General features: G+C 38.5%; 2 protein-coding genes across 3 annotated transcripts; both read left to right on the top strand.

Moving 5' to 3' along the window:
- The first annotated feature begins 40287 nt into the window (after positions 1–40287).
- LOC134840099 (uncharacterized) lies at positions 40288–49720 on the top strand. Of its 2 annotated transcripts, none has more exons than XM_063856178.1 (5): positions 40288–40490; positions 44039–44437; positions 45287–45496; positions 48552–48757; positions 49386–49720. In XM_063856178.1, the coding sequence occupies exons 2-5, from the start codon at positions 44149–44151 to the stop codon at positions 49623–49625; spliced, it is 945 nt and encodes a 314-aa protein (XP_063712248.1). In that variant the 5' UTR covers positions 40288–40490; positions 44039–44148; the 3' UTR covers positions 49626–49720. The 2 variants fall into 2 exon arrangements, with proteins under 2 accessions (XP_063712248.1, XP_063712907.1); XM_063856837.1 differs by lacking the exon at positions 40288–40490 and adding an exon at positions 43603–43885 and having other exon boundaries at positions 44203–44437.
- Positions 49721–59037: 9317 nt separating this feature from the next.
- On the top strand, positions 59038–68858 carry LOC134841226 (putative trans-acting enoyl reductase Rv2449c). Its single transcript, XM_063857074.1, has 8 exons — positions 59038–59172; positions 60580–61006; positions 61321–61615; positions 65458–65584; positions 66092–66256; positions 66573–66738; positions 67494–67597; positions 68622–68858. The coding sequence occupies exons 1-8, from the start codon at positions 59038–59040 to the stop codon at positions 68856–68858; spliced, it is 1656 nt and encodes a 551-aa protein (XP_063713144.1).
- The last annotated feature ends 3231 nt before the right edge of the window (positions 68859–72089 follow it).

The following is a 72089-nucleotide window of genomic DNA, read 5'->3' as shown; positions in this document are numbered from 1 at the left end:
CCGATAGAAAACGTGGAAGACACAACAGGCAACACGCCAGAAACGGTGAAGGATGAGTCTCAAAAGAGAACGTCTTTTTCTGAAAGATTGGCGATAATGGTCGGAATGAAGTCGAGAGACGCAGCAGTGGAAGAGACGAAAGCCGAGAAAGGCAAAACATTCGGAACAGTTTCCACGAGAACGACAGACACCGACCAAAACGAAGACCAGTTCAGACCGGGAACAGCAACCAACAACAGGACAACAACTGACCATGGAACAGCTACTCTTGAGCTAGGTGATTTGATGGCGAAGCTAGATCAGATAGATGAGAAACTGAAGCACAGCAAAATCGATAGAAATTTGATAAGGAAGGAAATGAGTAACAACAAACATGAGTACCTGGACAATTATTTCCAGCAAGAGCAACGGAGGAAAAGCTTCAGCAGATGTCTGACAAAGTAGAAACCACTGAAGGAGAGCGAGACAAGAACATCAGAAAAGACATGCTAGAAATGAATTAGCGATATGACGCAGTGAATAGCCAGTTGGGAAGTTTGGAAACGAGAATGGATACGATGAGTAGGGACCAGGCTGAGAGCTCAAGTGCGATACATACAAAGTTGGACGCTATCTTGAGGAATTCAACACCACAAGACAGGCCAGCGGCGGAGCGGACACAAGGTAATAGAGTTGACTTCGTGGAATCACAAAGGAACAAATGACAGTCAACACCGTTACCAGTAACCCGGGAGGCTGCGAGTACGGCACCGGTGGGGGCCAAGGCGATTATAAAAAGTGAAACAGCGAACACAACTAGTGGTCCAGGAGACTCCACGAGTCAGAACAACGTGGGACCGGATGCGATGACATGGGCAAGCACCTGGGAAATGATGAACAGGACACTAGAGGCCTTCTTCGCTACAAGGAACACCGATTCGAGCGACAGAGGAAGCAACAAGTCCAGAAAAACTTTCAAGAAACCAAAAGAATTCAAAGACGATTCAGATGGATGCATTGACATTTGGGTAGAAGTCATGAGGTTGCACTTGGAACAAGACAACTTGAACGATGAGAGACAAGCATGCACGGCAATACTGAGCAATCTGGAAGGCACAGCATTGAAATGCGTGGTTGCGAAGAAAGAAGAGGAATGCGATACAGCGGACAAAATCTTTGAAATATTGTTAAATCGATTCGGCTCAGGCATGAAGGGTCATCAATCGATGATGCGATTTGAAAAGAGAAGACAAAGGGACGATGATTCGATCGACAGGTTCCTAGATGATCTTGAGAGCTTGAGAAGAAGGAGTGACCCGGAAGAATCTACCAACCGAAGGAACTTCAGCATCGCTTCAAAGTTCATTGATGGGGTAAAGAGTGATGACTTGAGAACGATGTTAGCAACATAGTATACATTGTCGAAAGACAGTGCACCAACAGAGGCAGAAGTCAAGAGAGTACATGCTGTTGAAACCCAAGAAATACTCGTACTCAGACAACAGGAATACACAGGGGGGAGTCAGCCACAAAGGTCGTCATGGTACAAGCCCAGAGATGACATAGACAAACGCAGATCATGCGCTAACTGCGGGTCAGCTGATCATCATGTGGCGGATTGCACGACATACAAACAGGGCATGAAGAGTTTGGGATATGCACCCGATGAGGAAGATATGAGCCAGATGGAAGAACACGAGTTCTATAGTGGCTTGATCATCAAAATACGTGCAAGATGCTTCTTCTGCAACCAAGAGGGGCACTTCAGGATGGACTGTCCGTTGTTTTGGGAGGCGGTTAAGAATCAGAGTCATCCAAAACACAAGTTGGCGCTAGCAGCGGTACAGAACCAGAGAAACAGACAAGGTGAATTTGAGACGAAAAACCAAGAAAGGCCAAGTGCGGAGCTACCGACAAAAACAGTGAAGGCTGTACCACAACGTAATAGTGCAATAGAGGCCACGGCAAAGAACGCTCTAGAAATAAATTATGAGAAGGCGGCAGCGGAGGCTATCAACAAAGTGAAACAGGACCTGGCAGCGAAAGAAATAGAACAACGGCTGAAGCAAGAAATCGAAAGACAGAAAATGAACGAAGCATTAAGTTGCTCACAAAAAATACCAGAAGCTGCTGAGGGGTCGACAAGAAATGGAAACTGTAACACTGTAAAGATGGTTACAGGAAAGCCATTTGGCATAACAAAGATTGGGGCAAGAATAATGTCAATAATAACTGTGGGCGGCCATGAAGTAACGAGAAACTTGAGCGAACCTAGTGATCAGACAATAATGCACATTGATGTGTACGCAGATTACTTGAGTTGCATAAGCCCACAGACGACGAGAGGGGGCAGCAAGTCGGTACGTGTTGATAACAGGTCCACAGAAGCTTATGGTCCACATGAGGTGATGCTAAATATAGATGGAATCAACATCTATACGAAAACAATGATAACATGTGATGAAGACCTAATTGGGCAAATCTACGTGGGAAAAGAAGAGTTGAAAGTGAGATCGATTGGACACTGCGCCATGCTTGAAGAAGATGCAATGCACATCGGGACAGAGGCAGATGTGACAGCACATGTGCTAGACATAAGTGGTAAAAAGACTCAGTTACGTGGGTTACTTGATACGGGAGCAGTCTTGAGTGTCATACCAATCGAAACTTGGGAACGAATGGGCTTCAACAAAGATGATTTGATAGATTCGAGAATACGATTGTCAGCTGCAAACAAAGGGGCCCTGCGGGTGTTGGGCAGAACGCCGATAATAGCCCTCAACCTGGGGGAACGTAACCTGTGGATGAGCTTTCTTGTGGTAGAAAACCTAGATGAGTCTGACCAATTCATTTTAGGCAGAGACTTCATCAGGAACTTTGATGTAGCGAAAGATCTAAACAATGCAATGTTCAGGATACGGAACCCGGATAGGAGGTACGCAATCAAACCGGTAAATTTAATAATGGCAAATGAAACCAAAGCACCGGTATTCTTGAGTAGGAGGGTGAGGCTAAAGGCGAACGAGGCGGCGATCGTAAGCTTACGAATGAAAAATTACAATGAACTAAGTGACAACAAGCAGGTATGCATAGTCCCAAATCCAAATAGTCAAAGTGCTGCTGTTTTAGGAAGATCCTTCTCGATCACGAAGAGCGGCCTCTGCGTGAGTGTCTTGTTGAATACCCTTGACATGCCAATCACGATACAGAGGGGGAGGAAACTGGGATATGCTTTACCTGTAAAAACTCGATATGAAATGACTGAAAACCATAAACAAAATGAAGTTGTTGATTGTCCCAATCATAGGGACAAAATTTGTATCTTGAGACGATTGAATAAAATAAAAGATTCATCAGGTCTTGTGAAGTCACTTAAGTCAGAGGCAGACGATGGACTATCGAGCTGTTCGAATTTCCCGGAACGGCCCACATTAGACAAAATACAGAGTGATAAACCGGTCCTACCGGAAATTGAACACTTAAGAGGCAAGTTAACGGACGAACCGCTCGAAGCCATCAAGGACGCACTAGAACGGAACGAAGAGGTTTTTTCAAGACATAAAGCAGACATCGGGTGTTGTAATTTTGTTGAGCATGAAATAGAACTTGAGGAAAACGAAATACCGCACAAGGAGGGGGCGAGGCGCATGACGCCACACAAATCGGATGCGTGTAGAAAGGAGATTGAGACGCTACTAGAGTATGACATGATAGAACCATCCAAATCACCGTGGGCGTTTGGAGTAGTCATGGCCAAAAAGAAAGGCGCCCAGTTGAGGTTTTGTTGTGACTTTCGATACCTGAACTCCGTCACGGTGAAGGATGCCTATCCCATACCTAGGATTGATGAGAGTCTCTCGAAGTAAGGTGATGCAAAATTTTTTACGACTCTTGATTTAGGCTCGGGCTTTTGGCAGGTACCACTCAGGAAACAGGACAGGGACAAGACAGGGTTTGCCTGCGAGTTGGGTCTGTTTCAATGGAAACGGATGCCGTTTGGACTATTCAATGCCACTGCGACGTTTCAGCGGCTGATGGCACACGCGCTGATAGGCGTGACGAAAAAGTACGGCAATCTGGTAATGTGCTACGTGGATGACGTGGTAATAGCGACACCCACTATGGAGGACCACATTGAGAGACTTGACGAAGTATTTGCGTGCATGAAGAGGTCGGGCTGAAGTTGATGAGCTTCCTGGGTTTTGCAAATTACTACAGAGAGTTCGTCAAAGGATATGCAGACAAGGTTTATCCGATGCAACAATTAATGAGGCACAAGGGCAAGAAGTTCACGTGGAACAACGCAGCGGAAGAGTCATTCCAGAGAATAAAGAAAGAGTTGTGCGAGGCACCAGTACTAGGGATGCCAACAGAGAAAGGGATGTACGTGCTGGATACGGACGCGTCGGTAGTAGCGATATCGGGAATACTCCACCAGGAACAAGAGTGGAACGGGAAGACAGTCTTGAGACCAATAGCGTACGGGAGAAAAGTCCTAAGTGACACGGAAATGAAGTACGGAGCACCGAAAGCAGAGATGTTCGCGGTGGTTACCTTTGTCGAGAAATATAGGGCATACCTAGGCAGCGAGCCATTCAAGCTGCGAGTCGACAACAGGGCACTAAGCTGGCTGAAGACGTACTCAATGGACCAAAGTTACATTGGGAGGTGGATAGTTCGCCTGGACGGATACGATATGATAATTGAGCATAGAACACGAGACAAACATCAAAATGCTGCCAGCTTGAGTAAGAAGACGGAGTTCTACGAGAGACAAGAACAGAGGGAAGCAGATAGACCTGAGATCAAGGATGGCTTCTCTTTCATGGACAAGGAAACGTATGACAGTCTTCCTCTCACGAGATGGTTGGACAAATCAGGCAAACCAATAGAAGATCACCCCGAGTTACCAAAAGATACTACGAAAGAAACAATCTTGAAAAAGAACCGAGGGATGCCGATAGGAATAATGCTCAAGTCAAAGATCGTGAGGGAGACGCTCAAAGCAAAAGGCTACGATCTCAACCAGGTAGAGACGGGGGAAGCACAAATAGACGAAGACTTAAGGGGGTTACTCGAGAAACTAGCAGATGATAAGCCCGTGATTCAAGAAAACTGTAAGGAGGAACCTGAGGTCACAATACTGCGAAAGAGCGGGACAGCTAGTGATAGAAATACCTCGAAGGTGACTAACCTTGATGGGAAGGAAGTGGTGCAGCCACTGGTTGAAAAGATCCCAGCCGAATTACTTGAACAGACTAGAGTTAGGAAAAAGAGAGTGGAGTTCAAGGAAGAAGCTGAATACCTGGGACTAGGTCAAGAGTCCGGGGAGCGGTCCACGTCCACGGAAGAAGAAAACACTGAAGGAGAGAATTTGTCCGGGGAGTGTGAAATGTGGGATGAGGACTCGGAAGCGAGCAGTGACAATCAAGATAGTCTCTGCATGATATTGGCAGAAGAAAATATTAGACACCACGACAGGGAATTACAAACAGATCCGTCCTCAGGAACCTTCAACTTGGACGTGCAGGAAATACGAGGTGGTGAAGAACTTGAGAGGATTGCAGTTTCGAGGAAGCTATTCAGGGAACTATCATGCAATTCAAATGTGAGAACAAATCTGGTGCCAGAAGATGACATAAAGGTAGTAAGGAGGATAGTATGCGTGAAGCTGAATGACGATGTCCACAACCCTGGGGAGATGAATGGGCAGATCGTGGCGCTGAAGGAACATGTCAAGGTGAGATATAAGCTGTCGGACCTGATAAGAGCCCAGAAGAATGACAAGATGACAAGCAATCTCTCCAAATGGATCCGAACGGGGTCCAAGGAGAAAGGGGAACTTGAAGAAGACAGCTACAAGATCTTGAGCCAGTTCTACAAAAAGAGGAAAGAGTTACTCTATCACACGGCTGACGGGGTGGTAGCATGCAAGAGAAAAGACGAGGAGAAGATACTACACAAGTACAACCTCATCATATTACCACAATTGTATCAGACAGAGGTGCTATTCAGATTGCACGACCAAATGAGGCACCAGGGGATAGACAAGGTGCAACAAAGAATACTTCACAGGTTCGATTGGCCAGGGTTGAGGAAAGCCTGTGAGAGGTGGATGAATGCATGCCTGGCATGCTTGCAAGTGAAAGACCCAAGGAAGATGAAATTCCCACTCAAGTCGGTGGAAAGCTCGGAATTTAATGAAGTGGTGCAAATAGACCATCAGAAGATCTGTATGACGGAGTCGGGGTATAACCAGATACTGGTTATAATTGATCACTTCACAAAGCTGGCAGAAGCGGTGCCGTGTCAAACAGCTTCGGCAGAGGAGACTTGTGACCACTTGATAACCCATTGGATATCAAGGTATGGTTGTCCAATGACTTTTCAGTCAGACAACGGCAAGGCCTTTGTGGGGGACTTGACTAAGGAATTAATGAAGAGGTCACACATCGCTCAAGCGCACTCAACGACTTACCATCCCCGGACCAACGGGCTGGTAGAGAGACAGAATAGAACGTTGGTGAACATGCTGAGGGTATACTGCTCTAGATACATGACGGACTGGGATAAAAATCTGCCGCAAGTCGTAGGGGCATGCAACAGTACTCAACACTCAACGACGGGAATCAGTCCATTCATGATGTTGACAGGCAAAGAGACAGCGATGCCCCTGACGTTTTTTTACCCGGAGTATGAAGGGAAGAGGACGTCGCCTCAAGCTTACGTGAAAGAAGCGATCAGGAGACAGCAGGAAATAAACGAGCTATGCAGGAGGAACACTGCGCAGGCACAAATGAGACAGCGCAAGAAATATGATGAAAAAATATTACAGGCGAAGCCATATGAAGTGGGCCAGTATGTGTGGGTTTTCCAGAATGTGATACCGCCCAAAGGGACGAAGAAACTACTCAAGAAATGGAGAGGACCATTCATGATAACTGAAGTACATCAACAAGGACGGTTCTACCGCTTGAGTACTGGGCGAGCAGCACATTATGAGAACCTGAAGCCTCATGTCCCATCCCCAGAGGACTGGTGTATACCAAAGGACATGGAGGGACTAGAGTACCTACTGGTGGAACCAGCATGTGAAGTGAACGAAAAAGGCACCAGAGATAAGAATGATGGCAATGAGAACTTGAGTTTGGATGACAATGAAAAAATAGACGCGGACTCTGAAGCGGAATCTTTTGTGGAAGAAGATTGGAACGATCCGGAGCAAGGTGAGGTGCCGAAGTGGACAGAACCAGACTTGTCAATACCAGCGGGGACAAGGAGTGGCAATCGCAAACGCACTGGCATGAGGTACAACAGGTACGAGGACGATTTCCTGATCGACAAGATACAGCCCGATGACCTAAGCAAAGAACTAATAAGTGTGGGCGAGCTGGCGGCAGATGGTGAATGGCAGATCATCGATGATAATGAACACTACCCACAGGAAGACTACTCGACACCGGAACAGGAGACGGATTTAGAACAGAGCGAGATAGAGAGGAGGGAGAATACGAACCTGAGGATATTAGAATGGATGCGCGATGTCAAGAACGGAAGCGAGGAAGGACAGAGCATACAGCAAGTTGACATATCAGCGGGGAAGTACATGAAATCGGAGGATCCTCTTTTCGGCTGGACGGCAACAGACAGCCCGCTCGACATTCCGCCAGAAAATTCAGACCCAGCATCATCGATGGGGACGTCGATAAATATTTTTGTCCGGGGAGTGGGGGTAGGACTTACCCACACCGAAAATTTAATGATAAAGAAACTCAGAGAAGTGAGAGAAACGTGCGGACTGGAACTGGAAGGGGAGGAGGCCGAGCCTACCATAGGACGGAATTTCAGAACGAAGTTTGAAATACCAAACGAATACTCAGAAAATATCCTGATAACGGATAGTGACTTCATTCTGTCAGACAGGACTAGCGCAATCTGTATCACGGCGGACATGAGTTTCAAATCAAGACTGGAGGCTGACTTCAAGAGAGAGTACCAGAACGTGGAGTTTCTGTTTAGACAGAGACCGGGACTGGGAGTAATGGCCGCGCTTCCACCATCAGTAGCACAAGTCCCGGGCAAATACCTGTGCTTCCTAGAGACGAGGGTCAATGACAGGAACACGATCGATCCCGAACACGTGATGTTGGCACTAACAAGACTACGAGACTTCATGATTGAAAGAGGGATAACGGAGGTCTCAATGCCGGTGTATGACCCAAACAGGGGCAAATTGAGCCCAAGGGAATTGTACGCTATCCTACACGTGGTCTGCGCAGAAACTGAGATAATGGTGCATCTTCACAAGAAATTTTACTTGAGCATCGCCTGAGTCGGGTACGCGGGGGTCTCGAGTTGGGCATGAGGGAAGAATCTCGAGTTAGGTGTGGGGGTACAAAACAGGTAAGGAATCTTAGAGGTGATTGGCATGACAATTAATATTTTAAATGATTGATGGTGCTAAAACATAAAATGAATCTGCATGTTTTTAGAAGATTTCCAATTGAACTATTTTAGTAGGACGGAAAGGAAAGGGTTTTAATTATAGTAGTGAAGGGGGTTTTTAGGTTAGGAACACAGCCTGTTAGTCTAAAAATCGGGTGTTATTTTCAGATTGATTTGGTAAAGTCAAATTGACTACCCAACTGTATTCAATTGAAGAAAGAGAACGCAAATTGAACGACATCTCAAGAAGTAAGCTCAAGTTGCTAAAGTAAACTCAAGTTGCTAAAGTAAACTCAAGTTGCTCAGGTAAAACTCAAGTTGCTCAGGTAAAACTCAAGTTGCTAAAACTCAAGATCACTTGGAAATTACGGAAATGGCAGATCGATTCTGGAAGTCCATGCCATCGGCTTTGAAAAAACCCACGCTTGACGAGTTGTACGGACGTCTGAGGGACCTGGATTATACTCAAGTGGATGAGAGAATGGCAGTGATGTTGAATGCCATCCTCCATCTGGAGGAACAGGGCGAGTGCCGGGAGTCTGCGACAGAAGCGGTTTTGATGGTAGGCTACACCACCGATGGAATATCCAATCAAGAGCAAACCAGGTGGCTGTCCTGGAACGTGGATGGAGCAATAAGGGGGTTCGACTTGGCAAGGAACCCTGGCTTGAGTAACAATACTGAGTATGGTGCAGGGGAGTTCCCACTGCCGGTCAGACCATCAGTCAGATCCACGGGCCAGAGCACGAGCAAGACACCATTGATGTGACGGGCGCAGCAAACGGGGGAAGCGTATCCGGACGTCAGTATCATGAGAGAGAGCTTGAGAGGACTCAGCGGGAGAGGAACAAGGCAAACCTCGACCGGGATCAAGCGAAGCTCGAGAGAGATCAGGCGAAACTTGAGAGGGATCAAGCGCGGAGGGAACTGGACACGTTGAGAGCTGAACAGCTACAGGCAGAAAGGGTGCGAGAGACTGCCGCGAATTGCGAGCAGCTGAAGTCGGAGCTTGAAAGGATCCAGCAACGACAACGCGAGCTCGACATGCAGAAAGGGGCTAGGCCCAAAGAGCGGGTGGTGACCGGCTCAAGACCAGAGTCACGTATGGAGGTGGATGAAGCTCCTAGGTCGAAGGGACGATTTAACCTCGATCGTGCGGCTCAAGAACATATGAACGAAGGGTTGGAAGTGTGGATACCGACTGAATCAGCGTCCTCCCTGCGTGGTCTAGAGACACAAGTAATACGCCCGTTGATGGACGTCGCACTGCCTGGATATACACCAAGTTCGACCCCGGGTAGTAGTCAGGTGAGTGGTAGCTCGTCACGACTGAAAGAGTTGCACGAGCGGCTACAGCTAAGGAGTCGCGAGAGTCCAGCAAGAGCGGAGCTACCCTCGACGTGGGGGGAGCAACCTGTCAGGAGTGTGGTGATCTCAAGTTACAAGAAGAATACGGAAGGTAGATACCACAGGCACAATCGGATGGACTGGAGCACGGCGGAGAGAGACAGAAGAGATTGCTTCCATGACGCGGCTTGGGTGGAATACCTCACGCAGCCACGTGTGCCCGAGGGGGCAGTCCACCTGATCATAGGGGACAGCTTGTTGCGGGTGCTGACCCGGATCCAGTCCCATTGGCAAACGGGGATCTTGAGCTTCGCTGGAGCTGCGACGCCGCAGATGTTAGCAACACTTGAGATGCTAGGGATGGCAAAAGTATACACGGTGTTTCTGATGGTCGGGACGAATGACGTGTCCAGGGGGAAGCAAGGAAGGTGACGAGGCTGCACGACAAGATGAGCTGCATTCTTGAGGAATTGCGGATTCAAATGGATCCGGCTATTCTTACGGTGTGCACTATCCCTTACAACATGAAAGCGGACCAACATGCAATGGAGATGAACACAAAAGTGCGAAACCTGAACGAAATAATCAGGCAGATACACCGAAGAAGTGTCCTCCCCGTTGGGTTGTTGGATGTGGCCGAGCAAATGGAGCTATCTGCTTTCCCTGACGATGCATCCTCGGATGGGATTCACTTTGACAGGCCCAGAGGGGTGGAGTGGTTAAATGACGTCTTCCAAAGGCACATAAGTGCATTGGAGGCAGAGTTGCCAGAGACGGCACAGATCACATTCGGACCACCCCCAAATCCACCCTTCGTCAACCCGAGGGCTTTGTCCAGTCGCTTGGGTGCGATGGCCGATTCTAGGGAGAGTTCGAGGAGCAGCCGGACCAAGTTGCCGGGCACCGCGCCCATGGAGGCTGAGGAGGCAACGTCATCAACTCCTCAGGGATCAGTAATATCCTCGGTGGTGGTGGCGGAGAAGAAGAAACCGGAGAGGCCAGCGGAGACCAGCAGGTCGAGATATGTAGAGAAGGTGAAGGAGCTGGACTTGGAAGACCTGGAATGCAGGCTGGAGTTAGCGAAAGCTTTGGGTCTTCAGCGGGTGTCGCACAAAGACTTGGGTAGACACCAGTGCGTGGACTGGCTGAAGGCTCACGAGACACATTTCTCGAGAGCGAAAATGATGGAGACGGCGGATTTGACTGGGATTCCCACAAAATCGGTGATGGGACCTATCAACTACAGACCTCTCAAGTCATTGGGGAGTCCGGGACTCGTGGTGGAGCCTCCCAAGCACCGAACCAGCATTGCCAGGATTAGAAGTAAGCTCAAGTTGCTAAAGTAAACTCAAGTTGCTAAAGTAAACTCAAGTTGCTCAGGTAAAACTCAAGTTGCTCAGGTAAAACTCAAGTTGCTAAAACTCAAGATCACTTGGAAATTACGGAAATGGCAGATCGATTCTGGAAGTCCATGCCATCGGCTTTGAAAAAACCCACGCTTGACGAGTTGTACGGACGTCTGAGGGACCTGGATTATACTCAAGTGGATGAGAGAATGGCAGTGATGTTGAATGCCATCCTCCAGTTGGAGGAACAGGGCGAGTGCCGGGAGTCTGCGACAGAAGCGGTTTTGATGGTAGGCTACACCACCGATGGAATATCCAATCAAGAGCAAACCAGGTGGCTGTCCTGGAACGTGGATGGAGCAATAAGGGGGTTCGACTTGGCAAGGAACCCTGGCTTGAGTAACAATACTGAGTATGGTGCAGGGGAGTTCCCACTGCCGGTCAGACCATCAGTCAGATCCACGGGCCAGAGCACGAGCAAGACACCATTGATGTGACGGGCGCAGCAAACGGGGGAAGCGTATCCGGACGTCAGTATCATGAAGAGAGAGCTTGAGAGGACTCAGCGGGAGAGGAACAAGGCAAACCTCGACCGGGATCAAGCGAAGCTCGAGAGAGATCAGGCGAAACTTGAGAGGGATCAAGCGCGGAGGGAACTGGACACGTTGAGAGCTGAACAGCTACAGGCAGAAAGGGTGCGAGAGACTGCCGCGAATTGCGAGCAGCTGAAGTCGGAGCTTGAAAGGATCCAGCAACGACAACGCGAGCTCGACATGCAGAAAGGGGCTAGGCCCAAAGAGCGGGTGGTGACCGGCTCAAGACCAGAGTCACGTATGGAGGTGGATGAAGCTCCTAGGTCGAAGGGACGATTTAACCTCGATCGTGCGGCTCAAGAACATATGAACGAAGGGTTGGAAGTGTGGATACCGACTGAATCAGCGTCCTCCCTTGGAAGCAGAGTTGCCAGAGACGGCACAGATCACATTCGGACCACCCCCAAATCCACCCTTCGTCAACCCGAGGGCTTTGTCCAGTCGCTTGGGTGCGATGGCCGATTCTATGGAGAGTTCGAGGAGCAGCCGGACCAAGTTGCCGGGCACCGCGCCCATGGAGGCTGAGGAGGCAACGTCATCAACTCCTCAGGGATCAGTAATATCCTCGGTGGTGGTGGCGGAGAAGAAGAAACCGGAGAGGCCAGCGGAGACCAGCAGGTCGAGATATGTAGAGAAGGTGAAGGAGCTGGACTTGGAAGACCTGGAATGCAGGCTGGAGTTAGCGAAAGCTTTGGGTCTTCAGCGGGTGTCGCACAAAGACTTGGGTAGACACCAGTGCGTGGACTGGCTGAAGGCTCACGAGACACATTTCTCGAGAGCGAAAATGATGGAGACGGCGGATTTGACTGGGATTCCCACAAAATCGGTGATGGGACCTATCAACTACAGACCTCTCAAGTCATTGGGGAGTCCGGGACTCGTGGTGGAGCCTCCCAAGCACCGAACCAGCATTGCCAGGATTAGGGTGGCCCCTCCAGCACAGTTGAGGGTGGTGGACAAACTGATGGATCCGAGAGAAATGGAATTACCAGACGCCGCGTATGAAAATGCAAGATTGGCCAACGACCCCAGATATGGGAAACCCTGCGGGAATACGCAGCTGGCCAAAAACTGGGCAGTTTATGACAGGGCAGACCCAGCCGCTGCGAGGGTGGTCATCGTGGCGGGATCGGACTTTGAGGGAACGTCTCCCAAGTTATTTTGGCCGGAAACTCTGATATATTCACTGCCGGGAGCGGAGCTAAACCAGATGTTAACCCTGGTGGTGGCAAAAAAATCGGAGATGCCTTGCGAGCCTGAGCTACTGATGTTTGCAGGGATGAACAATCACTTGCATGCGACGGGGTTTCTTGAGCAGCTCAAGGGTGATGAACCGGCACCGAAGAAGATCTGGGAAGCCATCCAGACATTATTTGCAGCCATGAATGAAGTACAAGAGAACGTTGCCTCACGATTTGGCTCCAAAACAAAAGTAGCGTTCACTACGTCCCCCGGGTACGCGAGCATGCCCCCAGCTCTGCAATTTGTGTATGCGATCTTGATCTTGATAGCAGAGTGCAATGGGTGGCGTATTCTGATGGCAGCTCCCAATCGGTAGCTGGAACCTACGAACTTGAGACTCCGCAGATCAGAACTGGCGGCGGCGTGGGCGGATGTGTCCCACGCATTGAGGGGCTTCTACGAGTTGGCTGACATCCTCATCGTATTGGAAGAGGTCCTCTTGCTAGAGATATCCAACTTCGCTAGGCAACTCAAGCTCAGTCCGATTATAGGGGATGATCATCCAGTGGTGACTCACCTGACGGCCAGTCTGTGGTTTCGAAGCCTGGAGTTGACCATCACAAGCTCCACCAATAAATCTAGAGGGCCGAGCAACGAGAGGAAGAACGTGGCCGCAGCGGAGAAGCAGCTAGAGTCGATGGTGTATCGACTGACACATGAGAGAGGCAGGTGGCCCTTCCTGACACCAAGGCTGGAGAACGCCACGGAGAAGACAAGAGTAGGTGCACCACTTCTGGTGAAGCAGATCTGGGATTTTCTTGAGGAGCAGCTGGAAGTGGCCGAGAAGAGGGAAATGACGGTTGGCAGGTTCGTCACAGCAGCCAACGAAGTCACGATTGGAGGATTCTGGAGGGAGCACGCAAGGGGTGAGCTGAGGACGAGGAGGGATCACAAGATTCTTGAGTTCTTGAGTCCTTGTTGGGGAAAGGAGTTCCTGGCTGGAGTGTACAGCGCGAAAGAAACCATCTTTGGAGCCTTCATACAGGAAATATTGAATATGCCCATCAGTCTGTTGCTGGCACTGTACCTGGTTTACCCAAGGTACCTGTTCAATATGGGCCCAGCATACATGTTCAGTCGGGGCGTGGACACACTCCGGATTGACGGGTACTTGGCATTGGTGCTTCTAACCCACGGGGAACTGGTGTCATTTCACCGACTGACGAAATACGGAGGGCCTCTGTCGATGGGAAGAACACACTCGAGTATTGACACCTATTCGTATAAGTGTGCTGCCGGACTAAAGACGCTGCTGGTGCAGTACCTACTGATGCAAAACCGGCACCCGACTGGTGAAGAAAGGAGCCCGAAGACAAGAGATGAGTGGAGGAAAGTGAATGGAGGCATGCCTCTGTTGACGGACATATGCCTTGCCATGAGATCGGACCCCATGGGGATGATCCGGGGGCTAGAAGAGGTCGTAACCTGTATCTATGGACCGGCCGTCACGTTCGCGTTTCCAGACCCTCTGGTGACAGCTTATCGATACTCAGTGACACATGTGAGCCTCATAAGCATATTAGATGGGACAACACTCAATTGGTGTCAGCAGGAGGTGCTAAGGGCACAGATGAGCAACACGGTGCTCTTCGGAAAGGTGAAGGATCCGGAGTTGGTGATATACAGTTTCCGAGGACAACTGCAGTGCAGGATGGGAGGCAAGCGCGAAGGTCCCAGCGAAACCTATCCCAAGTTCTGGAACCTAAATCCCCTGACAGCAAATGGACAAGAGATCTTGAGAATTCCCGCATGGAAGAAAAGCTTCGAGCTGGTGAAAAGGGAGCTAGAGGCGATATTGGAGAAAGAAGTCCTGCCAGCAAGCATTCCAGAATTTCCAACAGTGAGGAGAATGACCCTGGGGATGAACAGCTCCCTGGTGGTCCCGTCCTTTTTCGCGAGGGCAGCAACCGAAGAACAGCAGAAGGAGTTCATCGACGGCTGGGATCCTCTCTTCATCGGCTACTCTGCAGCGATTTATTTTCATACCAGCGATGCAAAAATAAATTCATGGACAACTCAAGCCAAGAAAATGAGAGGGTCGCTGCCTCCGAAATTCGAGGTACGAGATGCCTTGAGACCACTTGAGCGGGCAGGTCTAGAGAACAAGTTGCCGGTGTGGGACGATGGCAGGATGATAGTGAATGAAGGACATATCGCACTGAAAGGAGACGAGATGTTGTTTGCCACAAGGAGATACCGGGCACCTTACGGACTAGAGCAGGTGGAAATGAGACAGGAGGGAAAGGAGCTGGATGCAGCAGGCCCATTGTATGTGGCTCTGACTGAGTATAAGAAAACGAGTCCAGCTACACCATCATCCCTATCAGTGGACACCCCTGTGGATAAAAGGAGTGGTCCCGTAGAAGATCGATTCAGGAGGATTCTTGAGAGAAGAGAAGCAGAATCGCAAGAGGAAAGCATGAATGAGACTCTCAGTGAGGCAGGAGAGGATATGGAGGTGGGACACACCGGAGCAGAAGCCATCGGAGGAAGAGTTCACCACGCAAGAACTGTTGAAAGATCTGAGTGGAGAAAATTGGGCAGACACCCCCACGCCACCTCTGACCTCATCTCCCCGCAAGAATCTAGAGTTGCCACTGACGAGCGAGAATCCCAACATGGGAATGATCTTCCTGAGTGCGGAGAGAACGGAGAAGAACACCTTCGGGGGAAACAGGGATGTCTTCCTAGGCACTCTGGATGAGGATGCTTGGCGAAAATTCATGAGCGATTTTAATCGAGAAGTAGACGACGACACCACATTGGACAATTTTAAGGAGGAGCTGTGAGACACAGTGGTGAAATTCGGAGAGCCTGTCCTGATGGGGACAGGCCTGGAGGAGAAAGCTAGAGGAGAGCTGCTGAGCAAGATGGTCGAGTTGAAGAAGGCATCACGAAAGACCAAGGAAGACAAATGTAAAGACAGCTCTACTCTGAAACAAAAAACTGACAATAAAAAAATAGAACATGTAAGGGGGGATAAGGTCGGAACTAGTAATATAATTAAAAGTACTAATATCCTTAAGGCTCGAGCAGGGGGGAAGCAATTGTTGGAAGGGTTGGATGGAGACAAGGAAGTCGAATCAGTGATGATAACGACAACGCCCCCGAGTAAAGACGTGAGGTCTCGCAAGAGGAAGAGAGACGTGGAGGGATTGGGCAGTCCTTCAGCGGAGAGGAACTTGAGAGAGACAGCCCCCATGGTTCTGGCACGACGGAAGACAGCAGCCTACAAGAGTAGCTACGAGCCGAGGAAACTGCTCGACGTAGAAAAAGAGATGGAGATCCCCACCAGCTCAACAACAGAAGAAGACTTCAAACCTCAGAGGATAAAAATGAAGCGAGGTTCGACGAGCGGGCAGACCTGGGAAGTGGACATCGGCAACGAATGGGTCTCGAATGAACACCAGGCTACGGGGAAGCAAGTGACTAGCGATCCACTTGAGAAGAATAAAACGAGGAACATCTCCCGACCGCGGTGGGTGGCCCTGGAAACGTTGCAGGAATTGGATCACTGCCTGAAGAAGCTCGACAGTGGAGTGTCACGCAAACGACGCAACTGGGCTACCCAGCAGAAGGCTGGTATCAATAAATTGGAATTGGGGAGCCAACTGAAGAGAACTTGGCAGAACTTGTTAAAAGATCATTTTGAAGAAGCGATGAGAACATCCTCATCGGCATCGCCGTTGATGGCGAATCCCTTCATTAGGACCGCAGGACAACTGATTTTCGCGTGGAGCCTGTTGGGGATAGAGTTAGAGACACTGACTTCGTACGACAAGTTGAAATTGGGAGGCAAGAATCTAGAGGTATATCGAATGCTGATGCAGCACGTTGCTAGGGACAACTCAGGCTTGAGTCTGGCAAGGAGGAAAGATGCTTCCTGTTTCTTGAGATGGACAATGTCGATGATGACTGACAGTACCATCCTAGCATGTCACCAGAGAGCAATTGGAAGCAAGACGCTGGAAAGGAGAGTCTCCACAGTCATCTTGAGTGTGTACCAGAGTACTGGGATAGAAAAAGAGGATGGTTCTAGGCAATCTCTAGAGAGCCACAGGAAGTTAGATGAGATACGGAGATTCTACAACAAGAAGTTTGAGGAGAAACACGACGTTCACTGTAACTTGGCTTCGTCAGGAGAGTACTTGAAACCCAACAAAAAGGGAGAGTACCAATATGTGTCTGGAGTGATGGGGATGGCATACAACCCTTTCTTGGACTTAGAAGCTGGAGGTGCCCACAGAAACTATGAGGTGGCGGAGCTGCTGAAGTTCTGGACAGAGAAGACAATGGAGATAGACACTGTGGAGAGAGAGAGAGACCTAGCCTGGGTTTGATTCTCGAGAGAACACCGGAACTAATAAGTGTGCCACGCTCAAGTAAAAGGGTAGAACTAAAAATGGGTAACGGGAACGGCATGTTGACCACGAATCTGGGAGTGGTGTGGAAATTGCTCAGGCCCTCCTGGTGTCCACATCCCCATGCGAGCCTGATCGAGGAAGTCACTGAGCGAGTGAGATTAGCGCCGACAGAGGATGAAGATTTGGCGACCTTGAGTATAGTACATAGACTGATCCTGCCTCAAGTGAAGGAGTCAAGCGAGATGACGAGTGGAACAGGGTCGGTAAAGAAGATGGAGCCGGGCAGTTGTCTTGACTCGACGTGTGGGAATGGCGAGCACACCTGCGATGGACGATCATGCGTCAGGATACAGTCTTTCCAGAAAGAAGACCTAGTCACCTGGTTTGAAGACATCACCAAAAGGGAGAAAAGTGAGATACTGGGGTTCTTCTCAAGAATGTGCAGTCTCCAGTCACTAGAGAGGCTAGAGTCAGAACACCACTTGGTGACCGCGTTGAGCGTGGAGTCATAGCCAGGAGTGTTGCAAGTGACCCAAAAACACATCAAGAGTTGGAAGGTTGGACTCGAAGCGGAGATGGGATTTTCCATGAGCGAAGTCTATGGTCTGCCTCTAAATGCGAAATCCCTGGTGGGGTCAGTGATGGCCAACCTATGTGGCAGCCACTACCCATTACACATGGCGATGGTAGAAGTGTCCAGCCAGAGGGTATTGATAGACAAAGCCTTCTCAGTGCCCAAATGTGTAAGACTGGCTCGGATGTCACATCATTCACACAAGCTGTTGAGGAAGATCCGAGGAACAGTGCCGAAAGAGCAAAGGGACGACTTGAGTGAAATCTGGGGTGAAGAACTTCTAGGCTTTGAGAGCGAAAATACAAGTGACCACGAGAGACAAAACGTGATTGGGAAACCCATGGTAGGTGCTCCAAACTTGGAAGAAGCCGACGTGATAGACGAGAAGATGATGGAACTTGAGCCTCTCCTAGAAGCCTCGGGAGAACGCAATGTTAGGAGCATCGACCTCACACACGGGGATTATCCATGCAACTGTCTGGCGCAGACAGTGTGGTACCCAGACCACGCCAATCTCTGCCTGATCTGGGATGTGGAAGAAATCAAGTCGCTGGGACTACCCGAGCATCAACAAAAAAAGACCATCTTGGTGGTGAGCACAATGCTGGCTCTACGATGGATGGAAGAAAACATAGCAAAGTATCGGGAATCGAAGACGCCAACAGCAGAGTCGATTCACGCGATAGATTACAGCAGGAGACTTGAGTTGTTCAAGACCGCATGCAAGGTATTCGCCATACCAATGGAAGTCAGACACATGTGGAGCCGCTTAAGATTCTTTCCTTGGTTTCGCGCGACGTTAACATCCGGGTTATATGTGGTGACGAAGGATCACACGAGGAAACATCAAAAGGAATATCGACAATTCCAGGCCGAGATAGGACCAGATGCTTCAAGAGACCTCTGCTGACCCATCGAAATGCGATCACGACGGGGTGGAAAAGAGTAGGTAGAGTATCCAGAGACAACACTAGAGCGAGGGAGTCGATACTGGAGGAGGACCTAGCGAAGAATGTAAGCCTGATTCTTCACAATTCCTTCTGTTTGAACCGGGGGTCGAAGGTGAAGAGATTACCGAATCAAGTGAAGAGATTGCAAGAGCAAAGGGAGTGGATGCAATCCTATGAACAGCTGAAGGCTTGGGAGGAGGTTGTGATCAGCTCCGATGACGAAGAGGCACTATTGAAACAGATCACAGGGTCAAACATATCTGGATCGGGTACCTCGAGGGCGAAGAACACGAGGTGAGCCGGTGGCTCAAAAGGAAATTCTAGAGTCTTGAGTCTTGAGAGGGAGGGGGCTCAAGAGTGAACTCGGATGAAATCTGGGTTCACGAAAAAGAAATTTTAACGAATGAGATATTGTTATTAATATGCTATATCTATTATATAAATCAAAATGCTGCATGACAATTTCCTGATTGATTAGGACAAAAGAAATGTTAAATTACCAGCTTAAAAAGCGAGAATTCAGAGGTGCAGGTGTGTGCAGATTTTGATTGCTGTTAGCGATAGTGTGAAAATTTTATATGGTTGTGAATTTTGGAAGGTAGATAAACTTAAGTCTGCTGCAAACTTCTGTAAATGACCACTGGCACTGTATCTTGAGTGACACTCGGGCTTCTGGGGATTCACTGACAGAGGCTGCTCGCGATGAGGACATCGATCTTGAGTCCGGGGAGTATGTGCCAGTCGGTCATATCTGGAAGTTTGACCTTGAGGGACACGAAAATACGTGATTTTGGAGTGAAGTTTTTATTTTCAAAATTTCGAATGGAGCCTGTCATGCTCAGTTTTCTCGCACCAACTGAAAACACAAAAGTGAAGAATCAGAACGACCGATTTACAATCGCGGGAAAGTACTTGAATAAAACAGCGGAAAATTGATATTCGCAGTTTCCCGATACAAAATAAGACACGACTAGAGCTGTCCTATCCTGAAATAGGAGGAGAAATAATCAAAAGAAGAGAGAACAACTATTTGAAACGAACCAGAGTGAGCCTTCAATGGAAAGGTGGACAGCTTGAGTGTCCCAATGGTTCATGCAAAAACTCCAATTCTAGAGTCAGAACTTACTTCTGTTATCAAAACTGATTAGTATTGAACTTATCTAGTTATATTATTTAATTCTCGAGTTGCTTATCAATTTAATTACTCCCTGTGCTTGAGTGCATCAACATGTGAGTCCCTAATTTAATTTTCTCGAGTGTGTTTTATGATTGTTATGTTGAGGTAAGGCGAGTTTTAGGTTGACCCATCTGAAATGGATCAAAGTTCCACTGTCCAATAAAAAGTAACTTAACGGATTGTTCCGACCCTGTTTTTAACGGCGTTCGTGTATTTTGGGTATTTTGAGACCTAAGTATGGGAACGTTCTTATTTTCTAGAGTGGGGGGATATTTTGGTAGTAGCCTTTAAGCTGTAACGGGTTCTAGTCTCATGTCGCAAGCGAACCGAATTGGCTCCGACCGTTCTTGAGGTAGAAAAACACAAGAGATAGTGTCCCTGACTCTTGAGCCAATGGTTATAGGGCCTATTTTTCTTATGCCTCATAAGTGACTGAAGTAGGCGACTGTTACATAACAATGAAACTCGGAGAAACAGAAAATCAAAAACTACAATACGTTAATTGAATTGAAACAAATACTACACATATAAATAATGTACAAGAATCAGACACAGACCTGATTGAAAAAATCACTGAAATACTAAACATATATGAAAGAAACCCAAATTTTAAAGGCAAACCATCTTTCAAAAAATGGTGTAATTATTGCCGACGATACGGACACAGTATCGCCGAATGTAGACAAAAACAACAAGATAATAAGAAAAAACCTCAAAAGCATACCAAACAAAAACATGTATATAGTAATAACAGTTCAGGAAAACCACTTCCAAGCAACTCAAATTACTCAAGAAATCAATCACCATATAACTCAAGTTATAGAGGTAGATCGCCCGAACGAAGAAGTTCACGAAGTTTCTCACAAAATAGACATAGCCGATCGAATAGCCAAAATAACCAAAATAATTATTCACGATCGAATTCAAACACAACAAAATTTGTTTCTGCATCCAGTTCCCATTCAAACCAAAGGAATAGACACTATTCCAATAATAGATCACGAAACTCATCATACAACAGAAATAGAAACTATTCACACAATAGAAATAGACGTTATTCAAACAATCGAAATCAGAACTAATCAAATAATAGATCAAGGAATAATTCATATGATAGATCGAATTATCACAGATCAAATGATAACTATCAAAACAGATCACAAAATAATTCACAAAACCGAAACTCAAGTTACAATAATCGATACAGAAACTATTCCCAGTCACCACATAGGAATAATAACCGTTATCCCGATTCTAAAAATAGATACAGAAGTAACACACCAAAACATCGAAGACACATAAATCAAGTGCAAACAAATGAAGAAACAACTTCAGACCCCCCAGGTATTGATGACACAGGAAGAAATGAACTACAACTAAATCACATTAATTGTGAATCATCGGATACTGAGAGTGATACAGATAATACCATCTTTGTAAATATGATAACAGTCGAAAACGAATATGAACCTATCATATACGAACAAACTTTTACTTCACATATATATGAAAATCAATTAGAACTCCTTCATAATTACTACATTGGACCTATTAATAATAATACACAAACTACACAAGAAGTAAACGAAATTAACACGGTAATTAAACCTAATAAAAAAGATGAAACACAATGTTCAAACACAAATTATATTTATCAAAAAATACAAAAAGAACAACCAAGAGAAAAAATTTGGACAATCCCATTTCTCTTAGAGAGTCCAAGAAGTAAAGAATTTCAACCACCAGATCTTGAAATTGATTTTTTAATCGACTCAGGAGCAGAATCAAATATAATTAATATTCCCACATGGGATGGAATTAAAACACTACACTCAAATTTAACACCTCTTGAAACATCTAGTAAATTGGCAACAGCACAAGGATCAACATTAGTAAACTATGGAAAAATCCAACTATTCCTTGTTCCCACAAGAACAATGGAACAAAACTAGATTCTGAACAAGCCATTTAAACAAACATTTCATATTACTGATATTAAGCACAAAATCATTGGCATACCATTTATTACTAAATATATACCAACAATAAATATCCTAAATAGTAAAATCCATATCAAAGACAAAAAACACTGCCTTAACATTCTTCCAAAGATTAAACAAAAAACCACCATTTTTCTCAAAATTTTACCCCATTTATAATTAAAAACGGAAACAACTGAAACCACTATCAGGAAATATATATAATTTTTCAATAAAACAAGTTCATCAGTAAGACAAAAGTCAAAACAAACAACAACTTTTTATGTCAGACTTCGAATATAAACCTATTCACAAATTTTTCAAAATTACAATCTCATCCATAAAATACTCAAAAATACGAATTCCGATATTATTTCATTACATGTGTATAACAATACACCATATCAAATAACATTATCCTTAGGACGTTTAGGATATTGCGAAAAAAATGCTACAATCTCACCCATACATGAAGTAGCCTACCGCGTTAATAATATACTCCAATTATTAGATATTTGTCAATCCACAATTCTTGACGAAGAATTATCCATGAATAATATAACAAGTAATGAAAAAAGAAATACAGATTATTTCACAAAAACACCATATTTTAAACCGACATTCAATATAACAAATTACACAAAAAAACAACAAAAATTTTTAACAATGTTTAATTTTCAACACTCACAAATCACACAAGATGATTTTGACAAATTAGCAAAACAACTGTTAAAATATTCAACAGTCTACGCAATATCAAAATTTGACATTAGAAAAATCAGTTCATCACTACATCTCCCATTAAAACCTGACGCAGTTTCAAAAAACAAAGAGCAAGTAAAGTACCGGCTCATTTACACGACAAGGTAAATAGGCTACTTGATATTTTAGAACAATACGAAATTATCTCACCAGTAAATAAAGAAGAACAACCAAAAGGAAACACCTTCATTAACCCTGTTATCATTCTAGCAAAAGGTGAATCACTAAAAATAGTTCTAGACACTAGATACCTCAATTCACTAATTGACGAATCAAAATGCAAGTGGCCTATTGAATCAATACAAGTTATCTTAACAAAGATAAATGGTAAATACTTCACAACCGCAGATATGAATAGTGCATATAATCAAATGCCACTAGATGAACAATCACGAGGCTTAACACAATTTGTTATTGGTAACCAACAATATGATCTTAATCGCTTATTCTATGGAATATCCATAGGACCAGCAGCTTCTTCAGCTTTCATCAGTGAAATTTTTAGACCATTAATACTCAAGAAAAATGAAATCACCTATTTAGACGATGTTTTTATGCAATCACAAACTAAAGACGAAATGTTTACAGTTTTAGAACAATATCATAAAATACTTCAGAACAAAAATCTGAAAGCAGCCCCCAATAAATCACACTTCTTTTTAACACGCGTTAAATTTTTAGGACATAATATTGAACGAAACACTCTCACTCCATTAAAATCACGCATTGAATGAATTCAAAAACTTCAACCACCTACAAATAAAAAGGAAATCCAAGAATTCCTTGGAATGTTGAATTTCTTAAATAAATATGTTTACAAAATGCAATTATACTTAAGACCTTTCTATAACATCCTTAGACAACAAAAATATTTTGAATGGACCACTGAACATCAAACACAATTTGAAGAAATTAAAAAGCTTTTGACAGAACTAATTTCAAACACAATTCCAGATCCAAATCAACCATTCTAAGCAATGTGCGATGCTTCAAATTTTGGGATCGGCGCAGCATTGCTACAATCACATAGTGGAACAAATAAAATGAATCTTAAATTAGCAAATTCACAATTATTTACACAAGCAGAGCTACGACTCTCAACTCTAATGAGAGAATGTACAGCTATAATTTACACACTTACAGAATACGAATTTCTGATGATTGGATCAAAACACCAAACAGTTTTATTTACAGATCACAAACCAATTATATTTCTCTTTACACAAAAATCAAATCCAAATCATAGAGTTCATAGATTTCAACTAATTTTAATGAAATTCCCAAACTTACATATAGTTTGGACAGCAGTAAAAAACATCACCCCGATTAGAATGCAAATACGCAGTAAAAACTGACATTGATCAATCACAAATAAATAATCTACAACGTTTTCCACTCTACTTAGATTACCAAAATAATCACTATGAAGTTTGATTTACTAGGAACACCAACTTTTAACCCAATTCGATACTCACAATGGATAAAAAATAATACTCAACAAAAGAGAATAAAACAACACTCGCATAAAAAAGATCTTTTTCCACTAATTGAAAAAAAAATTTGACCGATAAAATAAACTTATCAGGACCACAAACAAATGATTCAAAATACACAATAACTCAGGTTTTTGACCTCCATGACCCACTTGACACAATTCCCCTATCAAAACTCGAAAAGGACAATATTTTTCTCCCCCCAACGGGTAAAATTACACTTGAACTTTTAAAACAATATCAAAATCTCGATCCAGTAATTAGACAACTAAAATCATGGCACAAATACAAAACTAAGCCCGTAAAAGCTGATACCACAATTTTAGGAAACAAAACACTCGTCCGATATTTCAGAAAATTTAACGACACAACAATTAAGGAAAATACAGATCTTTTCGAATATCATTAAATGATTCTGAAGTTCCCTGTCTACCTTTAAGTATGATACTAGTAGCTTTTAACATCTCCCATACACAAAATACAAAGGGACACTCCGGATCAGAAAAAACATACTCGAACTTTACACAAAATTTTAATTTCCCAAATGCACCAATTTGGATAAAAGTATTATGCAATGATTGTATAATATGCCAATTGAACAAACCGTATCCAAATCAAAAACAAATAGCACAAAAACAAGATTTTAAAGGACAAAGTTTATATTTCAACCATCGCATTTCATTCGACACAAAAGGACCAATTTCACCATCCACTGAAGGAAACTCATATATAATGGTAATTGTTGATGTATTCACACATTATGTAGCACTCAACCTAGTACCACATTGTAATGCTTATTATGCTTACACAACATTTTATGAACATTGGATAGCAAAATTTGGATTACCCGAAATCCTAGTTACAGACAATGGTAGAAAATTTATTTAAAATGAAATTATCACACTATGCCACTTATCCAACATCAAACATAAACCACGCACATCTCATGCACCTTGGACAAACGGTTTAGACGGTATGAACCGTTCACTACAAGAATATCTCAGATGTATCATTAATGGATATGATACACGATACACAGAATGGTCAGCAGATGTAAAATTATTTCCCTTATCATATAATTCACAAATTACGACAACTTTAAGAATGTCACCATATGAAATGGTTTTTAATCAAAAGTCACGAAAACCAATTATGTTTACAGCAAATGCACATAAAAATGCACAAGATTATTGCCAATCAAATGAAGGTTCAATTTGTTATAACCTACTTTTACACACACATAATGAAGATCATTTTCATCATCCACAAATTCTTAAATTAGCCTCCGGCACACATACCGAATGGATATTAAATAGAAATAAAAAACACAATGAAATTTACCAAAAAGTAACAAAGAAATTGTTACAAAGGCAAAACATTAACAACAAAATTAATTCACGCTTTACACCAGCCACAGATTTAAAAATTGGAACATTTGTTTTAATACCTAACTTTAATACACAAAAAGGAATCTGTAAAAAATTACAACCACTTCGAAAAGGACCATACCAAATAATTGCCAAACCCACTGACGTAACGTATAAACTCACAGATTCAACCAAAAAAAGAAATTGTTCAACATCAAAACAAGTTATTACCTCCCACCCAAAAGAATACGCATTACGCGAATTCACTCAATTATATTCTTTTACAGCTTTAAAAGTTATTCAAAATCAGACAGAAAAAGAAACAAATGAACAGGACAACGTTCATCATGAAAAACAAAATCAAAAACAAACCACAACTCAAAACAATACAAAAACGCCAGACCCAAAAATATCTCAAAAAGAAAGAAAAAACAGTAAAATGGTAGAAAAAATTTTACCACAAGAACAAGTAGAAAAATCAGAACACAGAGAATCATCACGACTTAGAAATCAACCTTCATCCCACAATCGAAAATATTAAAGAAAGTTGAATTTCAAAAACTACTTTGGTTTTAAAAATTAATACTTTTTTCACTTCTAAATCATTTTGAACTTTCATATTTTCAAGATAACATGCTGAAACATGTGCAACAATTTTAGTTCAGATTCAGCCAATAGGATTCACTCAAATCAGTCAGCTTTTATATCTCTAACACCAACCTATTAGCCGAACCGATAGATATTAAACTAGGCATATCTATAACTACAACTTTACAACCTCCAGATCAAAAATAAGCAACCCGCTATAATTTGACAACTAAAATAAATACCACCATAATATTACAACCCTCCCCTATCTAATAACGCAAAGATCAACAATATTTTCCCAACTCAGACCTCAAAAACCCTACAACAAAAAATGGCGAATTAGCCTAAAGTCAAAAAGGACCATAATCTTTTGGCCTAAAGTACAAATATTTCAAAAATACCCCAGATTATCTAACAAATAATAACAAAGCTAAGAAAACCTCCCAAACACCATAAAATTAGCCCCCAACAATTTTTCACAAAACTCAACCCACTTGTCAAAAAACCAATAAATAATCCGACCAAACTCAAATCTCGCCCCAAACAACAAAAAATAATCGACGACCGAATCATTTCTTAAATGCTTTTGTCTCAAACAGTCAATATCTTAAAAAATACAATCTTAAATCTTTTCATAAAATTTTTCATTCTATTCAAACTTTCGCTAATATTTTTTATTGATATTTTTGAAGCTTTAATAATCTTTTTAATAATTTTTGCAATATTTTTTTAATTTTCTTCTCCCTAGTTGAAATATATCTCCAATTTTCCCAAATCATTAACCACATTTACAGGTACGATAATTCAAAGTCTATTTAAATGATACGAACAATTTTTAGTAGAACAGATAATTTTTTACTATTCGTAATTTTCATCGCGTTTTTATCGTCCCTAATCATGACAATGTGCAAATGTGTAAAAAAGGCAATAATCACATTCGCCTTAGCAACAATACTTTTAATTCTTTTCATTGAAGAATATTACAACAAACATAAATCTTCCCACTAGAAAAAATTTAATTGGAAACATTTCCAAAATTGCTAACCAACCACCACAACATCAGTCTTCACCGACATCCTCCCAAGAAAACCCAGTCATACCCACAACTACTCAAAACCCCCAAACATCCACACGAATTTATTTCCAAGATAACCCATACACTTTCGAAGAACGACACGCTCGCCTATCTGAACCATTAGAACCAGTTCAGCGACAAGCACCCCTAAGTGAACCAACATATAATTTATACCCCCCATTACCACAAGATTTAAATAGAATAAGAAACATTAGTCAAAATCAAAATAGAGTCGACAAAAATAGACAAATTATACATCCGCGAAGAAACAGAAATTTACAAACCCCTAGAGTTCATTTTGAAATACCCCAATCACCAACACCAACTACTTCAGAAAATTCAAGTAGTACATTACCAGAAACTCCCCCACTCATTTCACAACGCAGCACCTCCAGTATACCCTCAGATTACTTAGGTTCAACACCGACATCTGAACAAATACGTGGAAATCCCTTTAACCCCCCCCCCCAATCCTACCGCACGACTACCATATTGGGCAACACACTCATATACACAAGGTGAACTAAACTTGGTAAATGATCCAATAGATATTTCTACTGATACAACACTATCCTCATTACCAGAAACATTATCACTCCCGTCAACACCATCATTAAGTCAAATCTCACCGACACTTTTCCCTTTAAATTTTCCAAATAACCTCGACGCTAGATATCGCGAACAATCATCATCAAATACCCCTTTACGATTAGATTGGAACACATTCGTAGCACCTCCGCCATTATTTGGACAACATCAAGAAAGTAACCGAATCCACAGTTGGGCACTCAATAGATTACAAAATAGACAAGATATCCACGAAGATATTCGAGAACACAATATTCAAATACTTCAAAAAAATAGTCTCCAATTAAAATTCGAAATCACGATCAAACTTAATAATATTGTTCAACACCCCTACCCATTAAATCCACCAAATATAACAGCTCAATCGCTACCAGCACCATTTATAACCACTGAAGTAATATACAAATACGATAGATATACGAAAAACACAATTGGTTACATAACATTTTATAACCCATACTCAGGATTATCATACACATGTATATTCTAAAAACATTAACATTTCAATACATCTTTTTTCTAATATTTTCCGACCAAAACACAAATCCTTCTCCTCGCACAGGAACCCAGGATTTATTAGTAACACACTATGAGTGTGAAGAAAACGAACAGAAAACACTACAAAAATATGCAATAAATCAAGTATCACAATGCGAAATAGAACCACAAGCTATAGAAACTACAAATGTAATAGTAACATTGTACTCAAAAGCCCGAGCAACAACAGTCACAGGGTATAAATTTATAGCAACATTTTCCGAAAAGAAAGTACATTGTTCACAAGTTCCCAACGGAAATAAGAACCGACTTGATCACGAATCATTTTACCAAAGTAATATAGAACGTCTTTTACACCTAAACCCCGACGATTGTAAAAACGAATTACTCAGACTAAATCTAACAAGAAATAAAAACACAAACAGAAAAATAGTAAATTTTCAAGTCTTTGCCGATTCTGTACATCAAGCAGAACTTGAACGATATCAAGGACATATTAAATTAGACGAAAAATATCCATATAACGGCGCACACGGAAGATTGACTTATGACATACACGATAAACACTGGATACCACACATTGGAATAAATGACCCTTCAAACTGCAAAGCAGACACAAAAAATAAAGGATATCAAGAAATAATGTTTTTTGATTGGAAAATACAACTTGAAAATTTACAACTCACACGAGATTCAACTGATAACACAATGATCTATCAAGGAATTAGATTACCTTGCAAAAATGATCAAGGTTATTGTGACCCTACAACAAGGACCCAAGCAACAATTGTTTGGTTTCCCAAAAATACATGCACAACATTTCAAGTAGCAAAAATACACGCTCGAATGATAAAACTTCATGAAAAATATTTTATTGAATCAATCCCATACGAACAGGTGAACCCATCTTGTAAACAAAGCACTGATTTGAAAAACATTCATGATATAGAAAATAAATTAACACGCTTTCAAGTCTATCACGAAACAGAATTTGCATATATATATAGCAATCCAATTTATAAAACACAATACTCTGAAATACTTGTCGAATACGAAAAAGGTTTCGACATGACCACTGGAAAAATAAACTTTGACCCTTAGGCCACAAGTCACCCTATTAACGAAGGAACATCATACGTCCCAGTTAACTTTTATAAAAGCAAAGGTAAACCTGGTGGAAAACTTAAACCATATGACAGTAAAAGCACACGTTTACAAGAATTATCACTAAAGAATAGCACCTATTTTGGTAATATTCATTATGATATCCACTTAGACATGAAATTAGACTATACAATTAGTAGAATTTTCCAAGAAATGTCACTTTCTGAATTAGAAACACTTCATCAACTATGCGAATTAGAAAGAACACAAATCCTACAATCACTCGCATTAGCAGTACTAAAAATACCTTACGCAGGATAGTTATTATCAGGAAACAGATCAAATTTTCTTGACTATGATGGAAACATTTTATGGTTTTATACTTGCACCAAAAAAGTATCACCATAATATGTTTTTGAAGACAAACGTTGTTATAAAAGAATCCCCATATTCTATAAAAATAAAGTACATTTTGTCGACACACTTTCAAGGCGAACATATTTTTGGGGTATCGCAGTCCCATGTGGATCAAAAAATAGCCACAATGTCGTACAATTAAACCTGACGAAGATAAATACTACCTACTTACACCGTATCCTACATTAATGCAACCATTCAAAAAGTTTTCACCCGAAAGCATCAGAGCTATCGCTCGCAATCCAAATACTGATTTACAATCAATTGGAACATATTCTAAATCTGATATCCAACATCATATTAGAACACAACAATTTCAGGAATTATTAACACAAATGGACACGATACAACGACAATCAATTGACCAGAATTTAAGAAAACTTGCCGAAACCGCAGGATTTGCACACCTTTGTACACAAGACTAAAGCGGATATTTTAAAGATATTAAAGACTACATATATTTAAACGGTGAAAGAAAAAACAGACCACAAGATATTTCATCTATAAATATTTTCAGTTTTGTCACTCTAAAGAACGAAATTCTAGCTTTTCTAGGATGGCCCTATTACATCTTAAAAAAATTAACTATCTTATACGCCATGTTTAGTTTTATAGGATTTCTTTTTTCACTGTTAAAAGGAATCTATAACACATGCGCTATACACACACAAGTAAACCGACAAGCAAGTGTAGCACGTATACTACTTGCAGGATTTTTTGGAATTTTTTCATCATCAATTAACAAAATACTTTTAGATGCACAAATAAAATAATATAATACAAAAGTATCCACAAGACCAAACACATATAACGAAGAACATAATAATGTAGTTACAACACCTACAGCACCACAGATACCAAACCTACCACAAAACCATCCATTATCATTAGTTCCCCGAAAATTTCCAAACCTAGCAATCACAAATAACCCAAATTTTAGACCAAATACAACAAAAAGCCCTATTCAGCACATAATGACAAATCATTCACAAAATGAAAATACATATGAACAAATTATAGAACAACTTATAGAACCACCACTTTTCAATCTCAAAATAATCATTTTTTTAGCCCACGATGAGCCGACAACTTGGATCCCTCCATCGCTCAAATTCCCACCCAGCCAACCTCCAAACTCAAATCCCAATTATCCCACTTTTTGCTTTCCCACCACTTGATTTTTCAATTATTAAGATATCATCACGCACGATTTCTGATACTAACTCAGATATTTCAGTTTTTCATACTGTCTCACAATTTAATAACGCAAATGTAGAAACCTCCGACGAATTTGCAGAATCCGAACCATCTCCCTCTACCCATACCCACACCAACTCCTCAGTTTTTTCGCAACCCCTTTTTCAACCCATCCAATCCACTCAGCCACTCCCATCCTTTTCAACTCCTTCTTACGCTTCACAAGTAACCCCAACCTATTCTCCATTTCATTCCGACAGATCACATAATAACTCCCCAGATACCATCCAAATTTCCGCAGAACTCGACAATTTTATAACTTTACAACATTAATTAATACACCCCAACACCCTTACAATACATCAACTATCATCCACAATATTATCCTCAAATCCACCAACTCCTACACCCTCTTCAGCTTACACTCCATCATTAGCACAATCATCCACATCCACTGAAACACCTACCAGTACTAACCGAGCTTATCGCACTTTTAAACGAAATTTCCCAAATCATCCATTCCCAACCAAACCCGGAACAGCCCGAGAATACATCAACCACCCAGAACACACAAATACGAAAAATTTTCTAGAAATCACCCTACCATCATTTCCGCAATATACATTAAATACACCTACCATTGCTAACGAAACACGAAATTTTGTTGATGAGCACGTTCTAATGCCAACACTCCATTGGACAGCTTATTATCATTATACTAACCCCCTCTGCCTACCATTAGTTAATACTACTAAAAGTATCGAGAAAAATAAAAACATGTTATATAGACTAACCACAACACTAACACCTCGACAATTTACTTAAGTTGGATATAAAAAATTATTAAAAACAATCACCGCACCCCGAGGTAACGATTTTGCAATAGAACACTACGATCATAATATCATCCACCCTAATCAAGATCAATTTTTAGATGAAGACCGCTTCGCAAACCCGCAACTAACAGAAAAATTTTTCATCAAAACATCATATGTATTTACGCTTAATATTTTTGATAGAAAGCATGATCATATTATTTCAGAATCACTTGTTGATATTCAAGCATACGAGAGCTTCTATGATAAATTTCAGTTATTTCACTAACCTTTCACTTTTTTTCACCACAGGAACGTGATTTGCATTGTTCCCACGATCTTATGTTACGCACTAAACAAACGCACACATATACATATTGTCGTTTTATACAAAATCATTTTGATTTGCACACTCCATCAAGACAACCTCACCATCGTTTTCAGTTTCTTAACTCAAAAAACACGTCACCCTTTTTTCTAAATTTTACATTTTGCATTAAAGATACTAATCTACACGGCATCCTCCGCAACTATGACCCAGTTACCCAAATGTATATATTCTTTCCAGTCACGAAGACCTTCAACGCCGAAGAAGCAAGACCCTTCCTTATCCCGCATGAATTTATCACACCTATTGAAATACCCATATTGGAACTCATTCACAATACTAAATATAACCATTAAATATATAACCTCATCCAAAACACACCTTACGAGTTTGCAGTAGGCACAGAAGAACTAAACGCCATTAAGGCACTTCAATTGCTTTGGCCACTGCTACAAACTAAAAACATCATACGTATACTAGCCAAGTTACTAACAACATCAGATATGATTCACGACATCTTCCCCCACGGCTTTTTCCCAGAAGACTAAGGTAACTATAAATTCAAATACTTTTAACTAATAAAATCAAAAGTATACTAACCGTTTTTTATGAATGTTTGATTTATTCTTTTAGTCTTCACATTACAATCATCTACAAAACAGAAAAAGACAAATAAAAATACAAACTTGTTAAATTATATTCAAACTCCTTAATCTTTAGCACTAAATAATGTTGTAAAATTTATACCCGTTGTAGTAATTTCATTTATAAATTAGTTCCCTCGAAGCAGTAAAATTAAATACGATGAAAATTTATAATTTTAAAATTACCCAAAACGCAATAAAATTCAAATTCAATGCAATAAATTCATAAAATGAGAAAGCAGTACTAACTTTTTCAATATTTTTATTCATTCGCACAAGAATTCTATCCAAACTCGCACAGCTCGCCCACAAAGAATTGTTTAAAAAATGATTTTAAGTTTCAAGCTTTCACTATAAACAACTTTAACACACGATAACAAGTTTCAAACTTTCCTTTAACCCGGTTGGAAAGGAATTATATACCAAACCAAACTAACCAACGCAGCTTACTAAACACCACAAATCATAAAATAACAGCATGACTAAGAAAAGAAAACCAACGGTACCCAAACCGGATTAACCCAGCGTAAAACTGGATAAATTATTCTTTTGAAGATTATTATAAAGTCTAAGAAAGAAATAATAAAACACAAAAAAGTCGCAAGACAAACCCATACCAAAAACAATTTGAATTTTGAAAAAAGGACACAACCAAAGTAACATAAGAAAGACCAACATAAAACCAACATAAAACGTTATCACAAAACAGGACCTCTCAAAGAAACAGCATGCAATCATACTCCCACTCCTGGCCTAACCCACCAGAGAAGGACGTCCTGAGCATGCTCTATAGCCGGCCTAACCCACCGCGCTACATCCACGCTTTATGACCACACTTCTGTTTTTAATAAGAGGTACTCAAGGGTGAGTAATTCATCCAAGTAACTGAACTAGAACAAAACGCTTTTGTGAAAACGACTAACTAAGTTCATGATTAAAAAACCAAATTAACATAAATTTGTAAAATGTAAATCATACTTTGCAGTATATAGATCATACACAACAACATAGACGAACATCCAAAGACTAGATTATCCCATCACATTTGCACAAAAGAATGGCTAAACACAACCGACATGCCGTCCACAATCACGACTCAAAGGATTTAGAGTACGACTTGACTTCGCAGAAAACGACTTCATTGAACTAGACCAATGACCACCTCGATGCTCAAGTATACGTACAGGTCCGAGTTACAAGGCATCCATTCCAAACACGATCTTCACGCCATTCCCAGACGAGGCTGCACACAAAACAGTTCTCTACTAATACAGAAAAACCTGACAGAGCAAACCATTTTGAAATCGGATTGATTTCATTGAGGATCATAGTCGTTGTCGAATGACGCAATAATAACTTCCTATCCCTGATTCCAGCGTCCTGGAACGTTCTTCCTCAAGAGGAACCGGATAAGAAAATGATGTTCGCCAAATATCAACGTTCATCATCCATCCTTCAAATTGCAGAGAAGAAATATAGTTCTAAAAAACTCTGTAAACCCCCGATGAGTGGAACCTGATCTAAACTACATTTTATTATTGGATAAATTAGATATTTTACCACTGTAAAATATTTAATATTAACCAATCGTAATCTATCCAACTAACAACCCACTTATTTGTAAGTGCTGAAATAACTTGTAATTTCAGCACCAGAGAGATTTAAATTTAACTTAGAAATTAGTTGCCTCTCCAAGAGAACTTCAGCTGCCGCAATAAGCCAGTATACTCTAGATCTATTGAGCCTAGCAGAGACTAGTTTAACACCTTGAGACTAGTAGATATAAGAGTAAGATTAGGATCGGTATTAGCCTAAGAAGTTGCACGAATCTATCCGGCCGAAAATAAGATAGCGTGACGAGCAGACGGTGTACCCTATCCGAAATTACTCTATGAGTTAACCAAAAGGACCTAACTCAGCTCGTCGAACTGATGTGGAAAATTAGATTTGAGAAACTTTTTCTTCATGCTTTAACTGAACGCGATTTTTAAAGAGATTTGTGATTGAACCACTATGTGATTTGTTGATAAAAAAAATTCGACTAATCAGAATGCATCAAAATTCGAATTATAAATAAAATGTCCTAGTGCTAATTTTTCAGTTTTTAATTGTAGGAGGGAGGGGTGGGGATAATTCATTAGCAGACAACCTTAGGGGGATTGTTTAGTAGATTGCAATGGTCTAAACTCATTGCTTAATTAAACGCAACTTGGGAGCATTGATGTTTTAAGACGGGTATTAATGTCGTCCCTTTAAAAGACTGAAAAACTTGTTCATTATTGAATCTAACGAACTCGCAGCGAAGAAGTCAGGTCTCGATTGTTTTTACAGGACTCTGTAAGGTTAGTTCCTTTCAACTCAGCGCCACACAAAATTGGGTACCACAAGTCATCTACAAATAGGCCCGAGTGATACGGGCGGATCTAGCATTTTCTCGAAGGCGGGGGGCTATTTTTGGTCAACCAAAATGATTTTCCGAGCTATCCCTAATCACTATAAAGATCCCATTTTGACCAAACTTTCTGCACCGCAGTCAAACTTTTGAAAAAAAAACAGTTTTTGGACCGTCACCTAAATAGATATCTCAAAATAGTACAAAGGGGGACCCTTTGGGTCGGCAGGGGTTCAAGTTCCTGAGGAAGGGGGCGACCGCCCCCCCCGCTAAATCCGCCCCTGCCGAGTGATGTATCATATTCGAAACAATCTACGATGTCGAGAGAAACTAGATAAAAGTTTGGCTTTTTAAACTATACATTCGCCCATTGCAAATCTGGAAATCAATTCAAGAATTTAAGCATTCTAAAATATGATTCTTTTTAACATGCGATGAACTTACTTAAATTCATTTTTAAGAGCTTTTAGATGTTACTTTTGCCCTCTTCTCGCCGCCGAAGAAAGCTTTTTTAATTATTTATATATATACAGGGGCGGATCTAGGATTTTCTCAAGGGGGGGGCGGATTTTCAAAAAATTTTCGAAAATTTTGACGACCTTTTTTTTGGTCGACCAAATTGATTTTTCGAGCTCTCCTAAAGCACTGTTTTCCCCCAATTTTGGGCAAAAATTTAAGCGCCGTAGGGCAACTTTTTGAAAAAACAGTGAAAAGCCGTTTTTGGGCACTTTTTGAAAAAATTTTGACAAAAAGATCGCGTTTTTTTGGCGCGCGCTCCCCTTCAAATATAGTATATATTGGCGACGAAGGCGCCTTTAGAAAAATTTTAGGTTCGGTCGGCCAAAAATGGATTTCTTAAAAAGTATCAAAGGGGGACCCTTTGGTTCGGCAGGGGGTCGAATCCCTGAGGGGGAGGGGCGTCCCCCACGGGCCCCCCTAAATCCGCCCCTGTAACATCTGAAACATTATAATCCGGAGCTTCAATGAATAAAAATACATGCTTTTTAAACAAAATTATGGGGTTTTGAGTATATCTAAGTTGTTCAATTTGTGAAGGTTAGCAAGCGATATTATGCGGTTTTATAAGACGCGTCAGCGGCGGAATAAACCGTTCCATATTCGATAGAGGCAATTCGTGCTCGCATATGTTCCCTAATTACATCAAAGTTTTGTTTCGACCATTGATATATGAGGGAAATTTCTGTTTGTGTGGGAAATGATATTTTTGAGAAAACTTCAAGTTATTTTTAAATTAAAATTCTCAAGTATACTTTTAAAGGGCCTGAAGTAGAAAAAAAAACGTTGACTTGCTGAGAGACACTCAGTATAATATAAATTATTTTTATGATAAAAAAAAACTTAATTTTATTCGCTAGAACCATATATAGTACAAATTATAGCTCAAAATTGATCAAATTTTACAGAATTTTGACCTTTAAGGGGAAAAATGCGGAAGAGTTCACGTTTTGTGATAAGCCACAAAAAAATTGAATTGCTTTACATTATATTACTTCATCACTGATTTTTTTAACTGACTTTTCTTACATACTATGCCATATTTTAATTAAAAATTGAACCGATAGCCTTATCTTGATACATGAGGGCCTTAGTAATTGGGAATTGGAGGCAATTCAAAATTACCAATTAAAACTTATTATCTGCAGCTTGCCATCTAAAGTTTACCATCTCAATTTTTTATTCACGACGAAGCCTATAAACTATCTTAAACTATCTTAAAACCTATTTGAGTTTCTTGGGAAACCTTTTTCTGTCTTAATACACAGCCTACTGACCGCATATCTATAGCCTGTTTGAATACATTGCGGTTAACATTCTACCGTCTGTCTCTATCCGACTGAGACTTCTCGATCTTCTCATGAAGTATACATTCTGCATTCCTAAAACTTGATAAAATTTAAACTCCGAAGTAAAGTTTTTTGAGGTGCTAGAAAGCCGCAAGTTCAAACCAATATTTAAAGCCTAAACTTGAATAGTGCATATCTTTTTGCACACATTTTGACCAAAACTGAAATACAAATTGTAAACCATTGAACTCTTGAAATAAAAAAGTGTTGGTCTAGCATTTACAAGACGGGCAATCACACAAACGGGCAACCAAAGATCAAATTGGTAAGCCATTAGAAGACTGATTTTCGGTTTATTTTGACAGACGTACAAAATTTGTTTCGTGCATTGCCTTATATCCCCATTTTCTAACTTTGTGATAAGCGTTCAGTTTTGATAAGAACTCAGTGTTTTTCAGCCAAGAACAGGTACAAAGGTTGAATATAATTGACTCATTCAAAGTTCTGTTTTGCGCGTTCCTGTGAGAACAAGTGAAGGTTGTTTCTTTTTGTTTTTTTTTCAGATATAAAATTTTCAAAATTATTTAAAGCTCGAGCTTATTGCAAACTTATTTCGCCCCATTTGAGTTGTAGGTCAAGCAAAAATATTCATTTTGCTTGTTTCAAAAAGTTTTGCTTGATTCAAAAATTTTCTATAATACAACAAATTGAAGGTGACTTTTCACCTCTAGCTGGGAAAAAAGGTGGAAACAGAAATTAAGTCACACAAATCTTAAAATTCAACAAAAAATCTGGTTTAAGAGTAGAAAATATGATAAACAATTGAATACAATCGATTGCAATCATAGTTTTGTCAGTTAGCTCTCTTTGAAGAGATTGAAGCTTAAAATTTCATTGAATAATAATGGGTTATTTTGACAGTTTTTTCGTAAGAAGTCTTTTTCTGTAACTATTTGCATTCGAACGAAGTTCAAAATCTGGTTGAAAAAATTGAGTTTTAACTCAACCAAAACAGAATCTTTAGAAATCAATATGTTTCAAAGTCCTTCTCAATTACCCTCAGCTAAAGTTTCTCACCTTTAACTATTCAGTAAGTTTTATGGAAACTTAATAGATACAAAAAAAATTAAAATCGAGATGCTGATATCAGAAAAAAAACATTGAATTTCAGGTATTGAATGGCAATGAGCGAAAGCAAAAATTTTTAAAATATTTGGCAAACTATCGGAAATTGGATTTTTTGTTTGTTTTGGTAAAGGTACGAAATTGTTGATGACATCAGTGACAAAAGCTTTAAAAAAATGGGATTTAATACAGTCTCTGTACAAAAATTTAAATCAAGTAGATCTATTGTTCTAAAATCCAATCAGTTTCAAAGATAATATTATCAAATTTGGGTCTATTTGTGTGTACCAATCAATTTTTACAAGTAAAAAACTTTTTTATGAGTAAAACAATAAAATTGATTTACTGAATTTTTTTCAGTTCTCATCCCTTTGAGAATAAATGTAGCACAACTGCTGTTGAACGCTTTTCTGTTCTTTTGAGTGTATTTTACTGAGATGTCAATTTTGTTAATAAGTCAACGCTCGAATAAAGTTCAAAATCTTGTCGAACAATGTGAGTATTAAGTCTAGCAAAAAAACCACAAAACTTCAATCTGGTTAGAAAAACCATAACGATACCTTGTTGTGAGTTGTTACCTCTATCTGAAACAAGCATTACAACTGAAAATGAGCCAGACAGTTCCTGATATTCGGCAAACACTTTCCTCTTGGTTTAATAGAAAATATGTATGATCGATACAAAAATAAAATTGAATTCTTAAATCAAACAAAACTGCTCGTACATCAGGGCAAAGCCCTGAGTGTTCCGATTGTCCCCGATTTCATAGCGAATAGTTTTGGGGAAAAATAATGAAAACCTATAAATTTTGGACAAAATCAAAGTGTGAAATTTGAAGTCGTACCTATTAATACGACCGATTAGCTAGCCTCAATTCAATTTGGAACGAATTTGTTGTGCCGGATAGTTGGCCACGCATAAATACTTCGTGTTACGCTATCAGCATGAATAAAGTCTTCAAAGCGCTCATAACATGGCGAGTTTTGCAATTTTCAAACTCATAGAACTTTACAAAAAACAATCGGAGGTAAAATATCTTTTTAAATTTGACTTAGGATGTCGATATCTTCAATGGGGCAAATAAAATTTTTGTTGAAAACACTTATTTCGATCGGCAAAAATTGACTGAATAAAAAAAACTACACCAAGCATAAATATGCCGTATTCTTCCAAAGTCGGAACAATAAATCTCTACTTACGTGTTAATAGCGCGAAATATATCGCTCGTTAATTGTCCCAAATTAGCCAAATGGCAACTTTTAATTCCCCATAACATTACAAAAACTGATTACAGGTGACATATCTGATCAAACTTAAACTCAGGACAACAATACTTTTCGAATGATATAAAAAATCCGTCAAAATGGCTAGTTAAAAAGTCGAAATTTGTCTGAAGAAAAAAACCACCCCGAGCATAAATATTCAAAGTGGGTACAAAAAATTCTATCGACGTTTACGAACATTGCATTTACCTAAATGGCAAAGAAAGACAACACAATTTTACTGCCATTTTGAAAACCATTAGAAAGCTAGTTTTTTTGTTTATTTTGATATACGTACAAATGTGTTGTTTTTAAGAACTGTGGTAAACACATGCTATCAGTTTCGAGGGTCTATGAGTGTGTTGAGCAATCAATTGTTACGAGTAGAAAAAGGACAACGCAAAATTTTAGGTTTTTCAATTACCGTCCCATCGAGGACAAGCAAATTTTAAAATTCTCTGAACACTTTTGGTTTCTTAGGAGGCGTTTTCACTGAGATCATTTTTATTCAACACTCAACGTTCGAATTTAGTTCAAAATTTCGTCAAATAGTTTCTATTTTAAGAACAATTTATTCTTATCCATAAAGTATTCTTTATTATGACAAATTTAGAGTGATATTTCACCGCTAGCTGAAAAAAAGCATCAAAACTGAAACTAAGTCAGACAATTCTTATTGTTTTTGATTTGTCGCTATTGTTCATTTTTCAACGGCTTTTCTGTGCTGTGAGAAACATAATTGCACTGAATGAAACACGTTTTGGAAAACTACTGAGGCGTTGACGCAATTCATCTTTTTAATGTTCCCTTTGAAAGCAATTTTCGCTTCCCTTTCAGATTGTTTTCATCCTCTAATTTTTTTCAGGCCGAATTTTTCAGAATTGGTTTTAAATCAAATAGTTTCCATTTATAGTGCAAATATGGTCTGCTTGGCGCTTGCTTTCGCCATTGAAAAAACCAAGCTACGCATTAGCCAATAACTTAAACGAGTAAATCATTACTAAAAGCTGGTAATTGACATTCAGTTCACAAAAGTAAGTAGTAAGTAGTTGCGAAATAGTGTATTACTGATTTAATGGGTCGATATCCCTAGTAAACAGAAAAAAATGGTTACAAAATTTCATTATTTCATATTCATTGCTGTTTTTCAACTGTCAATTATTCTGTCAATTTTTTCAACTGTCAGTTTTATCAGTTTTTGTTAATTCCCTTTTCAATTAAATTTTTCCTTGATTCTCATGCTCTTTTCATCACGGCTAAAAACTTTGGAAACATCCCGCCAAAAACTTTACTGCAAACTGAAAAATAATGGACACTTTTTCCTGTTCTCAAAAAAAAGGAAAGCAATTTTTTAAGTTTTATCGGATTGAATTTTCTACCATTATACAAAAACGCAGAGGCAATTGGTTGTTTTTATACCAATTTGACAGCAATTTCAGAGGTTTGGGCGTCTGTTTTCATTATCAGGCATAAAATCAATTTATTTACACATGTAACTTTCAGAGTCAAATTGTTTCTCCGCTTAATTGCAATTTAATCGAGGCAAAATCAGAAAAAAAACCGCCTTCAGCGCCTAATTTATACAATGAATATTGTCAAAAAGAAAATATTTGACGTGAGTAACAAGAATTGCCAATATTTGCCGTTTTTTCAGCGTTCAGACAATCAAGCGGCGGAAAATTGAGATCGTTTTTTATTTATTTCGGAACAATTCTAATCAGATTGTGTAAAATTGCAGAAAAAACTTGAAATAACACGGAAGGTATATTTACGAGTCTTAGCAAAAAAGTTCTGTTTCCAAAATAGTGATTGAGTTTTTTCAGGGATTCGACCCCCTGCCGACTCAAAGGGTCCCCCCTTTGTACTTTTTTTAGATATCCATTTTTGGCTGACAGACCTTAAAATTTTCTAAAGGCGCCTTTGGCGCCAATCTATATTAATTTTGAGGGGGATTCACGCGCCGAAAACACGCGATTTTTTGGTCGAACATTTCCAAAAAGTGCCTAAAAACGCCTTTTTTTGGTCTGTTTATTTATCAAATTAGGGTCTTTATAGGGTCTTTATAGTGGTTTGGGAGAGCTAACAAAATCAATTTGAATGGCCTAAAAAAAATTTCGACATAGTTTTCAAATGTTTTTTGAAAATCGGCCCTCCCTCGAGAAATTCCTAGATCCGCGCCTGCCTCCCCAAATAGACAGAACAGAATTAACTGAGACGCCTGAAAACAGTTAAATTTAGTCTAATAGCTCTCTCTCTCTCTCTCAATGGATGCATTTCGTTTATGAGAATGACTTCACCTGGACTTTACCTTTATTACCACAGTGCTGATATAAATTATCCGGTCAAAACAAAAAAAAAACACTTAAAAGTTGAAACGCGTTTTCCTCAAACTAGAATGGCATGGCATTAAGCGAAAACTGTTGAAGACAAAATTTGCTTACAATTTTAGAAGAGCTAATATGGTGCAGTTTGTTTTGCTAAGTTCGAGCCCAAAGTTTGACCCCAAAAAGACCATTTTTGGCTATTTGTAGTTAAGTAGTTAATCAAAAATGCGCCAAAATTTTGGTTCAATGGCTGACAAAAATATATGAACGTAATACATAGTGAGGGTCTTACATAACCTAACCAAAAATAAATAATGATTATTCTCCAAAAGTTAGGCAAAACGTCTAAAAGCTGCTCTTAAAACTGAAAATTGCTTTGTTAATAGTAACACTGAAACTATTTGGCTATCAAACGAAACTAATTTTAATTATACAAAAATTAGAAGTTTATACTCTTCCTAATTTTAGTTGGAATGAATAAAAGGCGCAGGTTGATACTTTTTGTCAGCAATTGAACCAAAAGTTACTTTCGATAGGCTAAAGAAACTCAAACATGGTCATTTTGGGGTAAGACTTAAGCCAGAATACTGCAAAAAAATGAACCATTTTTTTGCGGCAACTCTAAGTAAATTTTGTCTCCTTAAGTCATTTTACATCTTAAATGAATCTAAATTGAAAAAATGCGTTTTAGATTGATTTCAACTTTCAATCGTTTTGTCCGGATATTTAATTTAAATAATTAACAAAAGAACCAAAAAATTTTCCGTGCTGTGTAACAAGTACAATTTATCGTCAATAGTATACTTTTTCCTCCCAAGAAAGGTTTAAAAAAGACTTGCGAATTCTGTTTATAAAATTTTAAAGCTGTTGTCTATCAAAAAAAAAACAATTTTTGTGTCTGTAATCGGTGTCATTAATCTCAATTTGTCAAAAAGTAATTGAAGAAAGATAATTTTTGAGTTTCTTTTTGAAAAACAGCCCCTTTTGGAGAAATTTTAAGGTCTGCTCCTGGTGACAGGACGTGGATGTTTTTACGAAACGCACACTCAAAGGTTCGCTGCTGTGAAGCTTCAATTGTTGGCTAGATAGGATTTCAGTATTTTCTTCACCAACATTGTCAAAGTGTGAATCATTAAAAGAAACCCTCCGATATCTCCCTTCTCTTCCCCACTGCACTAGAAGAGCACGTTCCTAAATAAGGTCCGAAATAGCCCACCTAAACATAGTAGACCCAAGCCTCTGACTTCATTAACTGTTTTTACACACACTGCATTACTCCTTCCAAGAACACCTCTACTTTAAACCCAATAGACTCGGCGGTTTGAGCATGCCAAACGCGGCCCTTCAGGGCTAAAAACAACAGCAAAGACATCGTTGCTATTTTTTAGTCCAGTATCTCACCTAACTTGAGCTAATATTATGCATTCATTTGTTTTTCGTATTGAAGTTTTTCTGAAACAATTAAAATTCATAGGTTGATATCGGTAATGTGAATTACGAAAGGTTTACCCCACCAAACAAAAAGTAAACAAATAAACAAATCACTTAAAAAAATAACCACTTCCATTTTTTTCAGTTACCTTTTTTTCTGATGGTGACAATGATCCCAGTGGAATTTAATACTCTCACTTACGCGACCACTTTTCGCTTCTCGTCATAATAAATAACTTTTGACCTCCATAATCAAACGCATACCGTGAAGACATGCAACTCAACTTGGTGAAAATCTACTCAGTCATAAATTTGCCATCAAAAATTCACCCCAGCTAATAAAAAGCGAATGTTTGAATAATTTATTGCGTTTTCAATGAAAGTTTTTCTCTGATAAAGTGTTAAATGAGATCTGCAAAGCTAATAAACGATGTCTATCGACGACAAGACTCCGTTGTTTTTCCGTTCCGCGGTACCCTTTAAATTTCCTGTTAAACTTTTCTCTTGTGCCAGATTTTTCGCGTCACTGATTTTCTAATTATTTTCAGTCTTCCCCAAATTGATTTTTGGCTCGCTGGAGAAAACCACTCGAACCGTAATGAAATTTCACGGAAGAGCTTTTTTAGAACGAGAGGACACTATTCTTTCAAAAATTGATAGCTGCTCAAGCTTTTGTTTCTTTCTTTGATTGACTTTTCGACTCCGAGATGCAATCAGCTAATAATTAGGTTTACAAACTTCCTTGAAAAAATAATACCGAATGCTAAGCAAGTCACACCAACTTTTCACCGATCGCTATGGCAACTAAACTGTGCGATTTGTTTTAGATCGTAACTTGATGATCTAGTTAGTATGCGTTAGTATACCTTACGTGATTGTTATACCTAGTCTGTTTATTCAACCCCTCCCAAACAGAAGTCTGCATGCTGAATCAATCATGCAGTGTACTGCAACTTCAATTCTTTCGATCGATCAACTCGGAGTCGAACAGGAACATAATCGGCAGCTTGGCCAAAATATTTGGATCCCAAGCAACGAGGCTATTCCCATTTTGTTCGACAACTCGGATATCGCGCCCGTGGACTTCTCTTGGACTGGCGATGCCGACGGGGCTGTGTCGGTGACGTGGTCGCCAATGATTCAAGGAAGTTACGCAATCCAGTGTTACTTCCTAATTTTGATCCAGTCTCTCTGCAAACACCCAAAGTCAATCAAATCAGATGAAGGTAAAGTCAATAAAACGTTTTCGAAAAGTTTTTAGCCCCTTAAAACAGATTTTCTCAATTTATTGAAATATCATATTTGCCGAGGATGTCAATTTTTGTGCTAAGCAAAGCTAGGTAGAGTACGATTTACGGTGGACACTCCCATCCCTTCAGAGGTGGATTAAGGGTGGGGGGAAGGTGCGTGGGGTGTTTGGAGGTTTGACCCTCTCACCAACCAAAAAGTCCCCCAAGCAAAAAGTCCCCCTCACCCCCTCGCCCTTCGTTATTATTTCATGACATCCATATTCGGCAGGCCAACCTTTAAAGTTTTCTAATGGCGCCTTTGGGGCCAATAATAGTTTTGAAGGGGTCGCGCTCCGGAAAACCTCAGTTTTATTGTTTAACATTTTTCAAAAAAAAACACAAAAAAAGGAAATTTTGATCAATTTTTTTTTTCAAATTCAAATCTTCAGTGTCTAAAATTTCTGCCTCACAAATTTACTGAGAGTCATTCATCAGCTTGTTTGCAGTTTGTTGCAAAGTGTTTCACCCTTTTGCATAACTTTTTTCCACAAATTGAAAAAAAAATACCAGAGGTTTCATACGAAACGCAAGCGACCAATGCTCGTCATGACCAGTAGTGGTTTCGCAGTAGCAGGAACCAGCAAAGATCTCGGATTGATCACACCAGGTGCGCGATTCATGCAAATGATACCATTAAAGTGTAGTGCAACATTCATGACGTGCTAGAACAAATGCATAAGGCACGAATCGTGCAACGTGCACTAATCAGCTCTCTAATATGTTCTAATATATTTAGAACATATAGAGTTTCAATGAGCATCACAGATATTAAATATATTGTTTCAGGCCGAACTTTGTCTGTCTACGCTTTCTCGGTGGACCCAAAAGTGACACAGTTCTCTTCCAATCTGGGTCAGCTGAGAAGACACTGCAGCTACTCTCTGTCTGTAGTGGCTCAAAATCAAAATACCAGCATGGACCAGAAACTGCAGGCGGCAAATGAAAGGAATGAAGATATCAAGCTGAGCAAACTTCACTTGGAAAATTTTACTATTGGTGAGAAATTAGCAATTAAGCTCGCATTTAATTTTTCAAGTTTCTAACGAAATAATTTTTTACTTCTATAGTTTTAAAAACTTTTGATCTATAGTATTGTGACAAAAAACGTAGTATCACACCACCATCCCAATATTCCCAATTAAAACCTGTTCTTTTTTGCTCAGAGGCGCCTGAAATTAGGCAGAATTTGTCTAATGACGATCTTCCAGATTGGGTTCTTTCAAGTGGTCATTTATATAAATTATATCGATCAATGTGAACCTATACTGGAAACAATTTAGTATTATCATTATACATAAATGATCCTCGTGATAGCTATTCAACTCATTTAGTGAGGAGCTTTTTCAAACACAAGTGTTAAATGGAAAATTATATTAACGACCGGGCAAGATAATTAGTTGATAAATTCTTAGGTATGGCAGAAAACTCAAAACAGATACTTGTTGAACCCCGCATTCGATTTTAATTTTTTTGATTTGACGTTAACTTTTTCAACATTTTCTTATCGTTTGGCTATAATCTCTCTTTAAAACATTTAGAAACGGGCCACGGATGCTGTGAGCCCCCATTTTTGTGGAAGTACTCGATAATCAAAAGTATTTAGAAAAAATTTTGAAATATATGGGAGATGCAGCGGACATAAGAATTCAGTCATTGTTTTTTTTCTGAAGTTTTCAGCTGTTGCAGCAGATAAAAAGAGTCAAAATTTGTTTTTCAAGGAAACAAAAAAAAAGATGAAAACTCATTTATTTGTTCAAGAAGCTTACCGAGAATTTATAATTATCCCTTAAAAACTTTGCTAATTGTTGGAAATAAACGTAGCGGTCGGTCATTTTTAATCTTGTTTTGAACCCTTTTTTTGGGATGAGCCAAAACTAAGACAATTGCAAAAAAACAATCATTTTCTTTTTTTTTTAATTTTTCACCCTTGTGTTCAATTCATTTATTGTAATTGTACTGAGATAAAGGTTTTTATCAAGATCAATCATGATGCATCCAAAAGAATCACTGAGTTGGAACCAGTTTAAAATTAGTATTTAAATCCAATTATATTAATGATAAAACTATCTCTGTAAAACATTTCTTACCAACCAATCATGATCCATAACTAACACTTACTATAAATCGCATAGCTGAAACTCTTCAAAGTTTCCGCGACAGAACAGAATTAATATAATATGGCAAACAGTCGTTCTCCTTCAGAACAGTTCCATCTCGCAAATACCAGTATCTCGCAAATACCAGTATAGACTAGATCTATTGAGACTAGGAGATATGAGAGTAAGATTAAGACTGGTATTAGACTAAGAAAATGCACGAATCTATCCGGCTGAAAATTAGATAGCGTGACGAACAGACGGTGTACCGTATCTGAAATTACTCTATGAGTGAGCCACCCCGGGGCTTAAACTCAGAATTTAGATGGTAATTTGGAACAAATACTTGTTAAAGATCGTTTATATCTTGCACTGGTGCGAGTGTTTCGCAGGAACAATTTTTGTTCAAAGACTAAAAACATAAGTTGATTGCGTCTAACTTTTTATCTATAGTTATCACTAAAGTTTGACTGAATGTATTTTATAGGCTTCGTCACAATTGGTGCTAACTTTTTTTCATTTTAATGGTAAACTATGGTTTTTTCGGTCACAAGATCTGATTATGTTTTTTGAAAAAAAGCTCCAAATTTTTAACAACATCAAAAGTTTCAACCGAGCTTGAAAAAAGTTTTAACAAACAAAACCTTTCTCATTTTGTGAGTTGATGTAGTTTAGGCCACGAGCTTGAAACGAGCTTGAAAAAAGTTTTAACAAACAAAACCTTTCTCAAAGGAGCTTGAAAAAAGTTTTAACAAACAAAACCTTTCTCATTTTGTGAGTTGATGTAGTTTAGGCCACGAGCTTGAAACGAGCTTGAAAAAAGTTTTAACAAACAAAACCTTTCTCAAAGGAGCTTGAAAAAAGTTTTAACAAACAAAACCTTTCTCATTTTGTGAGTTGATGTAGTTGAGGCCACGAATTAAATTTTTCTCACTTTTCATTATGCTTTTCAGTTCATCTGTAATTTTGCAAAAGGTAGCCTAAGGATATTTGATTCAAGGTTCAAGATTGTAACAGTCACTTACACCTCTAAGCGACTCATCATCTATGGAAGATCAAGTTTATTTAATGGAATCCATGTTTAAGTACAAAAATCTGAAGAAACTGCGAACTCGTTTAAAAAGATTTTCTTCCAGCAAACAATCATAAAAGTTCAGACGAATTGAATTTGGCGCCTTCTATCATGCTTCTCTGAGGCATCCCAAACCTATGCACTTGAAATTACCACCATTTAAAAAATTTCTCGAAACACCTAGATCCAACCCTGCTTCTCATTTCTTTTACAAGCAACGTCTCCCAAATGCTGCAATTTTTCTACGGCTTTCAAAAACAAGTTTTGACAAGTATAGCCTGTTACTGTGCAAGTACGCAGACTGTTCTGACCCTAGTCCTTAGAAAACAACGGTTTAGAAAGATTTTTTTTTCCAAATTAGTGTAGTTTTTTTCTGTTTCGAGTGATCAAAAGATCTGACGTAAAAATACAATTTAGGTTTATTAGACAGTCATAGTAATATAGGCAAATTGGACCAAAATTTTTGTAGACTATTTGTGGCAGTAGCGGATTTAGGGGGGCGGACACCTCTTCCTCAGGGATTCGACCCCCTGCTGACCCGAAGGGTCCCCCCTATGTACTATTTAGAGATATCCATTTTCGGCTGTCTGACCATAAAATACTAACAGGTTGGGAGAGCTCACAAAATCAATTTGGTCGACCCAAAAAAAAAATTATGAAAATCCGCCCCCCCCCCCCCTCGAGAAGTTCCTAGATCGGCGCCTGATTTGTGGTACCTGATTTTGCGTTGAAACCAAAAGCAAAAAAAAAACTAAAACATCCGAGTACAAAGTTAGTCCTCTCCATTTTTAATGGTCGGAACAAAAACAATTTTCACAAAAAAAAACATTGTCAGAATCTCTTGGTCATAAACTGTCGATTTCTTATGGATCTTTTTTTGCAGGCGACTTAGAAGGAGAAGCCGATCCCTCTAGCCCCTCCTTTCTCAATTTCTTAGACATGGACAGTCTAGTGATTTTTCTGGCCTTCGTTTTCTGGGCTCTCCTAATCTCCACCTTCTTCAAGGAGTGGGGGGCAATCAAGAACCTACAGCCCCGCGAGATTTCACGCCGACCGGCGCCTTACCCCCACAACGTCTCAGACGTCAAGGTTTGCAACTTAAAAGCATTTCGCTACAAAACCAAGCTTCGTTTTCTCATCAAACGCAATTTTGTTTTTGATATCAATATGAATTCAACAACAATTTTTTTTGACGTTTTGAAAAATATATTAAAATTTGGTTGGGCTTCATGTAGTTATAATCCTCTGAATAAACGTTTTAACATCCGACCAAATCCAACTTCCGAAATTTGATTGAACTTTTTACCAAATTGATTTTTCAAATTGACCAAATTGATTTTGCGAGCTCTCCAAAAAACTGAAAAGGCCTTATTTCTTTGAACAAAATTTGCACCACAAAATTTCTTCGAAAAAAGTTTGCGTTTTTTGGCCCGTGCTCCCCGTCAAAATTCTTATATATTTGCCCTTAAAGATTTTTGGGGTTGGACTAAAAATGGATGTCGTAAAATCCATAGTACCAAAAGGGGACACTTTGGGTGATGAGAGGGTCGAATCCCTCAAATCCGGGGGGGGGGGGACTCCCTTTCCTCTTGAATCATCTCATGAAGAAAAGGATTCAATGTGTTCGTGTATGCATTAGCGAAAGTAAACTTTTTGAGCTTTCAAAGAAGATTCATTTTTTGAGTATATTTGATTTTGTAATGTTTTTTTTACACAGGTGATTCAACGCGAGCGTGAAAGCGTGATCAACTGTCGAAGTCCCGACTGCTACTCGTCACGAATCGAAAAGTTCTCCAAAATGAGGCAGTTTAGACACTCGGCTAATAAAATGTCCAATCGTTCACTAAACAACCCCGCGACCTTCACTCGGCCGAACGACCAGGCACCCGAAATGACAGTTTCAAACACCGAGATAAGAATCGAAGACGCCAGTGATCCAGAATTTAACGTCATTTAGAATCATTCGCCATTCCGTACTAGCCAGTCCAAACTCATTCATTCCTCAATTTTGCTCTAGTTTTCGGTGTTCTTACTAGTTATTCCGTGATAAAAATTTCCTACTTTTAGTTTTTTCCTACATGAGAAGCGGATTTAGGAGTTCTTTTTGTCTCAAGTGTTCGAAGCTCTCCAATTCAAATTGTTCCAAAGATCCGTCGGAATTAATTTTCCAGAAACTGCTTAAAACCGAAAAAATATTATAATTAGCAACACTCAGTAATTAGCAACTCATTAATTAGCAACTCATCAGTTGAAACGTAGTAGTTGCATGACAGAAGATCCCTTACCCAAATCTCCCATTCGATAAGATTCTCTTTCAAAAGATCTCTCTTCAAAAACAAGTTGAAAATAGGAAGCAATTATTTGGTCGTTCAACGGGTTCAGCTGAACTCTAACATTTTCCTTTGAATTTTCATCAAGATGTCGCGCTTCTGATCTACCGGGGTTTAGTTCATGACTATGAATTTGGTTCACAAAACAATTGAGATTCCGCGAGTTATCATTACAATACTCTGTTCGTATGCGTGCCATTTGACTGCCACCCCGAGTTTGAACTTCACTCGATCGTCATCCCTGATTCATTTTCATTTCATTAAAAAACTTTCAGCGATAAATCAGCAACAATTGGGCGATGATCCAACGCTCAAAAAATGAAATTATGACAAGCGCTGAGTCAGCCCCGGGTCGAGGAGCTCACTTTATGTTTCGACCGTGCTCGACCGAAACAAATGTGCTCGTCCTAAGGAAGGTATGTTTCGACTCTGCTAGACCGAAAAAAACGAGCTCCACCGTGCTCGACCCTAGCAAGATATATTTAGACCATGCTCGACCAAATTCTGGTATGTTTCGAAAGTTATTCACGTTTAAACGATATAATTTATGCTTTTCGTGTAACATCTTATGATAATTTTTTACCAGAATATAACTGTTAAAGTTATTTGCAAGTTGAATATTTTGTAGGGATGAACTACTTTTGAGCCATTTTTTTTCATCGTTTGGAATTCTGTTTTGTAATTTGAGCTGACATTTAAATCAGGGGCGGATCTAGGATTTCCGATGGGGGGGGGGGGCGGATTTTCGAAAAATTTTGACAACCTTTTTTTCTAGGTCGGTCGACCAAAATGATTTTCCGAACTCTCCTAAAACACTAAAAAGACGCTGTTTTGGCCAAATAATCTGCGCCGATGCAGGGAAATTTAAAAAAAAACAGGTCAAAAAAGCCGTTTTTGTGCACTTTTTGAAAAATTTTGACAAAAAAATTAGGTTCCCCCTCAAAGTTAGTATATATTGGCCCCTGAGGCGCCTTTAGAAAAATTTTAGGGTCAGTCGGCCAAGAACAGATTTATTAAAAAGAACCAAAGGGGGGACTCTTTGGGTGGGCAGGGGGTCGACTCCCTGAGGGTCCATGGTCGACCGTGCTCGTGGCATGTTTCAACCGTGCTCGAGGTAATGTTTCGACCGTACCCGTGATATGTTTCGACCGAGCTCAATGTATGTTTCGACCGCGCTCGAGATCTATTTTGACCGTTCTCGAGGTATGTTTCGACAGTGTTCGAGGTATATTTCAACAGTGCTCGAGAAATGTTTCAATTTTGTGCTCGACCCAAACCCCTGTTTCGACTATAATTTTTTGGTCGAGCACTGTCATGTGCTTGACTTTGAAAGTCGAAACATAAGTGAACAAACAACTCAACTCGGGCGGTAGTGAATTGATGTTTTGGACTATCAGAGGCTTGTAATCGCTTCAATTTTTAAAATTCAACAAGCAGTTTCGCAGCCCATAAAGTTTACTCTATGTAGCAGCAGAATTTTTTGAGGCACATACCCCACAAAAGTCTTAAAATTAGATAAAAATTTTCTATCGATAAGCTCGTTCATTGTTTTTGCGTTTAAAAAGGCCTTATATGTTTACAAAAACAAAACATTTTTTAACAGTTTTAAAAAAATAAAATTCCAATGTGTAGTTGGCATTATGTCGCCCTATTTTTGAAAATCAAAATATGGCCATCAATTATAATGAGGGTCGTAACTTTTCTGGTGTTCCTCAAATGAAACAGCTCACTTTAGTATCAATCAAAGATTAAGATCAAAATGTAACAAAATGAGCTCTTATGTGTTACCTTGATAGCATAAATTTCCTCTCCAAAAAAGATATGCTAACAGCTTAAAAAACTTATAAAAGAAAACGTTTCGATTTTTAATATCAAACAAGGCTCTCTAATATCGGAGCACATCCCTGAATGTTTCATTGACTTTCCTTGGTTTAGTTTTGAATGATTTAATTCGTCGCTTTTGCGTTTCGTAATACAGTGCTGATTTAAATTATCCGGACAAATCGAACAAAACTTGAATTTTCAAACGCGTTTTTCTCAAATTGGGTTCAGATTAGACAAAAAGTGAAGAGAACAAAAGTTGCTTAGAATTTCACCAGAATTAATAGGGTGCCATTTTTTCTCCGAAAGTCTCAACAAAAATTTTACCCCAAAAATGGGTCGTTTTGGCTTTTTTCAATTAATCAAGAGTTACGCGGAAACTACTTTATTAATTGATAAGAAAATTATATCACAGGAAGCCTCCTACGCAGCTCAACAAAGATTAAAAAGGTTAAATCTCCAAAAACCAGTATAAGAGAAAAAATTTTCACTTGATAGTCAATAAATATGATTTTTACTATATAAAACCCAGAATCTCTGTTTAAAAATAAATTTTGAACAATTTGCGCAAATTTTTGGAGATTTAACCCTTCTTAAACTTTGTTGAACTACGTAAGAGGCTTCCTGTGATATAATTTTTTTATCAATTAACAAAGTAGTTTCCGCGTAACTCTTGATTAATTGAAAAAAGCCAAAATGACCCATTTTTGGGGTAAAATTTTTGTTGAGACTTTCGGAGAAAAAATGGCACCATATTAATTCTGGTGAAATTCTAAGCAACTTTTGTTCTCTTCACTTTTTGTCTAATCTTAACCCAATTTGAAAAAAAAACGCGTTTGAAAATTCAAGTTTTGTTCGTTTCGTCCGGATAATTTAAATCAGCACTGTAACACATATTATTAACAAATTTAGTTCAAACCATCGCATCATAATTTTTCAAAAAATGATCGCAGGTGCACATATTTGTTTGAGTTTCGGACAAAATTATCTTTTAGGTGATATGAAAACATTCTGTCAAATCGCCTTTTACAAAATCATGAGTGACTGAATAAAAAAACCTAAATATAAATACTCCGTTTTCTTCGAAATACTTTTCAATTATTTCTCATGTCAATTTTGAGGACGAAAATTATCAATCAAACAATGTCAACGTTCTTTAAACTGTCCGAAAAAATTAACCTCTTATTTCTCTAGAATTGAAAAGTACTGAACTTTGATGGTTGAAAAAATAATCGCACATTCGGTATTTCACGCATGAGGAATTTCCTGCATCAGTAAGAGCAAATTGCTCGCTTCAACTCAATCTGGATTAATTTAAATAGCCGCTTCCGCTTTTTCAGCATAAAATTTAAAAACTAATCGCGGGTTAAATTTGTCAAAAGGCCCGAATTGGCAAATTTCAACATGAATTATCGAACATTGAGCACAGATTAAATGATAATAGTTGATTTTTTGCAGGGCATCAGTACCTTTTAGATAAAATGAAAAAATCCCGTGAAAACGACTATTTGAAAAACTGAGTTGAAAAAAACCACTACCAGTACAAATATTCCGCTATTTTTTCAACAGTGTGAACCATGGAAACAAAGCAACGGCACTCAACACTACTCGAAATTAGAATTTACAGTTTTAATAACTTAACAAAACCCACAATAGTTGTATGGAATAATTTTGAAATGATATACATCAGACTTTTTACAGTTAAGACCACTATGACTCATTTTACTAGTAGTACGACAGACAACAAACTGTATAGTTGAAAAATATTTTATTAAAAGTAAAAAGTCAAGTTTTCTGCGCTTTCAAAAAACTAAATAAAAATTTTACTCGAGAAGCACATTTCTGGCATTAGAACAAAACGATCAAAAATTCGCAGTGTCAAATCATGAATTCCCGCGTGTTCAATACATTTTGATCTATGAACATATTTATCTAATCGTAATACTATTAATGGCTGATAACTTATTCGAAATTGCATTAAAAAATAGGCGCTTAAAACCTCTAAAAATCAAAAGAAATATTTGAAATTTTTTTAAAAACCTTTAGTCGGGCACAAAGTTTTTAAGCCTAATCAGTCTACATGCCGATTTTTGTAACATTTCAATAATTCGATTCATTTGTAAAGCTACTGTTTAAAAATTATTTCGCTGGTGGGAAAAAGAAAAAGAGCCCCCTTCGATTACTACGAAAGATTAATGGCTGTTTTGGCTCCCTTCCCCCTCCACCTGCGAAACATTACAGGTGAAATAATTGTTCACCTTGTCCCATTGTTGTGAAAATTGGCTCTTTTCCAATTGTTTTAACAAACTAGCGATCATTGGTTCCACATTTTAATTTTTATAAAAACCAAACATGAACAAAAATTACTTGTGAAAAATTGCAGGTGGGGGAGAGGAAAGAAAAGAGAGCCTTAGTGTGGGGAGGCTTATTTTAATTTCAATCTGAAAAACTAATTTGACGTTGTCATAATTTAATGAAAATTTGCATGGTGAACATATAAGGCTCTCTCTTTTTTCCTCTCCCCCACCTGCATTTTTTCACAATTTATTTTTATTCACATTCCCGGGTTGACCAAAAATGCTTATCATACAATTCTCTTAAATGAGAAATTTCTTTTCATACAATTTCATACAATTCCATACGTACAGAAAGTTGTATGAAAACTTTAAAATAAGCAACCAAACTTATTTTGGTTGCTTATTTTGTATGAAAACTCTAAAATAAGCATCAAAAAATGCCAGTCATACAATTTCCATATATGGAAATTGAATGGAAAGCATTTTTTTCAAAAAAATTTTTTAAATCAGTTTTTTTTGTCACCTTTGTTCAACTGTTCTCAAAAAACCGCAGAAATGGTTTAATTTTTTTTCTATTGTTTTTCGAAAATGAATGAAAATTGTATGACAAGCATTTTCTCCATACACTTGATGTTTGGGCTCTTTTTCCTTTTCCCCCCCCCACCTCACACAAACATGAATTTTATGGTCTAACGAGTGGTTTTACAAGGTTAATTATGACGACCAAATATGTTGATTATGGCCTAATCAGTCTGCATGTCAATTTTCATGACAATCGGACAAAGTGAACAGTAATTTCAAATTGAAAAATTTGCAGGTGGGGGGGAAAAGGAAAAAGAGCCGATGTTTGGATTTGTATGATAATGATTTTTGTTGTATGGAATTGTATGATAAGCATTTTCGGTGTATGGAGGTCAACCCGGGTTGTTTGATTGTTATAAAAATTAAAATGCGGAGCAAAAATGATCGCTAGTTTGTTAAAATAGTATTTTTGGCTCTTGTACAGTCATGTCATTCCTTTTTGGGCTTCTTATTTTTTCTTCCCCACCTGCGAATTTTTACAATTAAGTTTTTTTCACACTGTATCATTGTTATGAAAATTGGCACCTGGACTATCTAGGCCACGACAAACATTTTTGCAACCCATAGATAACCTGGCAAAACCTTTCATTACACCATAAAATTGATGCTCGTTCAAGGTGGGGAGGAAAAGGAAAAAGAACCCATATTTGGCATGCAGCTCCTCGTGAAGCTCCTCGTTACACTAAAAATTTGATGCTTATGAGAGGAGGGGAGGCAAAATGATATGCTCAAGTGAAAAAAAAAGCTGGCACGTGCGAGGCTAAAGTAATAAAACACGTGTGTCAAACTTAAAACAATTGTACTTAGCCAGAGACAGACCACTATACATTTATCGTTATTTGATCGAACACTCCGATATGGACGAGAAAGCGACCACGATATCGAAATCCAAGTCGAAGAAGTCCAAGCGGGATCGGAAGGATTCGGGAGAGGAATCGGAATATGGGAAGAAAAAGAAGGATAAAAAATCAAAAAAGGACAAAAAAGGGATGCAATGCAAGGCTCTTTCTCTTTAAAGCCCGCTCAGAAATTATAGCCCACCTCGGCTCTTTGTAACACCCCTCACATTTTAAAGTTTCCTTTTTCATAGTTGTTTCACGTGCTATAACGGCTAAATGCGTGATAATACGATGTAGAGTACGAAGACTAAATCTGTTCACAATTATTGGTTTGTTCATCAAGGAAAATTTCATTGTAATATGCCAAGGCTAAAATAGTTTTTCAAACATTAAGTTCAAATGTGAGGGGAAGGGAAAAGAGCCCCCCAACCCCCGCACCCTCAATCATACAAAAACCGCAAAATCGCCTTGTGTTGAGACTATAATTTGGTTTTTGTAAATGTAATAATAGGCTGTGGAGCTATAAAGGGAAAGAGCAGCTACTTCGTTATCATTGCAGAGAATGCTACCTCTAAAGCGTTAATAAACGAAACATAATTTTTTTCTACTACAGACATCGGCTTTTCGTCCGCTTTCAACTTAAATCAAAAATTGTTCAATACTTTATTTCATGGGCTGTTTTTCGGCTCTTTTCCAGTTCCCCCTTTCAAAATACCGAGTTTTATGTTTGTTTTACGTGCTATTACGGCTAAATGCGTGATGTTACGCTGTTAAGTATGAAGAACAAATCTGTTCAGAATTGTCAATTTGTTCACCACGCCAAATTTCATTGCATTATGACAACGCTAAATAAGCTTTTCAAAATTGATTTTGAAAGGTGGGGGGGGGGGACTGGAAAAGAGCCTGTTTTTCTTCCCCCCTCCCCCTACTTGCGATTCTTACTTGTCAATACTTTTGCTCTTAATTTGCCATTCTGATATGAACATGCGGGCTAATTGGGTAATAACAAAAAAATAGATTTTCTTACCAAACCTGGGAAAACCACTCGTTAGTGGAGACAACTGATGATTATGCGAGGTTGGGAGAAAGGACGGTAAAAGAGCGAGAAAAAGAATCAAAATAATTTAATTCCAAATCATAATAAAGCCTATAAAAGAGCCAAAACGTAGGCTCTTTTTCCTTTTCCCCCACCTGGAAATTTTTATAAATAAATTTTTTTGTTCACCTTGTCCGATTGTTTTAAGAACTGACATGCAGACTAATTCCATAACAAAAATATTTGGTGTTAATAAATATCCTTGTAAAACCACTAGTTTCATTATATAAAGTTCAAGGAGGGGGAGCTACAAATGCTGAAATTTACACCACAGTGGTGATGTTTTTTGTTGGTATTCCGTTTACAATGCTGACATTATATCTGCGTAAACACCAATAGAGGTAACATAACACTCAGAGAAAAAGGATAAAAAACACAGGGAAAAAGATACGCAAGGCGAAAAGGAAAAAGAAACGGAAAAGGAGAGTTCGGAGCACGACTACGACATCGCAATTGAGATTCCAGAGGAGTTCACATCTCCAGTTGTTCCTGAGACGGAACCTCTCGAGGAGCCGGAGGACATCCGGCGCTCCATTCAAGAACAGGCAGCTCTTCTTCTCCAGTTTCCCATCCCTTCGAGTTTTCTCTTAAAAGCTGATTTCAAAGTCACTATAAAATGCCTTTTGACATTGTCAAGTATAATAAAAAGGCTATTTTCCAGTTTCCCACCCCCCTCGTAAAATTACGAAATAAAACTGGGCTCTTTTTCCTTCCCCCCCCCCCACCTGCAAAAATTTACAAATGTAACGTTTGTTCACATTATTCGATTGTTTGGCTCTTTTCCAGTTCACCCCCCTTCAAATAAAATTTGAAAAGCTTATTTAACGTTGTCATAATGCAATGAAAATTGGCGTGGTGAAAAAATCGTCAGCTGTAAACAGATTTGTTCTTCATATTTTACAGCGTCGATTTGTTGTCGATTTGTTCACCACGCATTATGACAAGGTTAAATAAACTTTTAAAATTGAATTTGAAAGGGGGAAAACTGGAAAAAAGCCGACATCATTTAAGCAGTTTTTCATAATTGAAACTGAAAGGTAGAAAGGGGAGCCAAGCTAACTTCTACAGTGTTACGTAACAAAAAGTAGACACCCGTACCGAGAAAGTTTTTTGTTTCTGACCTGAAATACTTTGTATCTAATCTAATATCTGATCAGAAAATCTTTTTGAAATGTTTAAATAAAGCATGGATTTTCTTTAAATTCTTTATTTCTCATCCTAATTCTGATCAGAAATTAGCTAAATCTATGCTATTTCTAGCTAGAAAAAAGTCTTCTGATGGGTCTCGAAATGATTTGCTCTATCCACTAGGCTACAGGCCCTGATGCAGGTAACTAGTTTTAGCATTATAAAATTGTTATAACAAGCATAAAATTGTATTGTAATGCTCCTGTTTTTGTGTATACTCGAAGCATGTTTATCTTGTTGCTGTTGAGCATTAAACTGATCTATGGTTATTTCTTTCCAGAAACTGTTTAATTCTAAGCCAGAAAAGAAATAGATCACATCTGCACGGAAAATACGAGAAAACTAGGCTAGATAATTTATATAAAATTTCTATCTAGAAAAACAGCTTCCGTTGGGTACGGACCGTCATTAAGAAGATCAAGTCGTGAACCAATAAGAAGCGAGATAAGAAAAGAAACGTACGAATGTTTTTTCTCGATTTTGATTGCTCACGACTCTGTCTACTTCAAGACCAGACGCAGATCTAGGAAGTTCTCGAGGGGGGGGGGGGGGGGGGGGGGGGTATGGGGGGGAGTTGAGTTTTCAAAAAACAATTCAAAAACTATAGTTGACAAAATTTTCTGCGCCGCAGGAAAATTTTTGAAAAAACAGGCCAAAAAAGGCGTTTTTATGCACTTTTTGGAAAATTTATATTAAAAAATTGCGTTATTTTGGCACGCGCTCCCCCCTCTAAATTTAATAGATTGGCGCCAAAGGCGCTTTTACAAAAATTTGAAGGTTAGTCAACCAAAAATGGACATCTTTTGGGGTAGAATCCTTGAAGGGGGGCATCCGCTACTGTTTATGACTATCTACTTTTAACAGCACTCCCTTCTACAGCAGTTCTTACATACCGTTGCAATTTACCGTATGGGCAACTTTGGCTCTTTTTTCACCCCCTCCCCCACCCCACCTTTGAATATCAATTTTGAAACTTTACTTTGACAAACTAACAAACTAACAACTGTGAACAGAATTGTTCGTCATACCTTTACATCATAACGTCACGCGTGTAGCCATAAAAACACGTTAAATAAAGACTACAAAGACAGAAAACTACAAAGACAGAAAATTAAAAAGGTGGAAGTTGGAAGGGGGCTTTGGTTGAACAATATTAAGGGAAAAAGGAAAGTGTTACATTTTGAACAATGTAGCACTGTAGTTTTACTCGAAAGAGATGGGAAACTGGAAAAGATCCCAGGTAGCGCCTCCGTTGACACTTGACGAAGAGAAAGAGGAAGATGTTGCTGCTCCTGATGATAATGACAAGAAGGAATGCACTCTTTTTTACTCGGCAGACTTTTCAGTTTTTGTATATAATATTTTTTCCGAAACATTTTTTTCCACGCGTACATTTATTTTCATACAATTTTTTCCAATAATATTACAAAATTTGAATCAAAAGTTGTCTTTCTGTTATTTGGAACATGTTCACTGTTGAATTGTTCGGCCTGGCATCCTGCTAGGCAAAAAGAGCAAACTGTTCCAATCATTCTGACTATTTTGTATTTGTCAAGCAGAAATGTTTTCACAAAACTGTTCGTATTCGTATTTCAGGGCAAGCCCTGAAGGTTTCCACTGCCGTCTATTGTCTAGCAAGTATTCAATTTGAAACTTTTAAACCTCTAAACGTTTGTGAAAATGGATCGCACTATGAATAGATTTTTTCATAATTGACTCGATATATTTATCTTTATAGAAATATTTTATTGTCCTTTTGGAGTAACTTTACTATCAACCTCACTTGGTCTGGAAAAAAAACATATCTCTGCGAACAACATTTTTTTGGAGAGCAATTTTTCAGACCCAGTTCTCTTTTCTTTAGAGATTCGGAATTAAGGTAGCATCCCGCACCCAAATAAATCCTCCGCCCTAACGTTCAATCCTATTTATTTTGCTTACGCTGCGTGTAAAATTCTCCTGCTGATTGGTTGAAATTTTGAACTCAGAACCAAGTTAACATCCTGCACCTCAAATGGATTTCAACTGAATGATATTGTTGTATGGAGCTCAGTTGTAAAAAGATATGTCATCTGTGATCAATTTCCATAAAAAAGTCACAAGGTTTCAATTGGGAACTACTTTGAAGACTATAATTCAAATTGAGATAATGAACGCGCGATAGATTTTGTTCTATTAAAGTGTAAGCAGCAAACTAAATCCTTCCCAAACATTAAACTATATGCTCTTGTTGATACGTTACCACTCGCAGAATGTATCACGTTCCGACCCCCTCACTACCCAAAGGGTACCCCATTGGTACTGTTTTATCAGATCCATTTTCGGCCGGCCGACATTAAAATTATACTCGGCCTAATTATTATAAAATAATAGCCATTTTGAAGGGGAGCTTGCGCGAAAAAAATGTTTGGTCAAAACTTTCCAAAATTTGTCCCAAAACTGAATTTTTGGCATGTTTTTCTTTCATTTGCCTGTGGCGCAGGAAATTCGCCAAAATAATGTCTTTATTGAGTCTTTCTTAAAAGAGCTCAAAAAATCAGTTTGATCGACCTAAAGAAAGTTCATCAAAATTTTCGATTTGTTTTGAAAATCCACCTCATCGCGAAAAATTTAGATCCGCCCCTGCTGGTCATATCAGGTCGAATAAAAAGTTGTTTATACATCTTTCGTATACAAAAATGTTCAATTTTGTTAATTGGGTTTTTTGTAAAAAAATAAGTCTGAAATATTTTTCAAACAAAGTAAAAAAGAGATCTAGGAACCACTGTACGAACCAGAACCAAAACCTGTGTCGGATCCTCCTGCAGCACCAGCCCATCCACAGACTGACCAAAGCGTCAGTACCAAAAAAGACTCCACTAAAGCAACTCCGGCGCCGACCACGCAGAAAAAAGAGGAAAAATCAGCAGCTGAAGTTACTAAACAATCAACCAGTCAGGCTGCGAGACGATCATCTTATGGAACAATTGGAAAAGACGGAAACCATATTCCAACACAGCCGTCACTAAACTCTAGAACTGCAAGTCACCAGAAGCTGGTAACTTACCCGCAGCAGAAAGTGTTCACGAAGGATATAGACTTGGTGTTGTTTGGAGCCTCAGGGTTCACGGGGAGACTAGCTTGTCTCTACTTGGCCGACCACCCTGACAAAGCACTAGTCAGTAATTTACACATTGCTATTGCAGGTCTGCTCTTTCCCAGTTTTCCTCTTTAGGATACAAACATTGTTCATCTCGCATTCAGACTTGAAGGTTAAGCTTGCAAAACTGTTCGACTTCTGATTATTTTCTGATGTTAATTTTTTGTTTTCATTTCCCAAATGAATTCTAATTTTCGTTTATTTTGGTAAGTTTCCAGATTAAAATTCAGACCCTTTCAGTTCTCTTAAAAGAAAAGCTGATAAAAATGCTCGTTAAACTTGGATTCTTCAAAAATGCTAGTTAGAATGATTAAATTGCTAACTCCAAAATAAAGATGGAAAACTGGGAAAAACCTGCAGGTCGAAGCAAGGAAAAGTTAAAACACCTGCGCAATGAAATGATAGCGATCAATAGTTTCATGGGCCGAGTTAGTATTCTCTACGCCAATGCATTCGACACCGAGGAACTGGACAGAATAACTTCCAAAACCAGATGTCTGCTGAACTTCGCTGGTCCATACACGTGGTATGGCAGCCAAGTAGTGGAGAGTTGTGTTAGAAACATGTGTCATTACGTAGATTTGTCTCTTGAGTTGCCGTGGGTGATGAAGATGATCGGAAAGCACCAAGCGAAAGCTGTCAAGAACAAGACTAGGTACTCTTTTCAGTTTAAAATCTTTTATAAACCTTCTTCTTCTAGCTATGATGCCAAATTGAGTACATGATATCAAAAGACTATGTCCATGTTTGATTTTTTATAATGAACTTCTACATCAATTTTTGGTGCATTGACTTTCAAAAATTGCCTCCAGTCTTAAACCATCTCAAACGGTTATAATTTTATCTAAATCGTATCAAACATACTGCATGCCTGAAAACCTAATCTTTTTTGTCATAAAATAATTTCTTCTAAAATTACGAACAAAAAATGCGAAAGGTCACCTATTTTATTGAATCACCGTTGCTGCATTCATTGTTTTAGTGATTCGACTAGACAAAAACTTGCATGGTTTGACAATCCTTCGAGATATATGAAGTAACTTTTCGAAAAGAAATCGAGCTTTCAAAAAAACTCAAATGTTGAGTTTTCGGGGTTAATCTTCTACAACACGCAATGTTAATTTCAAAGGGATAAATTTCTCATTTACTGTAACTGGGTTAGTTTTTCTAAATTTGAGCCATATTTTTCCCCCGATTGCGTTTAAGCAGAATGTTACATAACCAAACTATCTCAAATTGCACAAAATCAGTAGCGTTGATATTGAGGGTGGTAGACGACCTCGTTTTTAAGAAATTGACCCCGTGTTATCTCCGCAAGGTAACACGGGGCTGATACCAAAGAAGGGCGTCGATTGCCCCTCTTTGGTAGTACTTCAGGATTTTCGCTGACCGCCCCTGACCGCACCTGATTTTTTTTTCTAGAGGTGCCTTTGGCGCCAATGTATCTTAATTTTTTCAGGGGAACGCGCGCCTTAAAATTATGTTTTTATGGTTGTTTTTTTTTCAAAAAATGTTGAGATAGCTCAAAAAACCAATTCGATTAACCTAAAAAAAATTTCAAAGAAAATTTTTTAATGATCCGCTCCTTTTCAACATAATCAAATAATTTTTAAAAACTTCCAGAAAAATTGTCGTTTGAAAATTTTTTGGAGAAAAAACCATTCGAACACAACTATTCCATTTTTGGAATGTCGGAACAATAATTATAATTATCAAATTTCAATTGTTAGAAGTGAGAGTTGTGAATTTTTTACAAAAAAAAACAATTGCGTTTTTCCGTGCACAGTTTTTTCTATCAGAGAAGTTTGAGTTTATCTAACAATTTTTGACGAATATTTTGATACCATCTGAGAAATATCAACATTATGCAGTCTAAACTTAGAACATGTTACCGAGACCTTATCCGTTTGAGTCAAGTTTCAAAGAAACTCACACAATTTGCAAAAAAGTGCACAATTCGAGACTTTTTATTTAAAAGTCACTTATTTCTACTATACTTTTGTAACCATAACTTATTTTAAAAACTAAAAAACATCAGACATATTACAAAAGTTAGCGGAATACTTAACGTTTTGACCGTACAAGAACTCTTGTTATTTATATGTTAAGTAAAACTCATACATAATTTAGTACTGTGCCAGTACCATATTTTTCAGCAATGGTTTTGACTATTCTTGGATAATATGACACCAATTGTTTGAGTAATTGCCGCGAAATAAAAATCTGATAAAGTTTTGGTGGGAAATTTCACCCGGATTATCGAGACAAATTTTTTGCTCGAATGAAAACAATTGTCTATCAACTTATGATCTGCGGTCACAATTTAAATTAGTTCTTAATCTGAAAAAAAAACAATTTGGAAAAATTATCTGGATTATGGAGAGATTTTTTTGCAATCATTTTATGATTTAAACGCAAGCCTTTAAGAGAATATTTTTTGTTCTGATTTTTTTTAAAAAAAGATACAAAATATTCACAACCGGTGTAGTTTTTTTCATTTATTTAGTTTTCGATGATAAAACTAATAATTTTGAACGATTTTTTTTATACAGTAATCAGATGTTTATTCTTCAAAATCATTTTCATGATATATAACTCGGGTTGCTTTTGAGCAGAGTTTGACAAATGCAGATTGACCAAAAAGTTGTTGAATTTTTAAAAATAATGAATGATGTTCGACGCGTAATTGTCAAGCAAAATAGTGCTCTGAACTTTCTCGAACTTGAAACAATAGCAAAATGATCGGAATCAAGCTAAATGAGTCATAAACTAAACATTATATGCCAATGCAAGCTACAATAGCAAAAAAAAAAAAACTTATGTTTCAAATATCAATTGATAAAAACATTTAAGACAATCAATGGTAGTCAGATCTTTCTGAGTTATGCCTAGAGTTGTGCCATAACTTGGGTTTAAAAAAGGTCAATTTGGCCAATTTGTGATAATCAACGGGCATTAAACTATTTTTTCTGTCGGCTCGTAAACGGTGAAGTAACCCAGCTTAAAACTATTCCAAATTGGCTTCAGGCCATTTTTTGGGTCTGAACTTTTTATACAAAAGCGAAGCTGAACTTCGCACTATTTTCGATTCAACTATATTTACCAAATTGAATGGACATACTTGCGAAAAACCCAAAAGAATGCAAAATCAGCATTTTTTGGACAAACTTGCAAAAAAACAAAATTTTTGGTTTGGTCACCGAAGGGTGACAAAACCAAAAATATCTGAGCAGAAGCTCTTCAAGCCTAAAGTTTTTTTTTAATTTGGGACAAAGTTAGATTTTTTACGTCCCTCTTCCCCCATAACACACAAAGGCACGCAGAAAAAAAAAGAAAAAACGTCCATACAAAACAAGCCGAATTCTAGTCAGCCAAAAGAAGAAGAAAAACGTTTCAACAAACAGAGTGGTAATGCAGCCAAATCAAAAGTGCGGAGGGAAACGAAAAAATTTGTTATATTTGAAAAGACCCAAAATAAGGCCAACAAATTGATTTAAAAAATGCCTAATCATTTTGGGCCGCATAAAGTTTTTGAGAGAAAAAGCAAAAAAGGAAATCCAAAGTCAAAGTAGGTGAAATTACCAGTAAATCAAACACTAAAAGCACCATTCAAAACATGCGCCAGCCAAAAAATGATTTCCACGAGGAACCCTTAGAGATGAGTCAGAAATCCAGATGAGATAAGTCCTGTAACCAAAAAATTTTAGGGGAAACGAATTCTAGTACCCGATTGCAATACCCTTGCTTATCGCAAGGGTAATTAATAGACACGGAATTTATAATAATTACTCTAAAAATTGTGTCGGAAAACACTTTCAACCAAACTGAAATAATTACTCTTTATAAGAGTAGTCTTGCTTACGTTTCGTACCAAAAAAAAAACATAACTCTCGAATCGAATTAGAACATTTCTTTGTATGTTTTGGCTGTCTTCTAAGGTGTTTTGAGCTAACTTTCATTAAAAAAGTGATAGACAATTTTTGAAAAAAAAACATGATTTTTTTTGGAAATCTGGAATTTTTCAGTTCAAAAGCATAAATTGTGCACCCAGTAACGCAAAACTTACATCAATTAGCTTGCCCGATAATTATGGGCGCAATAAAATTATGTGCTCATATTGAGTATTAACTAAAACTGTTTGTTTTCAAACTCCCATGACGTTGCTAAAAGTGATGCACAGGTGCAAAAACTTTTTTAATTTTGAGCTCAAGTCATCAATATTTTTCAGAAGATTAAAAAATGTCCAAAAAAGGCATTTTAAGGAAAAGTGAACAAATTTTCTGGAAACAGTCATCGCACCACACCGTTTACAAATATTCAACCTTTTTTTTCAAAAGTCGAAACAATAAAGGAAAACTGAGAAGAAAAAAAGAAAAGAGCAATCATTTTTCCTGGCGCATAAGTTTCTTTTTTTCCCGTAGGGCAGGGATGATGATGATTTATCTGAATAATATAACTACTACCCCACAATAACTAATGTTCTCTTCACTTATCCAGGGTGGTGAATGCGTGTGGATTCAACTCTGTCGTGAGTGACTTGGGAGTGCTGAGTGTTGTGGCCCACATGAAGAATGTTCTCAAGGAGGAGCCCTCTGAATGTCTTGGTCTAGTCGCACACATGAAGGTAGGCAAGCAAACCAAACTCGCTCACCCATTTTTTTCAAAGCAGGACAATTGAATCAAAATCAGTCAACAATTATCCTTTTTTAGTTTGCGGCCCACACAACTCTTACCATTTTCTTTTTTAGAAAAACAAAAGGTTGAACACAAATTGATAAAAAAAACTCTTAAGCCTTCCCCTCCCATCGTCAATTCAATGTCCTGCTGTGAATGTACCGATAAGATCTAAATGCGCACTATAAGATCACAATTTTTTACAGTAATTTATTTTTTTCACTTTCATTTCACCCGCAAAATTCGTAATTTCGCTTACTTGAAAAAAAACAGTTTGACTAAACTTAAATTTTCGGTCCAGAGAGATACCAAAATTTTAAGAGGGTTTTGATCAATAGGGTGATTAGAAAGTTATTATTAACTTTTATGCGCTGCTTGTGAACACTTGAATTGTTGTGTGTCTTGGTTGTCGTTGTTTATTGTTGTTTTCTGTTGTTGTTTGTTGTGATTGGGTTAGACAGGTGTGTCCGGGGTGTCTCCGGCGGACTGGATGGTGGAGAACCTGCACAAGGAGTTCCAGTCCTACTACGACGAGATGAGAGCAGACCCCCAGTACTACAACCCAGAACACCTCAAGACCTACAGGGACCCCCCGGACCCAGTCAACGCTGTCTACATGAAGGTGCAGCCATCAAATTTTCCCTTTCTCTATATTTGATAAATTGCATTAACTGAAATCAAAATACGCCGTTTTTCGTAGTTTTAAAAAAAAATTGACCAGGTCCAGGATACTTTTGACCATAAAAATTGCTTCAACACTTCCGAGCGTAGACAGATTTCAACAACTGGCAAAAAAATGAATTAGTCGCTTCAGTTTTCTTCATAACCAATTATACTATATGTTCACTTTTTTAAAAAATTACCCATAATTTGAGCCAGATTCTATTTGACCCAGTTTTAAGTTTTGGTTTAATCAATTGATAAAATTACTTTGTCAGGACATCAAACTATGGACGAGTCCGAATACTGCAGGTCCCGTGAACTCGAGAGTGGTGCGGCGAAGCAGTTCCCTCCTGAGTTATGGCGACAAGTTCACCTACACCGAAGTCGTCATGAATGCCAACTGGATGAGTGCCAAACTGTCCAGCAAAATGTCCTTCAAAAGTAAGCGATAGAGAAGAAGTACTCATAATTTAACTGCTTCTGATTTAAAAGTTGTTGATTGAGTGGCCCCATTTCTAAATATCCGATCAAAGCAGATAAATTGATTTTCTCAAAAAATGTCATCCCTCCCTCCCCCCTCAGGGATTCGACCCCCTGCCGACCCAAAGGGTCGCCCCTTGGTACTATTTTGAGATATCCATTTTTGGCGACGGACCCTAAAATTTTTCTAAAGGCGCACTTGGCGCCAATATATACTAATTTTGAGGGGGGAGCGCGCGTCGAAAAAATGCGATTTTTTTGGTCATCATTTTTAAGTGCTTAAAAACGCTTTTTTGGCCAATTTTTTCAAAACTTTGACTGCGGCGCAGAAAATAGGGCACAACAGGGACTCTTTAATGCTTAATGCTTTGGGAGAACTCGAAAAATCAATTTGGTCGACCTACAAAAAAAGGTCGACAAAAGAAAATTTTGAAAATCCGCCACTAATTACATAGATTTTTCGATCAATTTGACCCAATTTGAGAAAACTGAAGCAAAAAGTAAAACTTTTATTTCGCTGGGAAATATCCGAAAATTAAATACCACTTTCAAAACTAGAAGTCGACCACGTTAAGTAGTTTTAATTTCCATAGCTAGCTTTCCATAAATCAGCTTTGAGTATAATTGCAGGAGAAGATCTTCTTGAAACTCATTTAGTTTTTGCTCTTTCACATGAGTTCGTTTTTTGATAAATTTCTCAATCGTCTTTTGTGCAGGTTCCCAAGGTATTAAACATGGAGACCCGGTTGATCCGAGAACTGGCTTCAAGAACTGCTCTTTTGAGATGCGCATCATCGGAAAATCACCTCACACGCCAATGGTCAGTTGTTTCATACTTTATCATTAAGATCCGATGCATGAAATTGTTCTACCTATTTTCTTTGATTGTTTTTATTGTTTTTATTTTCGACCACGAGGTATTCAGTAAAGACAGTTTTCGCTATAGGTAAGAGGGATATAGATTGACCAAATATGTTAGCTGTGCAATTTCCATACAAAGGTCCATAATTGGAAAAAACAGCATGAGAACTGATTTTTTAAATGTGCAAAAAATCCAAATGCTATGCTTTCAGTTTCCAGATACGGAAATATCATAACGAGCTCTTATAAAATTTGAAATTGTATAAAAGCAAGTAACGGTTATAATAATAATCAAAAGAAACTATTTCTAGGCAGAAAATATACGAAGTTTACAAAATGACACAGGAGGTATTGGAGGTCAACCGGTGGAACTTCTGGCATGCTCACTTCAAAAAAAAACTAATATCACATTGAATTAGTTCTTTAAAAATACCTTTTTTAAATCAATTTTGGCTCCAAAAATCAATTATAAAAAACTAGTATATTTAAGCTAAGTTTGTGAACAGGGGTTTTGATATCAGAAACTTGTTTTTATATTACTTTTGAGTTAATTTTTTCTTGAGATCCTCGCAATTATAATTCGAATTTAATTTTTTGTACTAAAAGTTTTGTTGGCTTTCGTTTTAGAGTTGCTGAATTTGTTTTCTGGTGTTACTATTTCGAGATACATAATTGTAACGACGAGACTCGTCCGAGAAACTAATGACAAGAATTTGTTTTTTCTAAGTTACTTCAACAGAACTCTAACTGGTGAAAACTTTTTCCGATATAAATTATCAAGGCCACAATGGCCACAAAGAAAAACGCCTTGAGACTTTGTTCTCCGTTTTGAAGAAGGCTGAGACTAATTTTCACCCTCCATAAGAAAATATAAGCCGAAAAGACAAGAAATCACAGCTGATTTACCGATATATATTTTTTCAAATATCGTTGATCCCCAAAAGTTCCAATGAGATCAAGGTTGATTTTGTTTTACAATTCAGAAGCGAGTAGTGTGTGAAGTGAAGGGAAGTATGGACCCAGAGTACCAACTGACCTCCCGGATGACAATTGAGGCGGGCATATTGCTCTCCAAATTCCACGAGTCGCTCCCCTTGCACGGAAAAGACGCCTATGGATTCCACACTCCCGCAACTGCCCTCGGATTTCCATTCAGAGAACGACTTAAACAGTACGCTGGGGTGACTTTTAATATCGAGGAGACGTCACTTCCTTCGTGAAATAGACAAAAAAAAACAAACGACAAAACTTTTTATAGTAGTTTAAACCACGATCAAAACAGGCTCAACAATCACGGCCATGATTGTCGTTGAATCTACCAGATAATTACAAATTAGAAGGAAAAGTATTCCCAAGTTAAAAAAAAATTGCCTACAAATAGTTTTGTCCGAAGTTATTCTTTATCAGAAATTATTAAGAACGATGCAAAAAAACCGAGAACAACATCAACCATTTCTAAAATAAACAAGTGCCGCCGTTTGCTGTGAAAGTAGCAGCAGCGCAGAAAACTCCAACCAAATTCTTTTAAAAAACTATATAAAAAACTATATAAAAAACAATATATATTCTTTTTTGAACTCTGGAGGTTTTCAATGCTTTGTGTGATTAAGGAAAGAGGAAAGCTTAGAACGTAAGTTCGTAAGTTAATCAAAATCGACTACAGTCTTCGAAATTTGATTCACAAAACAAAAATTAACAAAAAAAAACAATTTTTGTGAAATTTTTTTTATTAACAGAACTCTTAAAAATTGATCGCGAGGGGAACCGTTTTATTATTATTTTAAACATGGCTTCTTAGATGGCTAGGACTAAAAACAGGAAAACAAGCGTCTCAGACTTATAAGTCTGTCGGGTTCAAACTTTTCCCTTTTTTGTGCGAGGGGATGAGTAAACTCAAAATTTTGATAGGGCAATAATTCTAGTAAAAATGAAAGTCTATGGAGGCAATCAATCAGTCAATTATAGAAAAATTAAAGAAAGCTGCTTAAATTAAATTTGCCTTATGGTAGAGGAACTAGGTCGGTCGGAGGGACCGACTCCTTTATGTTTATCCTATACGCATCTCTACACATAGCCAAAAGCCAGCTGTAAATGCGTCAAAAAATGTTTCTAAGCCAAAACAAAATCCCTTAAATTGAAAAAAAATTGACCTTGAAGCTCTATGAACTTCAAAAACTTTCATTGTTCAACACTTTTGCATTTCGTAAACTTGTATTCCGCTAGAAAACCTTAAACTTAAAATTCACGTTCGAAACTAAATTCATTTATTTCTTGAAGCAACATGGAGTTTCCGTATTGCAGAGAGTAATTCACCTTCCACTAAGTAAATTCATGCGAAGTGAATTTGTAAAAACAAATTAAGAGTAAAAAGAAAAAAGACAAATCTGCAGGTCAAAAGTTGAAACACAGAAAGTTGAAACAATTGGAAACCAAACAAAAACGTTTGAAATTTTTGAAATTTTTTTCAAATTTCCATTTTTGTATAAAAAGTACTTCACGTTAAGGTTTTTTGAATTTCGAAAACTATTCATTATTGGCATTTTTTTCACACAATTCACCCGGTTTAAGAAATCTGGAACAATCTGGAACGTTTTTCTGTTCCGCTGGTAAATCTAAGAAAAATTAAATCCACTTTCGGAAATAGAAATAGATTGCGCTTTGTAATTAGAAAGCGCAATTTACCTACCACAGTTATTTTACATACTGCGGAAATAGACAATCACGGTTGGAAATATTGATTCTCAACAAATAATTTTTTTTCTTTTTAGAAATTAAATCAAAAGAACTGAAAATTTAGTCAGTCCGTTTGCTCAGTTCAACGTTTTTTGTTTGTAAAGAGCAAATAAAAACAATATGAACAACCTTTCAAGGGCCTATGAAAATCCTCTGAACTAAAAATTTTTCAAGGCTTGTCGGATAACCTTGGTTAGTAGTTAAGGATAATACTATGTTAAATTGAACAAACCAGCTGAACTCTACTGAATTTTTAAGGTATTGGGTTTTAATGTTTCCAATTATCTGCGATCAAAAAATTCAACTCTTTATTCACAGCTGCAGGAAAAAACCGAGAAAGTGTACACTTGAAAATTTGAAAAAACTATAAATCTCCATCCAAGCAGAGCCGAGCAAATTTTCGATATCTCTTGCTAATCATAAGCATACTGATATAAGAGACTCTGCGGTTGGCGCTCTGGCAAACTATTTTTAGAAAATTCTTTTAAAAAATCATTCTCTGATTAATACACTTGTTTGAGGCGCTCTAAAAAGCTTACTTTTTTGAGACTGGCTTCAACTGCTTTTCATTTTGACTCAACAAGAATTGTTTTTTTTTAAACTAATACGTTTTTTTTAGCTGAAGCATGGTGATAGCAATTAATAGCACGATCTCGATTGATGGCAGAGGTTGGCCTATAAATTTTTTGAATTCTGCTTAACTCATTTTTAGCAACCCAATAACAAAACAAATTTTAATTTATCAAGAAACAAAAAAAGCATAGCCAACAGACGTAATGAGCGCCAAGAAACTGAAAACTTCAACTTTTCAACTTCCAAGTAAAGAATAGATGGAATCAAATCTCTTTGAATTTGTATAACAATTTATAATGGTAGTTTTTTAAATAAAAGTAACAAAATTTGAGAAAACTGGATCAGCAGGCAAAACTTCTTTTCCGGTGGGAAATCTGATCATTAATTTCCATTTTGATGAATCTGGGATTGTTCAACTTCGAAAAAAAAGCCAGCTATCATAGAAATCAAGTTCTTTTATTTCTACGGGTAAATTCTGTCTTTTATGCAATTTCTACGTGATATGTCTTTTACCAGACCAAATTTTTATCAGAGTGACTTTTTACCAGACCACAATACAAAAAAAAAACAATTAAGATGAGTGAAAAGTGGTGGATACTAGAAAAGGAAGTGTTAATTTTAATTAGCTTTCGCTGAAAAACCGTTAATAATAATTAAAATTGTCTTTAGCCAGAGTAAATTGCGTCGCTGTATCTGTAAATCAAATTTGCTGATCGAGTCTGGTGAAAAAAAAACCATCTTTCAAATTTTCTGGTTAAAGTTTCACAGATAAAAGGCCGGTGCCCGTAAGTTCCGCATTGCATACATTGTTGTTAACGTTAGGGAATTGACACATTTACTTTTGTTGTTCGATTTGTGGATTTTACTTTTCTTTTAAAAATGGGAATGCACTGAATTTTAAAAGTAATCACAAATCAAACTGCGAAAACTCAAAATTGAGCGTGAACAAATTTCCAGAATTTTTCCTTTAAACAAAACAAACTTAAACTAAAAAGTACCCATTAAATTCATTACTCTTGATAAAATAACCCAATTTATTTAAAACTGGATGAATAGATCGTTTTTTCACGCTGTTTATTCTGACAAAATCCACTTCGGAACATGGAAGTTGACCATGTTTTTTGTTACCTTCACACTTTTGCTAT

Source organism: Symsagittifera roscoffensis, chromosome 1, assembly GCF_963678635.1.
Source record: "Symsagittifera roscoffensis chromosome 1, txSymRosc1.1, whole genome shotgun sequence".
NCBI lineage: Eukaryota > Metazoa > Xenacoelomorpha > Acoela > Convolutidae > Symsagittifera > Symsagittifera roscoffensis.
Note: the sequence above shows the minus strand (reverse complement) of the source record. Positions and strands in the feature narration are given on the sequence as shown.

What these genes read in the sequence shown, in the direction of transcription:
- LOC134840099 (XM_063856178.1), top strand. Translation starts at nt 44,149, where the DNA reads ATGCAGTGTACTGCAACTTCAATTCTTTCGATCGATCAACTCGGAGTC. An exon ending in GTCAATCAAATCAGATGAAG is followed by an intron (nt 44,438 to 45,286) that starts GTAAAGTCAATA and finishes ATATTGTTTCAG; the next exon opens with GCCGAACTTTGTCTGTCTAC. An exon ending in CTTGGAAAATTTTACTATTG is followed by an intron (nt 45,497 to 48,551) that starts GTGAGAAATTAG and finishes CTTTTTTTGCAG; the next exon opens with GCGACTTAGAAGGAGAAGCC.
- LOC134841226 (XM_063857074.1), top strand. Translation starts at nt 59,038, where the DNA reads ATGGGAAACTGGAAAAGATCCCAGGTAGCGCCTCCGTTGACACTTGAC. An exon ending in CGGCAGACTTTTCAGTTTTT is followed by an intron (nt 59,173 to 60,579) that starts GTATATAATATT and finishes AAAGAGATCTAG; the next exon opens with GAACCACTGTACGAACCAGA. An exon ending in GTCTAGTCGCACACATGAAG is followed by an intron (nt 65,585 to 66,091) that starts GTAGGCAAGCAA and finishes TGATTGGGTTAG; the next exon opens with ACAGGTGTGTCCGGGGTGTC.